Genomic DNA, 60,948 nt, shown 5'->3' on the forward strand with positions numbered 1-60,948 from the left:
CCTGTGGGACGGAGGGGTCAGACACAGACACAAGGCCAGTCTGAAAGCCCCACCGAGCAGGGATGCTGAGCTGTAGCATGAGGGAGGGAAAGTCACCTCGCCTCCTGCCTCAGCAGCACAACCACACTGGGTCAGTGTCCGGTCTCACTCGCTGGCTCATCTCTCTTCATTCATTGGGAGGAATTTCATTTGTCACGATTGTTGTTTTTTTTTTATTGTATGCAAGATTAGATCTTGGCCTCAGGAATCCAGCTTGGTAAACATTTTCTAAACAATGGAAAAACCCTCAGCTCGGCCCCAAATAAACACACAGCAAACGACCGCCTCCATCCGTCAGGCGGGCTGCTCAGAGTCAGAGGTGGTGCTGGGGGTTAGCATTGCGCTACAGGTCTGGAGCAGGTGGGGGTGACTGCAGCACACTCAAAGGCTTTCATAGGACTTCAGTGATAAGGCAACACCAGGGGAGATGGGACCTGCATAAATCCCTTCTGTCAATTCCACAAGCGCAGGATTCTGAATAGTTTACATTTTTGTTTAAAAACCTTGTCTGTGCCCTCTGCTAAAATGTGATAAAGTACAGTCCATTAATACCCTTTTTAAGTTGTGATACAGTAGTAACAAATCAGCTCCGTTATAGGCACCCTGGGGTTTTCACTGTTAAAGGTCTGTGTGCAGGATTCTCCCCTGCTGGTGTCAACACAGCTGAAATATTATTTTTCACCGGCTAGATCTCTCTGCCCAGTGGTAGAGATTGTTTCCCACTCGTTGGCCAACAGGTGATCACACACACGCACACTCCCCCCCCCCCCCCCCCCCCCAAAGTTGTGCAAGCCTCAGAGTAAATGAAAAGGGCTGCAATTTCCAAATCATAACAGAGGTGTCATTTACACAGCGTCGCTGGGCTGTGCTGAGGCTCCGTCTGAGCCCACGGAGACGCACTATTGATCCGCTGGTGAAGAAAGCCAGCTGCCATTAAAGCAGTGACAGTAGAACTGTACCGTATCGATCAGTGGTGCTGGGCCTCTTAATATTATTTATGGAGGCAAACCTTCAAAGAGAAGCTCCAGCAACCACTCTGTTATATCTGGTAATTGATGGCGAGAGAGAGGGATTGCTTCCTTCACTGACCCTGGCGCACTGAAAGTCAGAAGGATTACATCTAACGCAATTATGATTGATATTATCAAATTACACCACGCGTGACATAGCCTATCAGGTTGTCCATGCGGATCCATTGACGGTGGCTGTCTGCTGCCCGTTCCTGTTTTCGGATTGCGTGTGTGACCACAGTTGAGGTCAGGTTATGTGGGTGCAGCACAGAGCTGAATGTGTCTAAAACCAGCGCTCGTGTCAGTCCTCAGAGGACACATGCTCTCGAGAGGAAACTACAGTAGGGCGAGACACCAACTCATCATAAAACACCAAGACGTTGAAGGCTTTTCACTGCTCCCAAGGTATTAGCACTCCCCATTTGACACCTCTTGTGTAGCTGCAGTGATTGTTCTCAGTATTTGTTTTGCTCCGAAGCTTGAATAAATAACATCAACTCACAGTCAACCAGTGATCAGTAGATTATAAAAAAAAATGGCATCTGATTTTGTCTGGCTTCATGTTCTGATAAGTCATTTAATAGCTGCATCCAGAATCAGTGTAGTAGTGATTCCCTGAATTGGCTGGTTTCTGAAAGGTAACATTGGGCAATTACTGTAATCACAGTGAGCAAAATGTATGTGGTGCTTTTATCATGAAGATTTTCTGATACTCTTTTGAAATCAGTTGGATTTTTTATGCTTCTTTGTTTTTCATTGTTTTCCAGTTTTAAATTTTTTTTCCCAATGAGCATGTTAATAGCAATCACTCTATTTCAGTGTGCTTCAAAACCACGAAGGCACAGAAGATAGTACTGATAGTACTTGTTCTTCTTGAGAATACAAAAGAAAATTAAGTGTGTAAATAATTAAAAACAAATTCTGCCAGGTGAAATAGTATAATAATGTAATATTATTAGGATTCATATATTTCCTTGTTTTTTTTTTTGCCGAGAGGTGTAATTGTCCATCTTTACTAGTATGTGTTTAGAAGACATCAATGTGTCCTGTGATTCTGGAAAGTACTGTTGAGGTGCTCTTGCTCCTTAAGCAATCAAAGAAAAATCAAACAAAAAATTAAATGACACTGAGAGAGATGCTATCGCACTCTTCTGAATAATTCACACTGCGTTGACTTTTAGTTCCACCATTATATCTGCTATCCCAAATGTCCTGGTTAGTTTTCTCTTTCTTTGCTTTGGAGTTGATCTAATCCCTTGCTTAGGTTTCCCATAGATTTCTCTTATTTTCCTCACTCTATTTTCAATACTGAGTACTGATTGTGTTCAATTATACCATCTTTTTGCAGTTAAAGATGTCGGCAGTGATCTGGAACTGCTCAGTGGTCTCCTCACAAGACATGAAACCTGTGATCTTGGGTTCAGTAGCTTCTTGTGACCTTTTTGTTGGTGGTGTTTATCCATCAAGAACGGCCTGTAAATCCTTTTGAGGCTGTCTGAATTGACACATTAGCCTGGTCTGCTATCTGCTGCTTGCTGTTGCACCAAAGAGTGCCCTCCATGCTTGGTTACTTACATCAACCTTATTTCGCATTGCGTAGCACTCTGAATAAAACGTGTGGTTTGCTACTGCTTTATAGTTCTCAGAAATCATGAGACATGTCACAAGCCATTCCTGTATAACAATGTTCTTTAATTGGTTGGGCTATTATCGATATATAGATCTGTAAGTGTGCACACACGTCTCTTAGTCTCCCACTGACCCCGCCAATTCTGAGTTCAGCCTTGTTATAGGGAAATATGGATGCAACTGTGGCCGTGACTTTCCTACTGCTTTCAATACATTTCTCTGTGTTGTATTGTTATTGGGCTTGCATTTTCATATAATCTAATTATGCTGGGAAAGCATAATGCAATTTATATGCTTAGTTTATTATATTCTCCTTTAGGGCATTGCTGTTTCTATCGGGTTGCAGAGGTTAAAAATGTGGTCCTTCTTTTTATAAAAAGACTTTCTTTATACTTCCAACCAACATAACAGCATTCCCAGGATCTCACTTCCGTAGGAAATGTAGTCAGAATAGTTTCCTATTAACTTAAAATTATTGAAGCTAGTCTTCTCAAATTCATTTTCCACTCCCTGTTTTTTTTTTTGACTGCCCTCCCTCTTGCACTGATTTCTATGTAGCCCGTTCATATTTTTGAAAAAACCCTTGAGATTCTAATCTGTACTGGAGTTAAGATTCCTCGGTTGTTTACACAATGTAAGCGGAGGGATTTATTGTTTATTTTTGTAGTTAATTTGAGGGTGGCGTGATAAGTTATGACAAACTAAATGATTTCTCATGCAAAGCCTATTTGAAATGCCTGTGAGGACAGTAGTGATCAGTAGGCAATAGTGCTGCAAGAATAAACAGTAATAGAACAGCTCGATCCCAGATCGGTGCCTGCTCAGACTTTCTCTGGATTTCCAAGAGCAGCACTGCGCTGAAGCACAGCGAGGCCCCACAGCGAGCTGGTCTGGTCCAGTCAGCTGCCAGGCTGACTGTGGCCCCTGGGCCCAGCCAGGGCTGCTCCTTGTAATCACTGGAAAGTAACGACTTGTTTAACGGTGTTCGATGGGTGCAGGACACCTACCGAAAAATGCAAGCGAGCGAGTGCCTTCTGCACACACACGTGGACAGGTCACAGGGCGACAGCCGAGCTGTAGAGCCGTCACCGCACCTGGAAACAAGGCCTGCGCTTGGGGCGGCTGGAGGTCGACTGCTTTATCCCCAAAAAAAAGGCAGAAAACTTTTTTCAAGGAATAAGGTGGAATTGAATAAGCCCATTCTTTGCTGTTGATGTTTTGCGCAGCAGCAGCTCAGCACAGGCTGTGCTGCTTCCTTCTCTCCTCTCTGCCCTGAGGGCCGGCCTCAGGCCCTGGGTGAGCCCTGGTGACACAGGAAGTCCGAGCAGGGCTCCTTTAGGGCTGTGAGAACAGGTCAGTGGCCTGCTGTGGTGGTACTTCATACAGCCCATTCCCCTCTGACCGGTACAGACGCACGGGGCTTCAGAATAGAATAATAGAAGAGATAAGAGATACTGGGGCGTCCCTGGGATGGAGCATTTGCTAGCGTTGGCTCCTTCACGACTCGCTGCCGAAACTCCGTGGAGAAACGAGGACTGGCTCCTGCCTGTCCTGTCTCGATTCTCTGTGCGATCCCAGCCTCGGAAATCCAAGAATCAGTTGTGATTTTGGAAGAAAGTAAGCTCTTTCGCTCTATCCTTTTCCAGCCAACAGCACGGCCATACCCGGCATGTGGGCTTGGAAGGCTGTGGGAGAAGGGATTTGAGCAGGGAAGCAGGAAATGACAGAGCCCATCAAGCAGTCACAGCTACACAGACAGCTGGGCTTTCCGGCACTTAGCTGCAATCGCACTCGTGTTTGCAGAGCAAAAGAAAGATGAGAGTATTCCCTGTGACTCATCAGATCGTCGTGGGAACTGCGATGCGCTACACAATTATTATTGATAGTATTATTATGTGTTTACATATTCTGACTCCTGCTGTCATGTAGAGAAAAAAAAATGCTGTACAGTATTTTTTGTAGTGTCAAGTGGCTGGGGAGGGTAATATTGATAGAAACCCTAACTATTTTGATAACCCCATTATTGAACAGCTGCTTAGAATGGCCCCAGTACACCTATCAGGTTAAGGCAACAGAGACTATAAGTGTTTCATGGCTTTTTTGGTGTTGAAACAGAAATGAAGCAGAATTCTTTTTTTGTTTTTATTCCCTAAACTGTGCTTGAATGCCTGGTGCCGTATCCCTTTAAAGCTGACAATTGTGTGAATAATTGAACAATATTAGTTCCCAGATGTTAATAAGGTCTACTTCTGAAGCCTGCGAAGATCACAGTGACAAACGGGCTGCGTTTACACAGTGCTGTTATACTTATTATCAGTAACTTGGAATATAAATATGCAAATGTCCTACTTGAACTTTACAGTCTTCTGTAGAGGCTATTCATCTCTTTAAAGTCTTCATTTGCATTGGGAGAGGGTCCATGCATCATCGCATGTCATTTTGAAACCAAATATTAATCAATTTTGCGCTCTGAATTGCCCCTAAGCTGGTTGTAATATGTTGGATTGTGCAGTTACTCAGCTGGAACTGATATACATATTCACCTCACTGAGGAGCTCACATGATAATTCAGGTGAAGCATCAAAATTCATCAGGGCCCCGCTGGGAAGCTTATCACTTGCAAGCACAATTGCATTCACAATATATCTGTTATGTAGATCGCACATATGAGGCTTCCTCATACCCATATAACCTTGAAAGGAGTGACCTAAAGCTCTTCCCTTAAAGGGGCTGCTCTTGGTGAGTGCTGAATGAGAATGTGTTTGGGGTCTCTTTGCACGCTTTGCATCTGTGTTTCATCTCTCCTACGTATCCTAGCCTCTTTCCTCCTCACATCCCACACACTGCGAGATGAGATGAGATGTATTTACTTCATCTCATTACTTAACCCTGCAATACCAGGCCAGTGCACAAAACTCTAATAGGGTTCAAGGCATCACTGTAGTGTGACACTTTTAAAGTTCCTGCCCACTAGCAATGAGGGTTTAAGTGTAAAATATATTTTAAAACTGCTTTTCAGAGAGGCTGTATGCTTTGCCATGCCTTTAGGTTTTGGAAGTAGTAAAAGACGTTTAGATTAGTATAAATGTAGTCTTGCTTGATGTTTCCAGTCTGACGTTGGGCTGAGCTTGAAATCGCATCATCATCCTCCTATTATGAGGAGACAGAAGCTAACGAGGTAGCGTGGTCTACACTATGAAATATTATGGCAGCACGGAATGCTGTGTACCATGGTGCTTTATTGTTCTGAAATGATTTCTTCAGCAGCTGCTTGGCATTATAATCCTTGGGTAAGCGATGGCTCATTGTGTGTGCCCGGTGTGCGATGGCTCATTATGACTCACCGGGCCAGAGTGGAGGACTCACGGGATGCAGAAGCTGCGGGGATTGAAACCCAGCTGAGTCATAGTCATGTCCCCGTCACAGCGAACGGCACACATTCCAGTGAGCTCCAGCCAAGAGCTTCAGGCTGCCTCCACTTCATCGGCCCTGCAAACCCCCATCCAGCAGCAGGAGCTGATAGAACAGAAGTGCAGAACCCAGTCCCACGTCAGGCTGTCGTCCCATCAAACATCAGCCACTCCCAGTCAACCGTCAGTCATAAACACCTGTGGCACTTTGGCCGAGATGTTAAAGGTCCTAGGACACTGCAAGAGTAGGGGTTTTCACCCTGGTGACCCAGCTCAATTTCACTCAGTTCTCTGCCTGATCTGCTGTGCAGTTGGACTGCCCTGTGTCACCCAGGTGAAGGCTGTCCTTCAGTGGCTCTCCTGTATGTAAAGTGCTTGAAGATTATTTGTGATGACTAGCGCTACATAAATGAAATTAATTAAAATCTTCAATTAGAGAAAAGTGTAGTCTATTTAAAAGGTGAGTAGATCTATGTCATTGTATTATGTTGGTTTGATAGCTTCTCAAATTTAAAATTAAATTGAATTTTACATTAAAATAATGTAAAATTAATGATTAATAATAAATACAATCCATTCAATTAATAATGTATGGAATACATTATTAGAGGGAATAGAGGGAACTCCCAGAGTATAGGTGTTTATTTGGAATGAAAGTTGAGCCTGTAGTCCTGATATTACTAATGACAAATCACACCCTGTCTTTATCCCACTATAGATGGGATTCACAAATTGATTTCTTGCAAGTGACCTTAAAATAATGAGGATCCTCAACTTCCTGCACAACAGTGACTCCTGCCCAGGCAATACTAATATGGTCTGAACAGCTGCAGCCCAGGTATTTAACCTTCATTACAAAGTGCACTGTTGGTGCGTATGCAGGAATTTCAATTGAATTTCAGTCTTAGTCCGCTGGTCAATATTTCTCGCTCAGTCCAGTGATCCCAAATGTGGCTGAACTGGTCAGATGCTGAACCCACAAAACTGCACTCCTGCAACATGTCAGGCCACCAACCAAAGCTCCTGAGCTCCTGGGCTCCGGGTCTTTGTGGGGGATCGCTCCAGGCTGCTGAGGGACTGTTGCACAGGGACACAGAACACAGTCTGGAGGCCAGAAAACTGAAGGAAATATGACAGCAGCAGCCCCTGAGAAACCTTCCGGCTGACAAACGATGATAAATTCATCGCTCTGACAGATTGAACAGGCAGACCACGGCCCCACTAATAAATGCTGCAGCATCTCAGCACTCAAGACTGTACCGAGGAGCAGTTAAGCCAGACTGGAGGATCACAATGCATCTCCACGTGTCTCCTCTTGGATTGGCGCTGTTTTGTGAAACCAAGATACTGAGGCAGTGGGATTAGCCCAAGTTCCTGCATCCAAAAGAGTATCAGACCAGTGGAGAGGAAAGCAAGATTTGCTATTGCCTTGGTTGATATGTCATAAAAAAATAATGTTTTTGGTGTACTACACTCTTCAGTAATCTTAGTATTGAGAAATAATCGCTTCAGAATAACCGTTGCTTAAACAGCATTTGTCCACTGTAAAAGGTACATCCTCTTATTTTTTGTCAGTTTCTCTTTCTCAAAAGAAATGTTTGTTTCGGGAGCCGACCTCGCAAATTCGAGTTTAGAAACCTAAAAAACAGTAACTGTGTAATGGTGAGGGCCAGCTACAAAATTGCTTCAATTTGTTTTCAACCACTACCTAAAATGTAACATTATTTCTGCTGGGGGCCCAGGAAGGTGAAATCTGCGACAGAAATTGGTCATAAAAGTCAAATTTCCTGGGAGAGACGTGTGCAGTGTAACCGTTTTTGCCGATGGCACAAAAAAAAACAACTGAGGCACTTTACATAAAATAGGTAAAAATTGAATCCTCCTTCACTTGACATGTTCCTCCAGAAAGCCTTCCAGGCATTGTGACCGTGGAGAGCACACTGCCTCCGAGCGCTGAAGGGTACGGGATTTGATTTGAAGAGGGGATGAAAGCAGAATAAAAAAAAGGTCAGATGTAATGTCTGAGTAACATCACACTTGCTTCCTGCAAACAATAGTCGCTGGAAGACGACGCATCTATTCCTTTCAACATCAACCGAGCATTTCTGCTGTTAATTATAGTCATATCGCTGTATTGAAGGCCTGTGTCCTCAAACATATTCTTATTTATTTGGACTCCTTCTCTCAGGTAATGGAATGTCAAGTTCCCTGCGATTCCTGGGCTCTGTGCCGTGCAGATCAAAGTGACCTTTGCAGTGCAGCAGTCACAAATCAATATACCCAGTCAGTAACATTTGACAGATAAAGGCACAACATATAATAAATGACAATCAGAGATCAAGATGGCAAAGAAAATGCCTGACAACTGCTGTTCATAGCAGTAATTTTCAGACAATGCAGCCTGTTATGTTCAAAGTAGGATTCATTTGTTCATCTGATAACACAGGTGGTGATATTACAGGGCACACTTTGTTAAAGAAATGTTTCATCTCCAGTAATAAAATGCTCGAGACCCTGTCATGGCAAACACTGTAGACAGAGTGGAAGATATTACAGTTTTTTCTGTCATTCAGAGAAAGGCTGCAGAAAGCAATCTTCCGCTTAAGGGTGAACAAATTGTTCACAGAAAATTATAGTGGCCAGTCCCTCTGCGCTTGCAGCTGAAATTATTTGCGAGTTAATGCTTGTATAAAAATAAGGAATCTAAGCCAGTGGTAAAAAAAAGCCCAATACATATTAAGGGGTGTTGTGAAATGGTGTGAAATTGACACCCAAGTATGAAAATAGCTGATGTCTGTTTGAAGAGAGAAAAAAGTGTGCGTGTTTTTAGAGGGCAGTTATTCAGAGTTGAACAATCACACAAGACACGGACGATGTTCAGAAATCAAAGTGATCTGCATGACTGCAGAATCGGGCGCTTAGTTCTGGCCTCACCGTGCTGGATGGATAAAGTAGATTTTCTTCAGCTGACATCCTGCCTGTCTCCAGGATGCCTGTCTCTGCTTTTCATTTCTTATTTTGCAGAGAACTTGAGCTCAGTGTAGAAAGACAGACAGGTCTGTAGGTGTAAACCTGGAGCTCAGCGGAGTCTGTGGGCCGGGGGGAGGGGCCGAGCCTGGCCATGCTGTGGTGAGGTTTGCCCACTGGGGACCCACGGGTGCCAGCATCCTGATGCCCCACAGAGCGCCAGCCCTGTCCCTTCCTGCGGTACGCCTCGGCCCCCCTCCCCGGCTGTTCCCTTGACCTGGGCCTCCTGTAATCTTTATGAGGCAGCCGTGCTGTGAAACAAAACAAGTCAAGGTTTGCTTTTATTTGTTTATCAGCTGTTCCATAAACCCCTCTCACAGCTTCTCTCACTCCCTGTACTCTCTCGCCTGTCCCACGTCCCTTCAAGCATGAAAAGGCAACAGGTCCTTCCATTGACATAACTAATTGCTGAGCTACTGACATTTCCCATATTATAGACACCATGAATTATGAGTGCAGCAGCTCAGGGTCCCTTCACTCTCAGCATCTTGATAAATAGGTTTATTTTGGGTCAGCGTGGCCCCATCCATTAGCGATATTGTTTTCGTAAACATTACATTGATTCAATTTAACTCCAATCAATTTCAAATGGTTCTGACAATTAACAAAAGCTTCAGATATGACCTTAAAGCAATGCAATTCATGAGCTATGATTAGGATTAAACTTTTCCTAATGAGGCCATTTTTCTTCCACGAGGGCATTGGTCCAGACCCAACAGGAATGGTCAGTAAAAATTAAATCAATTATTGTAAATTGTACAGGTTTAAGTTGATTACCTCGCACCCACTAATTTGTGTAATTAATAACCTCCTTTTCACAAAAGGAGCAGTTTATTAATAACAATCTATATCTGTGTTCTGTGCCACTCTTAATGAAATGGCAGCGATAGGTCATCTGTTAGGCAGGTAATGTCATAATCAATGGAGCCAAACATGCATGTTAATTAAAGCCATTATTAATTGTTACAGTTATAGTTGAATGCTACATGCTGTCAGCTCCTTTGTCCCATTATTTATAGTAATCTGCAGATTTAAAATGGCAAATCTAATTAGCAATTCAGCTGGTAGCCTGGGAATCACAATGAAACAGTATCAGTGCTGACAGCTGGCACCCACAGCTCTCCAGACACTGTGAAGAGAACAAAAACTGTATTATCTGCAGTACTAGGACAACAGGAAATATTTGTATCACTAACTAATAAATACATTCATGGCATTGGCCTTTCATATTAAACAACAGATTGATTAAATGCTTCATTTATTTCATCTTTATTGTCTTTTCCAGCAGTGGTTTTTATTTCCGTGCTGTGCCATTTCTCGGCACAGTAAATTTCCCCTGCAGTTCCATGGTGCCCAGTAATGTGTGTAAATTCTTCCCCCCTCACTCTGTGGTCATTTCAGGCTCCTCCCACATCACTTTCGGCCTGAAACCCCTCCCCCTTGTGTTGGAACGCCCCTCCCCCTCGCCAGATTATCTGATGTCCCTCAGTGGTGGCTGCAGTACTGTAATGCCAGTTTTTTTCCCCAATGGCGTTTGTCCAGAAGACTTGAGGGTGCAGGCCGAGTCCCAGGAGTCCGCTGTCCTGTCCCTGACCGGGAGACAAGTGTTGCATGGCCCTGTGCCACTGTACAGGACGGTTGATGGAAGAGGATTTGTGTTTTGGTTCAGTTTAGTTTTGCCTAATTAGGTCGCCTTAAATTGATCCTTTAAATGTCTGAACAACAATGGCCCAGTAATCTGTTGGTGTTCCAGCTCACAAAAAAATGTGCACTCGTACATGAAAATCAGTGCCTACTATTATTAAATGATGTGTGTACACGCTAGGTGAGTGATGGGTTTGCAGCGTAACTCTTAAACTGTGATTAACTGTACTGTTTTTCTAACCTCCAGTTGAGTGGCACTCTGTCTCTCGTCCTCACTGGTTTCTGTGCTTGCTGGATAGCATTGTCGCTGTTGGCCTATTCAGACTTACAGTTGACTTTGTCAGCTTTGCAACTTTATTCTTTGTCTAAACAGTTCGTCTCGGTACCACATTACAACAAAGAAATATAAGTAATCTTGCTTCCTACTGAGAATACAAACGCGACTCCCAGACACTGTGCCTGCTCTGTGGAGGTGCAGATTCTGGCGCAGCCTGGAATTACAATAAAATCGCTTTGGAGAAAAAAAAACTATTGCTTTGGCAGCAAGCCTGTTTAATAATCCAGTGAACACCTGTAAATAATGCAGTGTTAATGTAAACAGCAGGAGACAGGAGAGAGCCCACAGGTGTGCAGTCTACACACCAGTCCCACAGAGGAGGAGCTGCTTGGGTACAGAAGTAACACTTTCACTCACAACATTTTATCACTTTAAACTGCAAAGTCCCAGCGCAGTTTGGTGAGCTGAGCATCGTTGCCTTTATACATACAAAGTGCAGCGATGAGCAATAAAAGGCTCTGTGCCCTAAGTGATAGATGCGAGTTTAAATATTTTACACACATCTTGCATATACAATTTGCAGACACCTGCCTCTTAAGAGGAACAACATCTGGCTGCAGTTTCTTTAGATGGTAATTAATTCTTGAGCACTGTTTCTCGGATCCCTCTATTAAATTTCATTTCATGAGCTGTGCTTTGGTGTTCTGATTAATGCAAATAGCTCTCTGTAAGCTGGAGAGAAGGAAAAGTGTTGGAGAGCAAAAAGTTGGTCAGGGTAAATTTGTGCTGTAATTTTGTAGATTGCCCTATCTTTTATTATGCTTTTGCAATGCATTTTTTTGTGATTTCATATGGTTGGCTTTTACCATAGTATACTACAGTAATGCCCCCTCACTGCAAGGAATTGCAATGTTCCGGAAACCTAAGCTAACCTGACACCACATGATTCAGATAGCACAGGCCAGGGTGCTACAACAGCTGTTCAATGAGCTAGACAGCAGTGCTACAGGGATAGTACTGTATTAAGGAGGAACTGCTCTGTTCATCTTATTAAAAGTGTTCCGCATTGTCACCGGAAGTATTTCGGAAGTGTTACCACTACCAGTATTTTTAGCAGGACTGATAGCTCATACTTTTCTGTGATATAGACACTTACTGGAGCCACTGTTACCTTTTTGAAAATAACAATTATAATAATTACTTACACTTATATAGTGCTTTTCTGGACACTCCACTCAAAGCACTTTACAGGTAATGGGGATCCCCTCCACCACCACCAATGTGCAGCCCCACCTGGATGGTTAAAATAAAATGGTTAGAATAAGTGTTTAACAGTGTTTAAAGGCATTTCTGTGAGCTTCTAAATACTACATTGTGCATGTGTTTGGATTGTCCCTTTATGTAAAGATGCCTAAAGATATTTAAAGATAGTGTTACAGGTTTGTAGTGCAGACAATCTTGAGCTGATAGTGAACACATTACACAGTGTGGGGAAAAACAATAGGAGGAGGAAACAGTACCCCCTACTGGCTACGTATGAAACTACGATCCTGTCTACAGGGTGTTCAGCTATCATTTCAAGTTAGACTTCATCATCCTCATGATGATGATGAATATTCTGTCAGTGATTATTTTGGTTCAGTCGATTTCTTTTTAGTGCTAAATAACTTTCATACTTCAGATTTTGTTGCTTAGGGTTAATCACCTATGGATATAACCTGATTCATATCAATTGATTGTCGGGTGATTCATTATCTAGTGTTTGGAACTCAGAAACATTTTGACCTTCATTCTCAAAAATAAAAGAAAACAAAACAGAAGGTGTGTTTGAGGAATCTGTGCCAGGACTGATATTGCTTTGGAGCTGTGGAGTTCCAGGAGAACTGGAACCAATGAAATATGCATGTACTGTAGCACAGGTTCGCTGGGCTGGAAATCGGTATTTACCTGTTAGAGAGGGCGTGAGCAATCTGCTACTGGTCACGGTTCTCAGATCCGTGGTCCTGAGAGTAGGCACCAGACTTCACCATTTGTACGGATTAACAGCACAGTTTAGGCATTTATCAATCTTAAAAGCAGTATCAATCTTAAAAGCAGTAGTGTTAAACTGAAACTAAACTCTCAGTGCTGCTGTAGTGAAATCCCCTCCTGGTCTCCACTGTTTCTACACACACGCTGCAGTGCTGAGTCAGCCCAGTCGCTGAGTGCTGGATCCAGAGGGAGGGTGCAGGTGTCTGAGTTTCTCCGGATCTGGCTGAAACAGGCTGGGATTGCCGAACTGTTGGAACTGTTGGAATGTCATTATTTCCATCACTAGGTTCAAGCCACATTACGGCACAGCTGGACAGTGCAGGTTATTGATTAACATCACTTTATTAACCCTTTACAATTTCTTGCATTAGGAATTATCTTTTCGCATACCCCAGCTTGTTCTCCATGAGATACACAGACAGGGAGAGAGCCTGGGGTCAGAGCGCAGGAGAGCGCTGGAGCAGTTGGGGTTCAGGGCCTTGCTCAGGGGCCCAACAGAGGAGGACTCCTCTGTCGGCTGCGGGATTTGAACCGGCAACCTTCCAGCCACAGGTGCAGATCCTTAGCCACAGAGCCACCGCTCCGCCCCATTAGAAGAAGTAGTAAAGATATCGGTCTTTTTAAGTCACATACATGCTTTACTTATTACTATAATGCCATCTCTTATTATTGACCGTCTCAGAAGAACTCCCACAAATACCTGCTCATTCTTTCATCCTTCAGGTAGCACCCGTTCTCAGCGGGCTAAAAGCAAGGGTGTGTGTTTTTCCAGACTGTAGTTATTTAACCAGATGAAAGTATCACATACATGCAGTGTGTGTATAAATAGCGGAAGGTGATTAAAGATGTCCGTTAAGTTAGTGCTATTGGAGCTTTCTGGCTCATTGGCATGAATGGTATTATCTTCATCAGAGTATCTGCTTTGAAGTCCACAAAGGAGACCTTTTATCATAATGCAGTTAAAACTGATGTTGATGTGGTAGATTGGATTTGGGCTGATTGGGTTAAAATTGACAATTCAAGCCCCAGACAGGCACTGTCAGTTACCAAGTGACCACTTTCTCCCGTTGTTCCAAGATGTCAGACCTTCTGCATTTTCTATGAGCTCTTTGGGGTAGTGATAGGAGTTATGTTGTAACTGTAAATTACATCGCCCTTCAGTTTAGCATAGTGTACTCTGATGGATAAGCACTTATGTAGTAAAAAAGCACAAGCCCCCTTTAGCTAGAACCATAAGGTTAAAGAAATATCTGGAGACAGCTGAGAGCAGCACAGAGCTACACTACCCAGGTGGAGTCGGCTGTGATCTATGCAGGTTTTATTTTACCAGGACCCGTCATTCTCAATTATGAAACAGAAACTGGAGACTTGAGTTCTCCATTTAACAATTTAACAGGACGGTGGTGTGAACGCTTGAAATCTAGAGCAATAACAAGATATCACCTAAGCTGCAACAGTGCTAATACATAAATTCAGAAAGGTTCTGTATGCAGGAAACCATCTGCCATGAATCAGTATGTCACCGCAGAGATCTGACATTTCACTCTGTTTCACATTCAGTGGGGAGAACTACCCATTCTGTGTCACATTGTAGTGAACATTGTATGTTAAAAAGCCACTTTCCCGACCAGTAAGAATGTCAGTATTTCATGGTCTTCAGCTCAGAGGTCTACGCATTGCATCTCTTTACAAGAGGGAAAGCTGTAGAACATAATGTGTTAACCTACCAGTTTTTACATACTCTTAAAGGAAGCATCTATCATGAAATTAAAAATATTGTTTCTTTTACATATAATCTACTGTGGCACATCTGCGCTGTAGCATGGATGGCTCTGTTGTCCTAAGAGGTGTTTACAAGAAGGAAAGCAAAGTCCAATAGGGTTTCTTGTATGTTTTGATAGTTTTTAATCAAAACGGTTGTCAGATGATGTTCAAATGACTGAGCTGGTGAAACGTTTTTTTAATATTGCAGCCCAGTGACCAGCTTCGCTCTCAGAAGAGGCGAGGCGATGCGATGTAGCGTCTGAATGTTATAAATCTGCGGTGATTGAAAGCTGCCACGTTAGACCGGGTGCCTTCACCAGAGGTTATTTGTTTTGGGCGTGCGCTTCTTTTCCTCGTTTTTGGCAATGCTTGTGATCGGCTCAGGCTGCTCGGCGGCGCTTTATTCACAAAAAGTGGTCCCTGGAGGGGATGTTTTGAGTCCAAAATCCCAGAACTACCTCTCTTGAGCATAACTCTGTGTAATATAGTCTGGTTACTGGTTTCTAACAGCTCTTGCAATCCTTTAGGGAATAGGAGATTAAAAGACATTTTGGCCACTGTATTTAACTAGTTTAAACAACACCTGTACTAGTGTGTTTGTTTTTGACCAGAGATGAGAAACCATTGGGATGTGATGCACAGAGTGGGCTTTGCTCTGCTGGGAAGTCCATGTTTCTCTCGCTATGTCTTTTAACCGTGTCAAGAGCGCAGTCTCATGTAATGGTATTTTTGACATGCAGACACAAGCAAGGGCCTCCCTGATTAGAATGGGCAAATGTCCAGTTCATCAACTGGCTCTGTTAATGTGACTGGCTTTAATATGAGCTCGATTAAGAGCAGGTCTGTCAGTATGGCTAGCTTATAGATCTACGTTTCCCTTATGTCACTGAATTTCCCCCCAAAATGATTTATTTGCAACCAGCCTGTACTCCTGTTTGTTTGGGGTTTCATGTGTGCTCAGGTGTAAACTTTCTTATCCTTTGCTAATCCAATTTACAAACCATCTAGCCACGTTCTTCAGATTATCCCCAAAAAAAAGGTGTATCAATAGCAATTGGTTCCAAACTTTTATTTTCCCATACTAATCACTTTTGTTGTTTTTTAACATTTACTTTAAACTTTAAACCAGCTTACCAAGCTGACTTAATGACTGCCAGATAAGTATTTGTCAACACAACAGCTGGCACACAATGCCTTCTTGTAGCTTTATTCCACAACATATGCCAACCGCTCCTAGCATGTGATAATTTAGCTGGGGCTGATACTATACGAGCAGATGGGCTGAAGTATTGTTATTCTCACTCCAGCTCTGAGCCCCCCAGGGGAATTGCTAAATAAAATCAAAGCAGATGGACCTTTCCGGGCTTGTTTGTATTTGTGATAAACATCACAGGCTCTTCCACCACTGGCTGCTCACCTCCAGAGAGGCCCAACACTCTCCTTACCAGTCCCGACACCCTCTGCCCCATCACAGAAACTGCCCCCCCCCTCCCCCCCATGCTGCTGTACTTAGCCTGGCACGCTTGGCAAAGCCTCAATAGCAGTTCTGGCTTTTCTTTAAGTGGGCATTAATAAATGCATCTGCCTAATCCGTTTCAATGGCTGCCCCCACAAGACAAATTACGATACGCCGGAACGAGATAATTCTGTCGCTCTTGCCAACACTACCTGTGGGTAGCACTAAAAAAAAACACCGCAATGAAACAAAGTTTTAGGGGAAATTTAATTTGTTTTGTGATGTGGACTTTTGAGTAAATATTTTTTTCATCCTTTAATGGAGTTGGTAGACTCAGCCAGGGCAGATGTGAAATATGTCCCTGTTGTCATTTTGTCTTGAGAGCTGCAGTACTTGAGTTCCTCCTACAGTGTCAGTGGCTCTGAAGAAATGCACGTCACACTCTCTGGGGCAGGGATCACCGGTGCAGGGCTCTCTGGGGTAGGGATCACCGGTACAGTTCTCTCTGGTACAAGGATCTCTGGGGTACGGCTCACCGGTACAGGGATCACCAGTACAGGGCTCTCTGGTACAGGCCTCTCTGGGGAATGGCTGTCTTGGGAAGGGATCACCAGTACAGGGATTTCTGGGGCAGGTCTCTCCGGGGAAGTGCTCTCCAGACAGGGCTCTGGGGCAGGTCTGTCCAGGACAGGATCTTCGGGAGAGGAACTGCAGGGCAGGGAACTTGGGGGCTGGGACCACCAGTGCAGGGATCTCTGGGGAACGGTTCTCTTGGGAAGGGATCTCCGGGGCAGGGTTCTCCAGACAGGGCTCTTGAGCAGATCTCTTCAGGACGGGGCTCTCTGGGGTGGGTCTCTCCTGGACAGAGATCTCCAAGACGGGAACTGCAGGGCGGGTCTCTCCGGGGCAGGGTTCTCAAGACAGGATTCTGGAGCAGATCAGGATAGGACAGGATCTTCGGGACAGGAACCTCAGGGCAGGGATCTATGGGGCTGGGATCTTCGGGAGAGGAACATCAGGCCGGGGAGCTCGGCGGCTGGGATGTCAGCAGCAGAGCTCCCTCCCAGCTGCCCAGGAGCCGCTGCTGCAGGCAGAGTACAGGGAGCAACAGGCTTCCCATGACGGGGGCAGAGAGGAGGAAGTGGCATGGCGCTCTGCCGCCGAGATGATTGTCTTCTAAAACACAACAGTGTCTTCAAGATTTCGGTAAAGGTTTATATAGCCGCATAGCTCTGCACCAACAAAAGGAGCCGCAAAAGTCGCACATCCCTCATCAGACACCCTTCACCACTAACCTCCTGAAACAACTTTGTGAAAGCTGGAAGGAGATTACTTTAGTGCTTTGGACCACATTATTTTAATTGTCGGTCTGTTTTTCTTACCTAATTGTGTCCAGCCACTCCTCTCTGTGCAGCTTGAGAGTGCCCGAGTTGCAGCAGGGAGGCGCAGCGACGGCCGCGTCCTGGCCAAGGCTTCAAACGAGTTTTCTTGTCAACGCAATGGAAACGCTGCTGTGGTTTATGTGCCGGAACGGCATGTTCAGGCGCTCATTCTCTTGCGCTTCCTTTCTTTAAAAAAAAAAAGTCTCTGCACGCATTCCCATCGAGCCTCTCGAAGTCAATGGACTCTTGTCTCAGATGAGTAGAATACCTTCAACCATATAAAAGGCCATTGACGATAGCAACACACCACATTAAAGGAAACTTACCCCATGTACTAAATGTCAGGAAAGACTGCAAACAAAGCAGTAAAAAAATTGCCTTTCTTCAGATTCTATCTAATTTACACTTTAGAACGTAAGACAGGAAATAAGAGGGGGGGGGGGGGGCTTCCTTTTTTCTCACTTGTTTGGCTGCTACTAGCCCATCAATCCCAAGACCTCATCCAGCTTCTTCCGGAAGGATCCCAGAGTGTCAGCTTCCAAAAGACAGCTAAGATTTTGTTTGGACCCTCACAGCTCTCTGGGTATAAAAGTCAGTCCCCTTTTTTGTCCTAAATGCCCCCTTCTTATTTGCAGACTGAAAGCAGGTACACGTATGCATGTTTTTGACAAAGTCATCAACACAGCTGCTTAGAGGTTGTGAAAGTGCTCTTCACAGACCCTCCAGCCCAAGCAGTCTCCTCTGCACTGATCAGACACACCACCAGAAACAGAAGGTGTCTCGCTACCGATACAGTCTTTGCACTTAGAATTTATGCACATTCTTCCCAGACGAATGTTGCCAAACAAAAATGCCATTCAGAAATGATTCCCAAAAACAAATGCTTTAATTTAAGCTAGCAAACCTCCATCCCGTTTTAAACGTCCTGGTGTTGCAGATGCCGAGATCAGTTTGCCTTTGGGGAATCCCATCTGTCCTCTCACATCACCAAATGGTGAGGCGCTGAGGGGTCACGGGACTGAATCTGTGAGCTCTTCTCCGCGCTCCAGCAGTGCTGCCATGCTAATGGGACATACAGTTTGTGACAGGTATGCATATCACCGTTTTAGCCTCCAGTTCACAAAGCACAGTGTTACCTGAGAGCATGCTGTCAAATGTGTCAAGTCGCCAAGCAGCAGTCAGTCAGTCTCCAGGCAATTCAACTGAATCAAAAATGCTTTCTTTCAAAAACGGGGTTTAATTCAGTTAATGTTTAAGAACAGCACTGAGACATCTAAATTAACAGTGTACATTTAAAATTGTACAGATACACAAGACACTCCTCTGCAGCTCACCGAGAAGCTGTAAGATCACTCTGTTCCTTGTATTTACAGGTGACAAACATGATGCTACACAGTTGTTTACACAATAATCGGTTTTACAGTTACATCACATTGAAGGTCGAAGGAACTCATGAAGATAATTTCAAGACAAAAGTCCTCACCACCTTACAAACATCTGCACTGCTCTCCTTCCTAACCACAGCCAGCAGTTTAGGTTCTCCATAATTACTTTAAAAAGACATGGCCTGCTATATATCTATCCTTTGCCCCCTTTAGTGGGAGCTCATTTTCAAGTGTCCCTTTTTCCTATGTAAAATGCATATTTTAAATACTAAAAAAAGCTGCAAACTCCTAGTATCCAAATTTACTGCATAGGCCCTCAACACTCGACAGTACGTGGACTAAAGGTTCTGTACTTTATTATGCACGTAGGGGTGTTAGCAGAGGTATCTGTGACATCACAGTGGGGAAAAACAAAATTCTTTATACGAAGGTCTGCCACTATTGCAGAGCACTGGTTTCCAATGTGTGCTGGAAATAGGCTGTGGTGGTTCAGGACTCGTTGTCTCTGCTTTAAATGTGGCAAATAATAATCAGGACTGTGAGGCATTTCCTGTTTTCTGTGCTATACGCTCTGCTGAGGATAACCCTTCCGTTATTTTAAGGCTATATTTATCAAGGAAGAATGCACTCTGTATAATTATATTCAAGCACATTAATTAAGCCTCATACTTTGGTCTGAGTTGTTTACTTGTTTGTACTCCCTTAATATGGTATTATTGTTACCTGCTTAATTAGTTTGCAATGATAGCACCACACTAACCACTTGAATGCCAACCATAATTTTATGCTATTTATCCCATACTGTAGATTGCCTCTTGTGGATGAGTTTTCTGTGAACAGAAATATTGTTTCAAACTTCCGTTCTTAATGAGCTTGAAATTCATTCATTGTTAACATGTTTATAACACGTGCCACATATGTGTATCATAACACACATATGAAAATATCATAACCCAACACATATTGAACATAATTCTACATTCATGTTGTTACAAAAAATGACCTACATACAAATGTAAGGATATAAAGTAACAAATATGGTAAGGGAAAAATGCTATCTTTATATTTGGGACCAGTTAAATAGTGGAACCCCTTATTTCTTCTGGAAAAAAAGGTTCTAATTTTCCTTTCTAAACTTTAGCTTGATCCAGCTAAACCTGGACTCTTGATTAACAGTGGTATTAAGGAGTAAACAGAGCAGTAATGTTGATCTTGTCATAGACAATTTTCCTTTTATAAATTCTTAGCCTTTAATCTTTCATGGGCTGGCAGGTGTCCACTGTCATCCTCATTTGCATTTTATCTTTCTTATCATAACATAATGGTTCAGCCCTAAAATCTGTGAACAGTGCATTGACCAAACAGTCATAATATATAGATTCTGCTTCTATTAAAAAAATAGCAGGAATAAATTTCCATCTTTAAAGTTTAAATTAATTTTAGCAGTGCCGTCATCTCACTCTTACTTCATACACCTGCTTTTTAACCATTGCCCCCTCGCCCCACAGCTTGATCAGGGATAAAAAGAACATGGACGCCTCCCTCTGCTGGCTCTCCAGCTGTTCTCTCCCACACAGCTGTTCCCTGCACTCCCACCTCTGCACCACACCTGGAGTGCACATCACTTCCATATTGCACATCGGAGGCTCACACACACCTACACTGCTACTGGAGTTAGACAAATGGGAAAAAGTCTTTATATTCTTCAGCCAATGGTTTTATTTTTTTTTAAAAAAAAGCTTCCCCACCCTCACCCTGCTGAAAACAAAGAAACAAAACAACAAAAACACCCTTTGGAAGTGTTATCAAAAGCTTTCGATGTGGCCTTGCAGGTCAAAGTTCACACCCTGCCCAATTCGCCAATGACCTTGTGGTGGGATGAGACCCGCCGAGAGAGCAAAGCGACGCTTACTCGTTTCCCATTAGGTCAGTTTTTTTTTTATTCCACCAGTGCGAATACTCATTAGCCTCCTCGACATGCTTTGCTCGCAGGAGCCTGGAGTGAAGCCACTTCCTGGTGCTTCCATGAACAGATGCAGTACCGCTGCTGCTCTGCGAGACGAGAAATCTACAATCACATTTTTCTGTTCGCCACAGATTAAAAACACGAAAACGCCACTTGGAACAGATGCGCAGTGCAATAGGCTTGCCATCCGGGGCTTTTTGTAAGTACTTGCGAGCTGTTGCTGAGGTCAGGGCGGCGCCAGTGGGGTCTGTGCGTCGCGGGCGGAAGTGGGGTGCTCTATTTGTACAGGCTCATGGTGGGGCTCTGGTACATGCACATGTAGGCGTCACACAGCAGCCTGCGCGCAAACCCCTGGATGCTCTTGGGGTCCAGAGCATGGAGCTCCTCCGGGCTCATCTTCAGGTATGCACCCACCTCTGGGCAGGGCGTCACCTGTGGGATATTGAAGCCATTCTGCCCTCCTGGGTGGAATAGAGAGAGACGTTTACCGAGACCCCACAACTCCATTAAAAAGAAAGCTTTTTCTCCCTTTATTGTCTTAGATGCTACAATCCAACTCTTAAACAGGACAGGGATTCTGCAACATTAGAAATAAGGCTCGTTACTAGAAATTTCAAATTGACTATACAGCTGCAACACTGATCACTGTACATTTTGTGCTTCTTAAAACAGCCTCCTATCTCTAAACACTTCTGTATCACACGTCGTTTTTTGTTGCCTTTTTGAAAGGCTGGGCATAAAATAATTAACACCAAGCCGTCACACGTACCGTCACGGTCAGCCATACTGTCGAAGAAGAGCCAAGCAGAGTCGGCGGCGCCGTACTTGACAAAGGCCACGTAGTGACTGGTCTCGATGCAGAGCACAGCGAACAGCTCCATCCTCTGCCGGGGGAAGCCCCCCTGCCGGCCCCCCTCCTGCAGCTCCTTGGGCACAGACAGCGCCCCCTGCCGGTGGGACCTGCGCCGCGGGTGGAGGTGCACCTGCCACACACATAAAATACTGTTTACTGAACACGTCCTGCCAGGCAATGGGCATGCAGAACTGCAAGACGCCTGGCACCTGCTGCCCATTCACACAGGGCAGCAAGACACCTACACTATCCTCACCTGATCCAACTTGTATCGTTTAATCATTCAAAGCAAAAGATACATTGGTGACATTTTTTTTTAATAACAAACATTCTCTATACAAGAAACCAAAATAATAGGCATTGGCTCCACAAACTCAATATCTCTAAGAATGTCAAGTGAGGTGAGGAAAGTAGCTGAAATCCTTCAGTGCCCCAAAGCATAAACAGCATTTCTTGTGAGATGTTGCCACCAGGTGGGCATGTCTGGTATTGCAGACTGGTTATGAAAAATACAAATGAAATATTACCCAATAATGCTAACTCATAGGATCTCCTGCTGATGTTAAAAGTTCTACCTCAAGGTTTGGGAACCTAGTTTACCTAGGTAAACTAATGACCCTCATTATAAAGAGTACTTCTTTTTAACCCTTCTTTAAGCCTTAAGCTTCAAGTAAACAGTCACCAAGCAACTGTGAAAGTTAACTGGTGCACAACTCCAGTTCTTAAAGGATCAACCAGTGAAGATCTGTGAAACGTGTTATGCTAAGCTGGCAGTTTTATTCAGTAAGTATGCTATGTGCTCTGGTGGGTATAAAAAGCTAAAGATCCTATAGCACTCAGACTGAAGTTCAGCATTACTGCCATAAAACCGCACTCACCTGCGCGTTGCACTTCTCACAAAACTGCTTGATCTTCCCAGCTGTGATGTCAGTGTCTTCGTAGCACTCTCTGCACTCAAAGAAGGCCAGACCCCCACAGATTCGGCATTCCCGAGGAGCTGGAACAGAAGATGCCCCTTCCTCTGGTCAGTGTGTCCCGTCAGCCACACCACCAAACAGACAGGGCCCATTACAGGCCACTAAACGCACCACAGCAGGTACCAACAGGAACGTCTAAGGCGGAAAATAATACTCACTGTCTTCAAGCAAATCAGTAATGTTGAGTTCCAGAGAGGGAAAGATTTTGTTGAACATCTTAAAATCTTTCCCAAACCGAGGCATCTGAATAATAAGGCAGGATGGGGCCTGGGGAGAACAGAATGTGGTAAGCAGCCAATTCATTTTGCATTTCAGATATTCAACTTCTGCCCAACATGGTGACCAGCCAAGTGATAATAATCAAGGTGCCAAGAAATGGTTTTCAGCCATGCGCAGGTCCCAGTGCATTAATTCTTAAAGGCTGTCGCTCAGGATCAGATCTCTTTCAAGATTAGTGCCGAGTCACTGGACCCTGTCTGGATGTATAGATTTCATCTGAAGCCACAGTCACATGCAGGAAGACGCATCTCCCTTACCTCAGCAAATTTGAGATCACTGTTAATGAAGGACCACTCCAGCAGCTGCTGGCTCGTGGGGACTCCCACCTTCTCATTCTTTTCCATGAAGATCTGGTAGAAGTAGCAGTCCTGGACCTTCTGTCCTGCAGACCTATACACATAAAAGGCAGAAGATGAGGAGGGTTGTACTGTTGTGTCTTTCTTATCATCTCTCACAGACACATCGTGGCAAGGTGGTGCAGTGTACTGGTGTATCGCACACTACTGCGGTTAAAAAGCCACCAAAATTATGTCTGACCCCACTCACCCCAGTCATAACTTGTTTGTTCCCCTACTATCTGGCAGAAGGTTCCGGTCACTCCAGTCGCACACAACTAGACTCCAAAATAGCTTCTTCCCCAGAGCTGTCAAGTTGGTGACGCCCCCACTCCCTCCCACCATATTATGATCTCTCCTAACATCTTCCCGTACCCACAAGGACTGTACTCCAACACCACTACACACACATAAGCCAAAATTGTACCGTCCCTTCGATAGCTCAGTAAAACTGTATCAGTCATAATATTTATTAATCTCCATACTATTTTTGCACTGTTCCAAGAATTACCTTGCACTTTTTTGTCCTGTTATATTTTCTCTGTTTGTGGAATTTTGCACAGTTTTGATTACTTGATTACATGTTATTTATGTTATGTTATTACACATTACTGTTATTGTTATTGTGTTACTGTCTATTGTCTTATCTTCTGTCCTATTTATATACTGCACCTGAGTGACTAATGAGAAACACTTTTCATTATACTATACACCTGTGTAAGTATAATGACAATAAAGTTGAATTGAATTGAATTGAAAAGTTAATTCCTTTATTTTAACAAGCACGTCAAAGGAGAACACTCCCATTTCTGCAACTGGGCACTGAGGGCATTTTGAGTGAAGGATGAAAAGTACATAGAGTAGCTGCCCATCCAGGATTTGAACCCACAACCCTCTAGGTCCTGAGCTCTAATAACTATTGCATGCTGCTGACAATTCCTCTGTTCTGTCATTTAACTTTTGACAGATACAAGCAAAATGTTTTGAGTTTGCATGTGATGCACATACGGAAACATTCATTCACCTACATGGATATATTTTCTCCCCAAACGTTAGAAATAAAATAAGTATCCTGCAAAGTCATAGAACCGTTCACCTTTTTTCTGTACCTACCTCAATCTCAGCAAGGGGTCAACTCTTAAAATGTGATGAAACAGGATAATGAGAAATTCCTCAGGATCTGCACGGCGACAGCAAAATGTTGTGATTTAAATAAATATATATATATAAATACAATGCAGTATAAGCGTTTATAGCTACTTGTTTTCTTCAGATTCGCAAATAACGAGTTACCAACAGCTTATATAAAAGACCATTAAAATGCACTGTCACAGTGGAAACGACAGCTGTGCCACTCACCTTTCTCCTCGGACGTGAACCCGGAAGCAGCCTCCACCTTCTCCAGGATCCTCCGTAGCTTCATCACCTTAGTGGCACACACATAGCCGTGTCTGAGGACCGCCAAGGGAAGAGGAGGGTTATACCAAGCTGGTCTGTGGAAGTGCTGTCTTCCTGGTTAGTCTGCTGAAGTGTTCTCTGTACATCAGCTGGCGTGTGGAGTGCAGGAGTTTAAATGACGCGATGGTGTGATTGCTGGTGTGGTATTACACAAAATGTTCTTGTTGGCAAAACTCTATTTAGCATGCCCCCATAGACCTTCACATTACAACTGCATCTGCACGTTTACTGTAAAGTTTCTAAAAAACCTTGCATGTACTTAGAAACACAACGCACTAAGATTGGCTGCAGACACACCTAAGATTTTAGTGGAGGCATGGCATGAGTTCCAGTTGCATTGTAGAGTGAAATGCATTTGATGTTGGTCCTCCAGTAACACTCACATGCGCAGAGGGTTGACTATCTCAGTGCGCAGCAATTCCTGAGTCTCTCTGTAGTACTCCACATCACTCTTGGCCCGAGGTCTCAGCAGTACAGTGTCCAACACTGAGCTGAAGGCAAACAGGCTGTAAAGGGCAACAAAGGTTGTTAACCAAGACCACGTGGTAGAACAGCAGAGCTTCAGCAGCCTCATGTGTACAGGCATAGAGCCTAACCCACACATGCCTTCCAAAACACAGCGCCACAGAAGTGCACTGTGTGGCGGCCAATATCTACATTGAGCCCACCATCAATACCTCATTGAGTCACTGGTTCATTGTGGTCAAATAACAAGGTAATGTCATCAAGCGAATAACATTTGTTTAAAAAGGTAATAAACCAACTTCAAGCGACCGTAAAGCCAGTCGCATCAGGTATGTCCTACATCCACGTATATATATATACACTACACCTGTAAAGCTGATCACAACATTTTACTGCACTGCATGTCTGTCATCGTTGCCCTTGCTGTGCATTGTTCGGCTGCGTGCTCACCAGAAGAGCGTGGAGTCTAGGTAGCAGGAGTTGTAATGGCCCTGAATTCCCTTCTTCTTGCCAATCATGACCTCCAGCCCCTCATTCTCCGTGCGAGGAGGCGTGTTCTCATGCACCACTTCGCTCAGGTACCCGCCGAAGGCTGCAGACACATGACATCACGTCAGCAACGCCTGCTCCTTTTTCCAGAGCTCTGCTAATTCGCCTACTGCACAACACCCAGAAATAGCCTCTACGCGACTGTACAAGAGCCCATTCGAATGCTGATCCGGCTTGCTCATCTTGACAGTGGTAGGTCACCGATTTCAGGAATTCCTTGGAACAGCAAAGAGAACCAGCTGCAACCTGTGTGGACGGTTTGTTTCTGGTAACCAGGTATCCTCGGGCCCTGGAGTGTGGGATGGAGCTGAAGAAAGGATGGTAGCACTGGAAGGTATTTACCTATGGAGTTGCAGCGCTCGATGGGGTTGGTGTTATGGGGCTGTGCTGGGAAGCGGGAGTCCGGCCTGCAGCTCTTCAGCTTGACGAACAGGGCTTTCTTGGGCGGGCAGGTGAAGTAGCGAGTCCCCTTGAAGGTGCCGTCCGTACAGCCAGGGCACTCCTCCTCCTGGGACAGAGCAACACTGTGACCAAAGAGAAGCCCAGCAGCAAGACCCTTCCTCCCTCCCCTTCGGCAACCATCCCAACGCCAAGGCTGGCGGCAGCATGATTCGAACTCTTCTCACCAGTTCCAGGCCGGCCAGGGGCTCCAGCAGTCCGGGCGGCTGCCCCACCCAGCGGATCACCCCACACAGGGGCGGGTTGTCCTTCACCTCCACCAGCGAGCCCACCTCCAGCCCGTACTGGTTGCGGAGGGGCGCCGGGACAGGCTGCAGGTCGGGCAGATCCCCCATGACCGACTGGACGGACAGGGACAGCGGGCTGTGGCTGATGCTGCCGTTGGAGCCGCTCTTCTTGTTCAGGCTGAAGGGCAGCGAGTGGAACTTGTTGTCGCTGGGCAGCGAGGGGGCGGGCGGGGCCCGCGAGGGCGGAGGGGACTGACTGAACTCGGGGGGCGCGTCCGTGAGCGACTTCGCGGGGTCCCCCCCCACTGCGGAGTGACGGGCAGAAAACAAGAGACGGGCACCTTTCAGAGCCAATAGAAAAAAAAAACACCAATGCCTGTATAACTGAGAAAAACCTACGACCCTTCAACAGCATGAACACGGGATGAAGTCTAGCAAACGTCTCGATCCAGGAGACTTTACAACGCAAGCATGTTATTAATAATGGAACAGATTTTTCACAGGGAACTGTAAAAAAGTCCTGACATGCAGCGGTTACACTGAAAAAAAGTGCAGGATGCAGTACTACACCTAAAACGATGACACATTTTACACTAACAGACAATAAGATGGCAATTTGGAATGCTTCAGAAAGGAAATTATATATAACCCTGACACATGCATGAAGAACACATGCTATGCTCTCTAACATGGGCTTTGATCTATTCAAGCCGACTGTTGTAATGCGAAAAAGGCCTAAGCTAACCAGTATTATATTTTTAGTCTGATGTGGGAAGGTCAGAATGGTACCAGCATATTTATTTTTAACAACAATTTAATTATATTCTCCTTTTTTATATTTCCGTTGTGCCAGGCTCACTTTAAAAATGGAAGGAAGGGTGTCACCTAGTATAGGAGCACCAATAAATGTTTTTATAAAACATAAATATAAACATCACTGAATTCCTATTTCCTTTTAAAAGCAATTTAACCATATATTTCTCTTTTCTTCCTAGTAGGCAAGTATTCTTTCAGTTTTAATTTATTTGTTTTTCCCTCTCATTACAGGCACAGGAAAGCCAATTATATTGCTTTTGCACAGCACGATGATAAACTCATGTTGCAGGTAGGAGCCAAAATTTGGAATGTTAAAACATCCGCCACCCCTCAAGAAAGGTGTTGGGCCTGTAAGGACAAGATCAGAATAACAGTGACGCACACATAAAGCAAATACACAAGGTCAAAACAAGCATTTTTTAAATCAACACAAGCGAAGCATTTCCCATGATGTGAATGGACACAGAAACATAATCACACATGGAGGTGGAGGAGGGGGGTCATTAGTGACAGCACAGCACTCACAAAACACACTCGGAAGCACGCAAGGCAGATAATCACAGGAATCGGATTCCTGAAGCCGGTCTGGCTGAACTGTTAACATTTATGACCACGGTATTTTGATATTTGAATGCAGTTTTGTTCAATTCTGTTGGGGGGTAAAAGGAGGGTTACTGAAAGACTCTGAAAGTGTCGGAGGGATCAGTTAGGATCAGTCCCCCCTGCTCCTTCTCTATAACATGGAGCCGCTGCTGCTACTCCAGGGTTGATATGACTGACAACACAACTGAACCACAGGAGTTCTTTCTGCTCGTACGTCACCTTATCTGTACAGCAGCCCTTTCAATTGGCAAAGCCAGCCATCCTAATACGACGCCATCTTCCAAACAGAAATCAAAGATTTTTCCCTGGATGGAATCTCTGGAGAAGAACCTCAACCTGCCCTACAGCTGCTTTAGCAAAGACTTCATTTCCATCCAGAGCCTCATACCATTTTTAACCCTTCAACACAAATGCTGGTATAGACCATTCTCTTCTGCACTGCGTTTCCCAAGCAAATAAATACATCCCTGTAACAGCATCAGAAAAAAACCCTAAATTTAGAGACCTTTTCATCCCTACATTCACTTTTTTTCCATTCTTAAAGGAAGTGTTAAGAATATCCAACAGTCTTTTAAAGAATACATTCGATAGTGCATGGTAATGAATTTGTTAACTGTACAAATAGAATCCTAGCCAATTTCAAAGTCCACTGAATAATTCCAGCTTTTGGCAAAAAACACAATCAGTCAACTGTTTAGTCTCAGATAAAACAAACATATAACTGTATTTATACATTCATCATTTTCCAGAACATTATTAAAAGCCTTTTGTGAGCTAATACAGGCCGAAGCATGCAGTCATGCACATGGAATTCTAAACTAAATGATAACGGGGCAGTGCTGTGGACACAAGATCTTGTTAGCAGGTCATTTCTTCACATTACTGGAAATCAATACCAGATTTTTATTTGTAACTCTGAAGAAAACAAGTAGCTGTAAACACATTGTTTCAAAAAGAAAAATGTTACTGCATTCCAAATAAGCTCTTACGCCTTCTAATATTATTCAAATAAGGAAAAGAAAGGCAGTGTATGCAACTAGACCATGAACAATTAATGCTTAACTTTAAGGTTATAGATAGTACCTGTTTGTAAACAGTGTAAAAGCATAGCCTGCTATCAAGATAGCCTGTGCCTGAGAACCGTGCACACACTCTGTATTACCTTCATCAATGTACCATGTGCTTTTTGATTTGGATTGTGGAGGATGGTCAACAGAGCTGCCATTTAAAGTGTAATAAAATTCAGACCTGCTTCTATTTCCACTCTGGGGACCTAGTCCTGTAGATGACAAAGTTCAATAAAAAAAGAAAGTGAATAATGATAAGCCCCTGTTTGTTTGTTTGTTTGTTTTTATTAAAATGAAAGCGGTACTGCATTTACAGTGCTTCCATTGGCTGTGAAAGAATACATGTTGCATCAGTAATTTTACTGTTCTCAAGAGCATAGCTCCTCCACTTGACTGTGCATCATCACTGGTTTCATAGTCTAACAAGCAGAGGACAACAGTGAATAAAAAAACAGCACAAACTGATCTAACCTAAAGCCATGCTTGATGATTGCACCAGCCTCTGGGATTCATAATTGGCTCTAGAATCGGTAGGACTGAAATCTCCAGTTCCTCCTTAAAGGGATTTTCAGCCATAGTATATTGGAAGACATTGATGAGGGAAAACATTCTACATTTAGATAAAGTGCGCAAAAAAAGAACACATAATGTATAATGTAACAAAGAAAAATAATTTAGCACTACTGCAATTCTCTTACATTCCTCTGAACTGGCATTGGTGCATACATACCATGGTTTCAGCAATATGGCATTGAAAGATCACCTTCTCTCCTGTGCTATAGACTTGTAATGCTAAACACAGTAAGGCAAGAGCTGCGCACGCTGCCCATTCCAATAGACACCACTCTGCAGCTGGTTACAGTGGAGATCGGACATGGGAGCGCCTTGTCAATCAGCCTTCTGGATTGGACAGGAAAATGAGCACAGGCAGCAAAAGCAACACAGGCCAAGGCAGAACAGAGGAGCAGGGGCAGAGGAGAAGTAGCTTAGGGATCCGTTTTCTTTACCAGTTTAACTGCACACTTAAGAAAATTCAATATTAATTTACCCATTTTTGTAACAGTGCAATAGCCCCAACAGGCTAGATGGGACAATTGCTCCATGAGCCTTTTTTGCTTGCAACTGTCCTTATGTTCTTTACACAAAGCAGCTTACAGTACACTAAAACCTTTTCGTAACACATTTTTTTACAATAGTTCCACTTCCTTTATTAATAGATCTGTGAAGTTTAAATGCTGGCAATTTACCGCAAATCACCGCTCAATATTAAAATAGAGCCAGGTGCAGAAATCGATACATGCAGGAACACTCATACTCTTCTGCAAACGCCAATCTATGGAGCATTTAAAAATATACTGTGTATATTTTTCATGGTAACAGAAAGAACATGCTTTAATTATTTACGCTAATAAGCATGGTGTAATATAGCAGAAGCAGCACATAGGCTCATATTATGTGAAATAAATAATTTATTAATGCAGCAAGTTTCACATTCGGTAGCTGCACGTGTTCAGAGAGAGGAAAGATCAGTACTGCATCATGCCTCCAGCTCTGCTAACTGTATCTTGGTTATTTCATCACAAAAACCAGAAGGTCTAGCTGGAAGTTTTCTACCTCCTGTGCAGAGTCGACAGGATATTTCATTGACGGTGTGTAGCACTGTTAGAGTTAAGACCTTCAGCATGCTGAACGGCTTTACTCATTACCTTTAGTCTTTGGCTTGTTTTGGCCGGAGATGGACTTGTCACTGCCCCCGCCACCTCTTGGCGCAAAGCTGTGCTTCTGCAGGCGCTGCTCCTGCATGGGGAACTCTGCAACCATGCACAGAGAAACATTACAAAGACAGCAGGGCACCACACACGGCAAACACGCAGCACACTCTTAATTCCTGTCAGTCAGTGAATGACTGCACTCTTTTAACGCTCGTAAATACTAAAAGAAAAGAACGGGAAAGGTAGAGAATCTTTCAGGTGTATCGCTGCTGCACCTGAGCTCAGTAAAACTTGTGTAGTGTGAAATTTAACAACGTGCTTTTTTAAATTGGAAGACATTTCTTTTACTTCAGAAATATCAAGCTTTACTTTAAACAAACATGCATTCAAACAATCTGCGCAATAAGAAAAACTGAAAGCAAAGGAGTTGTTCTCTTTTAGTGTTTCAAGAAATGAACTGAAAAAACAGCACCCAACAATCATGCTACACAAAAGCAACACAGTAATGCATTCTACTCTGAGAAACACAGTTAAATAGAGTCTCGGTAAACATGTCACTGATGAGGAAATAAAATCACTAGCAGAGATTAATTAAAAACAAGAAAAGTCGTAGCCTGACTTTCTCAAAAACAAGGCAGAAGACAAAGCTTTTCCCTATAAGGTGGAAAAGCAGCTGGACAGCTGACAAAGACAGTTCAAACAAAATAAAGCTTCATCACTGCTCAGGAATGCAGACTACTTTAGTTCTTACATTAAGTAATTAACAGAGAAAACAATAATAATATACGTACCTGGTATGACATCACTAATAGGGAGGAGAAGAGTGTGTTCCACGCTCGCAAAATCGCACAGAAGCTTCCCTTCAAAAGTCCCGTCCCAGTTCCCTATAGGATTGTCCTGAAAGGGCGCAACACATCACGTTATTACTCCTGTAGCATGTCATTATCTCCCAAACAGGCACTTATATTCCTACCTCCGGATTTTTCAGGTCTGACCTCGGTCACTCCACCCAATGACAGATGGCTATGTTTTATTTTTCACTCTTCTAATGACAGTGTGGAGGAAAAGAGCTCTTCAGTGTAATGCGTCTGTCTGGGGAGGACTGAGAGAAGAGTCCAGGCCGATAACTGGACGGTACAGATACATGTTTAAAAGCCTTCCGTGCTGAAAGGAAACTGGACCCTTCGTCAGCGGGTCCAGAACTGGCAGATGTCTACTCCTGGTGATCCCCTGTGACCCAGCCCATCGGTATCTATTCTGCCACCGGGCATGGCTCTGAAAACCAGACACTGCTTTGATCCTGGCTATGAGTAAAACCACACTTCTAAAGGCCAGATGTTGTTAATACTTCATTGTTGATTTGATTTTTTTTTCCCTTTCATCCACTTCCAGCAGAGTCAAATAAAAATGAATTATGCTCATTTAAAGCTCAGAAAAGAAAGAGAATGATCATTTCCAGATGCCGGCATAGATCACCACTGTTCATGGACAGGTTGGCAGCCTAATGCATCCAAAACATGTTCCCAGAGTGGTAAACCTTTACAGTGCTGCTGTTACTTAGTCTAGGTATGTCATTTACCTATCCAGGAATATCTACTGCTTTTTAAGACTGGCAGAAGACGTAACATGTCATTTAAAAAATGATGGGAGCTTTAATTTTAGCTTCATAGGTGATCACGTCATGAGCTTCTTACTGTCCTCCCACACAGCGCTTTAACTCATGCAGACGAAATGAAAGAGAGAGGTTGAAGAATTATGACCCAGATGTGAGAAGCACCTTTAAGTCAGTCAGCAGTACCATCTATCTATAGGCACAATCTTTTAATCAATCCCAGCAACACGCCAGAGGGAAGGAATGTTCTGCACTGTTTATAGGAAAATAATCTGAAAGTGACCCCAGAAAGGATCACGTGGTTTATTGTCTCCCATCATCTCCCTCATCATTCTCACCATATCCACTCCCATGTAGTAGCCCAGGTCCTCTTTCCCAGGCAGCAGGTCACAGAAGATGACGGTGCCACACTCTGGGCCTTCCCTGGTGTGAACCAGCACCCGAGAGCCGATGCCCAGTGGCGGGTAGTCGGAGTCCCGGGGATCCACCAGGGCCACGTGGTCCGTCTCCAGATCGACGTCCTCTTCCTCCTCCTCCTCCTCCTCCTCCTCGTCCTCCCACAGCTCCAGCTTGTCCACGGCCACAAAGACCCCGCACTCGTCCTCGCAGCGGAAGAGCTGCTTGCCCTGGTAGGAGCCCTCCGTGAAGCCCTGGCCACGGCCTTCCTCCTGGGAAGAGGCATGGAGAAGAGGGCGTGAGTCACACCGTAGATCCCCGTGCGGGATGAGCAGGAGGAAGAGGATGCAACATGTGGCGAACAGGCACGCAGACCACAGGCACTCAAGAGCTGGTTTATTCACTGCAGTGAATTTGCCCCGAGGGACAATACAGCCTGTGTGTTAAAGTCACATTACATAAAGCCAAATGCCACTGTAAATGCCTGAGAAGTATGCGACAAGGTTCTGCCCAAATAATGGAACAGTGGTGCTACGTCCTCAAACTCATACTGGAGCACAATCATACTGACTTTCAAAGCTAAGCGTTTTTCACTAAAAGCAACTGAAGCTTTTAGGTTTAGGGACTGAAAAGTTTCACTCAAGCTGCCCCCAGCCAACAGAAATGATGTTCTGGTGATGGCACTGCAATTGAGTGCCGATGGTTTCCAGATCTTATCGGGTTCTGATTACCCAGTACATCACGGCTTTCAAGTACATTCCTTGCGACAAAGGATGTTAACCTGTTTTACAAGAATGTTTCTCCCGGAAGTAATAAAGTACACTGGAGGTATGGTCTTTTTGGTTTCACTTTCATAACCCAGTTGCTATTTTCGTTTACAAACACAGGGGGGCTGGTTTTCCAAAAACAAAAATCCTACCTCATTAACTCTTAAATCTTCATTACAACAAAGAATTAAAATGACTGCAATCAGTAAACAACGCAATAACAGCATTTACAAAATAATATACACTTCACTGAATGCCGATTGACAGCTGGTCAGCAACACTTTGGCAGACATTGACGTTTGTGTTAACAGACCATGCGTCTCCATCGCACGAAAGCCCTCTCTAATAATTCCCATGCTATGGATAGCGTTGGAGATAGTTTTGCGATAGTTATACCTAAGGAACGGAAGTATTAAAATAGATCCACATTCATCTGGGTACACAGATCTGACAACAAATGCACGATCCCAATCAGCAACAATAAGGCTAATAAAACCAATCCCCTCTTACCAGTAGCTCCACTCCGAACCAGATTCCAGACAGGACGCTCTCTGGGATGAGGGGCCCCTTGAACCTCACCACCCCGGGCAGCCGGTCGTCCCCCGAGCGCAGCTGGACTCGGACCTTGGCGCCGCAGTCGATCTCGCGGACCCTGTCCAGGCGGGGCTTGTTCCGGAACAGGCCGTAGCGCTCCTCGCAGTTGGTGATGGCGAACAGCAGCTCGGCCAGCTTCTCGTCCAGCTCCTGCACGTCCTTCTCGTCCATGCTCAGCACCACGTTGGTCTGGTCCAGGATGCGGAGGCTCCTCTTCCCCTTGGCGGTGGGCAGCGGCCGGCCCAGGCTGTTGCGCTCCACGCAGGTCTGGCCGATGCTGCCCCGGGGGATCTTCAGTGTCTTCTGGGGGGGCTTCTCCAGCAGGCACTCCTGCACCACGATGTAGTAGCGCAGGTCCTCACGGAAGCCGGCGCTGGGCTTCTCCTGACTCCACAGGCCCGAACTCATGGCGGCGAGGAGGAAACGCGGCTAGGCTTTGCGCATATTAACGCCGGGGACGCCCGCGGTGAAAGCCCAGGGGAAAGGAAATAACGACAAGACGAGAGAGCGGACAGCTCATGGGGCCGTTCCCTGGAGACACCTGTCTGCCCACATCCTTCTGCAGTCTGTCAGCATGGCTCTCGGTGACCGGCATCCACATCCATCGGGATCCTTGGAAAGCAGGAGAGCAAACAAGGCAGAGTGTTACGTTGCTTTAAAAAAACCATCATGTAGATCTTTAAAACATATGCCTTCCGGCTCGCTTCACTGCATTTTGTATATTAATGCAGATGGTTTGGAAAAAGTAAAAAATGACGGAAGAGATTGCTCATCTTGATGGGTGCTGAACAAAAATAATACATTAGGCTTTTAAAATAAGTGATTAAAAAGCCTGAATTTTGCAAGTGAAGTTCTGAATAAATCATAGTCCCCAGCATTAATACTGTCTTTGTGTGAGAACATGTTGCTACAGGATCAGGTGGGCAGGGAAGAGCTGGCAAGCCTGAAGGTTTTTATTCTAACTCTTAGCTAAATCGGATCAATACTGTTTTAATGGGACCAGTTTAAGTTTCTCTTAGATCTTTGGGTGCTGGCACTTTGCAGAGTCTTTGGTACACTGTCTTTGAGGACCAGGGGGCTGTTTAATAATGCAGGTTTAACTAATTTAGGATTTTCTCAAGGTGGAATCCAATAATTGAAATCAGGAGTACTCCAGTTTCACAAAGGCAAACTCTGGTTTAGGTTATCCAGCTAAAGCAATTCAGGCTTAAACAATCTGACAATCTGCAATGAGGGTTGAGTATTGAATCGTTCATCCAAGTCAGCAAAACCACAGCAAAGGAACATGCATCTTCATCCAGTGACTATGAATTATGGCTCTTTGGGGAAAACTATGAGGATAATATCTATTGTAACAGCGAGGAGCTATACTGTGTCCTCTGCAAAAGCCAAAGAAGACGCCAGGCAAAGAATCAACAATAAACTGAATGTGGAAGTTAATTATGAAATACCTCAATATTACTCAAAACTATAAAAATTACACCTATGTGCAGTCCAGAGCACTTATCATATTAGAGAATGTTTAGATCAGGGTACATAGCAACTGGGAACAGAATCGACATTTAAAGTGGATAGAATGATATGCTAATAATTCCAGCAATTTCATGAAACCCCATTTTGATGGTACTCACTAATGGATGGCAAGGAAACGTTATGAATGCACACAGAAGCTGTTTTAGCAGAAAGGGCATTTTCCCGTTTCCTCATGGCAGGACACACTGAAGCACTCCAAGCTGCCAACACAGTACAACACTGCACCAGTCGGAAGGAATCTCAGCCCTGTGCACATTCAGGTTTCTTTTAACTCGGAGCCATGACAAGCAGTATATGCATGGTCTTAAGAGATTTTGAATGTAAAGAATACCTGTCTGCTGAAACAATATCTTTCAAAGAAAAATCATCAGTAAACTGTAACACATTATATGTGTATAGAACTGTTTAGTTCGCAAAAAAAGAGAAAATTGTCATGTTGTGGAAGTTTGTGTGTTTTCTTTTATTTGTATGGGAGAGAGGTTAAAGAGAAAAAAGTTTTGGTTTTTGCATTCACAACTGGCAGCCCACTGGGTTTTGGCGATCTCTAAACTTTCATTCTCTCCATACAGCATACAGTGAGTAAATCTCTTAACCACAAAATGAGGCTACAGTTGACTAAACCTGCCCTGGAGCGGTTTAGAATAGAAGTCATATTGCTATAGGTACTTGGCCTGATACAATTCAATGTTGCCCCCTCGATTGGGCATCATCCCTTGTTGACATACAGTTCATCTTTGACTAGAAACAGGACACTTAATCAATTCAAATTACTTAATGTTTTAAAACAAGCAAATAAGCAAAATAATAGTAATAAATCAGTAGACAATGTTAAGACTTGTCTGGTATTATACAGCATACTTTTTATTCTCGGGGCATAGGTTATGACATGTCTCATTCCACTGTTAACAGAGCAAGGTCCCTAACTGCTATCTGTTTTATACACTACAGTCTGAATAATAAATTACAGGTAATGGGGACTCCCCTCCACCACCACCAATGTGCAGCCCCACCTGGATGATGTGACCAGCTATTAGTGGGGAGGAGAACAGAGTAATGAAGCCAAGTCATTCTTAGATGGAGATTATTAGGAGGCCATGACTGGTAAGGGCCAATGGGAAATTTGGCCAGGACACCGGGGTTAAACCCCTACTGTTTTCGAGAGACGCCCTGGGATTTTTAATGACCACAGAGAGTCAGGACCTCAGTTTTACATCTCATCCGAAGGACAGTGCATTTTAACAGTATATTGTCCCCATCACTATACTGGGACATTAGGACCCACACAGACTGCAGGGTGAGCGCCCCCTGCTGGCCCCACTAACACCTCTTCCAGCAGCAACCTTAGTTTTTCCCAGGGGTCCCCCATCCAGGTACTGGACAGGCTCACACCTGCTGAGCTCCAGTGGGCTGCCAGTTGTGAGTTGCAGGGCGATATGGCTGCTGGCCACATGAATGCATGTATGCATTGCTCTGGAAGGTTCATCAGCTATGCTTTTTAAAAAAAATACAGTGGAGCCTGATATGAGGTTAGTTTCTGAGCCCATAAACAATGAAGCTGCAAAGTCTTAACAATGAAGATTCCTGTGGAACGTTTAGTTAAGACAATTGTGCGCAGCTGAAGAGAAAACCTTCAATAGCAACACCTAAAAAAAAGAAAAGACACCAGAAAACAACAAGCAGAATGAATAAGTACAAACAGAACCTACGAACAAGACTACCAACTTAAGTAGGTTATTTTCACAGGTAAAAAAAAAAGTATATAAAACAACAATTAGAACTAACAATTACAGAATAGCTGGTTATTTTCAGAACAGTAATTTGGAAGTGTCAGCTGTGTAGAACTTGACTATGCTGCTGTAGCTTCAGCACCATGCAGGAGATCCAGGAAGAGTCCTGGCTAAGCAATCCCAACCCAATCCAATAGCAGTCGGCTAATTCCACAGAACAGCCTGGGGAAGTTGTGTTGTTCTCGGACTTGCCTAGAGATGGGTAGCTTGCCGTGTGTCCCCACATGCTGCACTGGGTGTTCGATATGTCAGAAAAGCAGAACAGAGGCAGAGCCTCTCCTCCTTGCTCTAACGGCCCAGGAGGTAGCACTGAGAGGACTACATCTTGCCACTGGCATTACAGAGGTGTATAATAATCACCTGCTCTGAAATAATGACCTGATCAGTTTAGAACTGTTTGGTATAATTTATGTTTTATTACTTAGAACGAAATTTCCCATTTTAGGGGCAAAAACACCCTGATGTGCGACACCCATACAGCAGTGACAGTGCAGCAGAAATGGAAAGACTGACTGAATACTTTGTGTTGTTTAAACCCACTTAACACAACAGCACAGAGGGGCAATCTTCTTTGCACTTCAGAGAACATCTATTGCTGTATGTTGTAACCTAAAGATTCTCCATCAGAAAGCAACAATTTTCAGGATTTTCATAGGTCTTAGTTCTTTAAAAAGAACACCAAATTCAAAAATGAAGATCTAAAGTTCTGCCTGTGTGATCAGCTGAGCGGACAATGGATTTCCCCCATGCCCTCAGAAACTCCGAGATGAAGCCACAGAAATGTTAAAAGGGCTTACAGGGAAATTTCAGACTGAACCACACACTGCAGCTGTCCCTCCCACACCACACAGCCCACACTGCAACCCACCATCAACCCACACTCTGCAGCATTATCCTACACAGCGCAAAAACTGCATTAATGATATTGATGCACTGAGCATTACACTTAAACAAGTGCAATGGGACACCTCTCATCAGCACTTTGCTGCTGCAGAGAAAACTTACTTTTTTATTTCAACAAGTAGGCTAAGTAGGTTCAGTGGTGTGTTTTGATTAGGAAAAACCTGGAGCTAGAATAACACAAAAAATGGGGTTTTAGTAGCTGTGAATCGAATTCTCCTCCAGTGCCATTTATTTCAAATGTAATTAATCACAGGCCTGAATTCCATCACAGTACAATCTCAGCACACAGACAGTTAAGAGATCGGGGCCCAGCATCTCACCCACTATCAGGTACAATGTACAGCAGCATTAAACCTGTTGCAGTGCAGCTGGCAGGCCAGCGCTGTGCAGCCCATTCTGTCTTTGAGCTGCTGTTCTTACTGTATGAGGGATATGCTTCTCTTGGTATTGTATTCTGCCAGCACGCTCTCCTGCATCAGTCTGGCACCCACGAGAAAACAAACAAGCGCTGCTCACAGTAGATGCTGACAACCATTCTCTTACAGTGCAAAGAATGGGCCTTTCACAACACAATAAAGATCTTTTTGTTTAACACCGCGTGCTAGCTGGTACATTGTCCTGAAAATCAAGCACTGCTCTGCTTTAGGCATTTGCCTACACACCTTAAAACACTATGCCAATCTCTAGAAAACAAGTGCAGGGTCCTTCTAACACTCTGCATGTCCTCAGCTCAGACAGCTAGAAGTAGTGCACTTTGCAGATATAAATGACCTGTGATCATTCTCCACATTCTCCACCTGACAGCAGGGACGGCTGTGGGAGTGTATCTAAAGAAAAAGAATGTCGTTCAGCATTCTTCATTAGCCAAGAGTCAAAGCACTTGCCAGCAGGCTGTGACAAAATACCAGCAATGGAGTTTCAGAAGGTCAAAATGTGACGAGCCATGCCTGAGGCCTGTGACATAGCTAGCTCACACAGTCATGACAACAACCTCATGCTGTGTAAGTTATATAGTGACCATTAACCGATTCGTCCGGATGTCATAGGGCGAGGATGAAGCGAGCGTTTCCCCCGTCGAAAAGAGGTCGGTTTCCCTGATACTGTAAATGAGCAGAGAGCGTCCTAGGCAAAGCGCGACACGTAGGGCTTCATTTAGGAGCATTACTAGTCAACAGGCGGCACGAAATACAACAGTGACGTCATTTAAAGTAAGTCGACACGTTCCGACCCCATCCAGATAAGTTCACCTCTCCCAACGCAACGCTGACCTCTGCGACATTACGTATAACAAAGGCATTCAGCTTCGGGCTTAATTCCCTCGGGAAAAACAGAGCCTTTCGCAAACAACTCAGAGCCAAACCAGACTCGCCACATCAATGACAACTGGCCAGGGCATTTTTTTTGACAAGCCGGCGCATCTCCGGTCGAAGTGACATCAGCCCTCGCTGAGCCACTAAACGACACCAGAGAGAATGGTGTTTTTTCTTCTTTTTTTTTTAGAGGAAGTCCTGGATAGCCGCTGTATTGCGCTGATATTATAAGCTGTCTACTGGTTACTACATTATGTTTGCCGGGGAGTGTATCCGGGAAGAGTTGAGGGTTGGAATAGGTCCCAGAAACCAAAGCTACACGATGTGCTGAGATAGTGGTGCGGGTTGCAGACAGGATCAGCGGTCCGCTTTCACGCTTTGAAGCACTTCCAGCCTTACCTTAACTTCGGTGTCACCAGCTACCTGTTCTTCACCCGGCACGGCTGTTTTTTTGACTGAACTGCTGTCACCAGAATCCAAAATATTGGTCGGGGTCCGCCGACAAATTATACCGGGCTCCTCTCTTCTCGCCACAGACGCGTCCACACACGGTGATTCTAAGAGCTCACATTCTCTCAGAGTTTCGGAGCCAGGTAAGAACGTAGCAGGGGAATAAAATAAAAGCAATCTAAAAATAGAACCCCTTTTCAGCAAAATGTGAAGATTATTTACAAGAGGAACCTGCTCGACCAACCATGCTGTCAAGTCCCTCGAACATTCATTGGCAGTTGAGCGCCGGCTCGAAGGCTTCATTGGATGGAAGACCTGTGCTTTAGTTTAGGCCCACCCACCCGAGGCGGGGATTTCCGAAGCTTGGTTGACGCGCGAGGGGGCGGGGCGCACGTTCGGTCAGAGCGGCGAGCGTGCTGATCGCGGCAGTGGGCGGAGCGCGGAAGCTGCTCTTTCTCATAAGTGAGCGCAGGAATTTTTACTACCACGGGTCATGGAAAAGTTCAGTCAGTGGTACTAGCTACTAATGCATTAGTCTTTTCTTTGGTAGCCTAGGATGTTTTTACGAATCCATAGTCAGCATTACTAATACTATTACATTATGTGTTGGTGTAGTTTAGTTTTCTGTCAGCCAGGTTGATGGGGCTTGAGTGAAAAAGCACGGCTTGACAGAAGCACTTTTCTGTGACTCAAGTTGTAACATACCTTGCAATCCCGAATACTCCACTGACAGCTAAAGACAGACTAAGCCTTAGTTCCTGACAGTTCGTCCAGCACCATATTGCATTTAAGTGTCAGTAAAATTTTTAAAACATTTAAAACCGAGAATGGAAGGCACTGCCGTAGAGAAAAGGGTTACGGGAGTAAAGAAACGGACCAAGTCAAAACTGAGAACCCTGGCTTCTTTTAAGAAACAGCCAGACTCCCTCCTCAGATTGATTCACCACTAACCCCCAAGCAAGCTTGAGGAACAAAGTGGCCTCTTCGCAGTTGTACCTTTTGAACTGAAACATGAATTACTCGTGTACTGTCTGTACAAACTCACTCGTGCGTTGTATAAATGCTGTTACACGTGCTAAGATATTAAAGATAGTTGAGAACATAAGATTCTGCCCTGCGATGGGCCCCGTCTTGTGCGCTTTGCTTGCTGGGACAGGCTCCAGCTGCCCCGGGACCCTGACTGGGAATGAGCAGTCAGAACAGGGACGGAGGGTGGAAGAGAATATAAATTCAGGACCCCGCGTTTTACCTTGACTGGCACAGCCGCGCTTCACCCTAAATTTATTCATCGGAAAAACAGACACACCTGCTTAGAAATATAATTCTGCTACAGAATATAAAGAACAAGCAGTTTGATAAAGAGTAGCGATGCCATAGTCTGTCGTCATCAGACATGAGGATCTGTTCTCAGCTGCCTTATGTGGTTAATATAAAGGAGTAGTAATTTTGTTTCAAAATGTCTGACGTTTAACATAGCCCAGTGATAGCCCGGATAGTCGTCGTGAGCTGGGAAAGAAAATGTTAAAGATCTCCCCTTCTACAGAGTGTCTCTTTGTGTACAGTAGGATGTGCTTCTGCACGGTGTTGGGTGGTGAAGATGTGCACTGCAGTTCAGCAGGATGAGGAGGAGTGTGAGGAAGGCTGCCGCGGGAGGATATCCTGAGCGATCCGAGCATCACAAAGTCAGACGGCTCTCCCTGTGCGCGATTTCTTCCATGTCCTCTGCTGTCAGGTCATTTCCTCTCAGCCTTCACGGAAAGAAGAAAGATGTTCAAATGAGGGGTTTATTTGAGCTACCCCTGCCGACACCTATGAGGAGGCGCACTCGTGCAGAGATCAGAGTACAAATTCCTGGAGCGGAGTTTACCACTGCACAAATAACGACTATTAATTAGGGTCGGCCATGGATATAGTATCTACTGGGCATATGTGTTTGAAGTTGTGTGGTTTATGGTTTCATAAAGGATTTGGCTGGTTAAGACTGTTACACAGTCGTGAACAGTCCTAATGGTACAAATGAACCAGAGAGACGGATTAATTCATCCTTCCTCTCCCCGGCCTGCTCCCCAGTATCAAGACGATGACACAGAGGGCGCTGTCTTTCCGTCCTGGCTCGCTTCGTCACTGGCGTCGTGCCCAGCGGTCGGAAAGCCGAGCGCAGGCTGTTTCCTGGCAACAGGCTCCGGGGGTGTGCTTTTCGGCTGATCTCCCCCCGCTGCCCGCATGTGCTCCGCGGTGCCGGCCAGTCTCTCTCGCCGGCCGCCCTCTGCATCCGGCGGGCCGGGGAGGAAATCTTACCAGATCGCCTTGACGCTGGTGTTCTTCTCCAGCGCCGCTATCAGGCACAGCACCCCCTCTCGGGTGATGGAGTTATTGGTTAACCTCGGTGACAAAAGAGGAAAGAGCCGACATTGTGATTCTTACGCAAGAACCTGAACGGAGCTTAGTTTGGGTTTGTTTTTAATGCTACATTTTCATTACTAGTAACACAGCGCTATGCATGGCAGAATAAAAGGACTTACATCATTTAAACCTGTGCTTAATTCTAAGCGGTAGTCCTTAAGTTAAAGTTTTCATGCATGTGAAATGCCATTTTAAGTACTGATCTGCTGGTACCCTTGACAAATGTCATAAAATAGTTTATATTGTCTTTATTTAGCTTTATAGGTCCAGACAACAGCTTAGGTATTAAATATCTTAAATACAAAATGTTATTAGCAAATAAGGTGTTGCTGGCAGTGTTTGTAGTTGCTGCGGTGAAAGTTCAGGAAACAATGTTCAGGGGAAAACGAAAGTGAAATTAACTGACCACTAGACAGCAGAACGCAGAATTTGCGCAGAAATAAAATGCAACTTCTGTCCAAAGAACCAGAATGAATCGTTCCTGTAGCTAACAGCCTGTCCTGTGGCTGACTGCTGACTGCCTCTCTCCTCATGCCTGCACACGGGGTATCTTACAGTATCTCTCAGGCTGGTGAACAACAGCCTTTGTGCTGCTATCAGGTGGCATCCTCCTCAGCTGCTGCTTAGAGCCTAAGAGACCACTCTAAACTGGTCGACTGTGCTACTAATTAACTTTTCCGCTAATTACTCGCGGTCTGAATATCGCCTCTAATACATCCAAGTCCTCTTCTGTAGATGTAAAGCCTGCAGATTTTTCAAATTACAATCTGAGGATTAATTACCAGAATTTCATAATGAGGTGGATGCACTACAGTGAGCACTGGTGATCTTGAAATACCGAGCTCTACGATGTCTGCAGCTAACTAAGCATGAGTATGTTTCTAATGGAAAATCCAGATATCGTCTGGAACATACCATGGTATTCAGAGGTTGTACTACTGGTACTGGAATGGTACTGGTCCTTTTGGGACGAGATATGGTGGTTTTTAAATTGTACAGCTTTTCTTCACCCTGCAGTGATTTGGCCTAAGCAGGGACCACTGGTGAACCAGAGCCTAGCTGAGCCAGTCTACAGAGACGGGCACTCACCACAACTCCTCCAGAGTACTGCTGTTCTTGATCACTGTAGTCAGGGCACGGGCTCCAGTACTGCTCACTCCATTGTCCACCAGACTGCAATCACATCATAGCACATGACACATCAGGATAGGTGCGGCACACATTTTTAACACGTTCCATTGACATCGCGCTGCAATCATCCTGATGTAACGGGCGGAGCGGTGGCTCTGTGGTTAAGGATCTGTGTCTGTGGCTGGAAGGTTGCCGGTTCGTATCCTGTGGCCGGCAGGAGGAATCAACTCCGTTGGGCCCCTGAGCAAGGCCCTTAACCCCAACTGCTCCAGGGGTGCTGTATAAATGGCCGACCCTGCGCTCTGACCCCAAGCTTCTCTCCCTGTCTGTGTGTCTCATGGAGAGCAAGCTGGGGTATGTGAAAAGACAAATTCCTAATGCAAGAAATCATATAGGGCTAATAAAGTGATGTTATGTTATAACCTAGATCTGTATCACAGTGGTTCTCTATCCATGTCCTGGTGCACATCCATGCTCAATCACTGGTGCCGACTGGTGCCTGGAATTGATCTGCATGCCGGCTGACTTCTGTCTCCAGCCCTTTAATAGGCGATGGAACTGAAGACAAGTGAGAATGACACTGCATCAGTGCACTATAGCCACGCTGTTCTGGACCAAGCCACAGGCAAGCACAGAGTTAAGTTTATACAGCTGCTTGAGAAACTACAAGGGGGAAATTCTAAAGAAACAGGAAGGCTGTGACCAGGTTCCTCAAGCACCGCTGCACAGCTGGCTTCCGTTTACATGAGCACCGTTCTCTTGGCTCTTGCACCATTGTGAGACCCGCCAGGGGCAGACCGGCTCCTCCCATCAGCACCCGCCCCGTCAGACAGACACCTGCAGGGCGTCACGATGATGCGTGGCCCAGAGCACGTCTGCAAACTCTTGCTCTCCCCCCCCCCGTGCAATCATGGGAGATCTACTGGCAGGTGGAAAGGTTGGTCTTAACCCATTAGGAACTCCAAATGAAGTAGGTGCAAAAAAATAAAAGCATTGTAGCCATGTGACTTTGTGCATGCCCAGTTGTCTTTACCTGAGCCACACCAAGCTGGGGCTGTTCTGCAAGGCCTCTGCCAGCGCCTCCGTCCCCCGGTCTCCGATTTTGTTCCCCCACAGTCTGGAAAGGGATGCAGGGACAGGCCTCTTAGACCACCAAGACACCACCCTCCTCTTGCTCCAGGCTGGCTATGTGGGGATGCTCGTGGCAGTCAATATCGCCAACACGAGCAAGGACAAGCACTCATCGATGGATTGGGAAACGTACTACAACCTTGATCTTTAATCAAAATCGAGAAAGCTATGACGACCAGCGACTCTCACCCCAGGTACTGCAGAGAGCGACTCTCCCTCAGCCCCTCTGCCAGCTGCTCTGCCCCTTTTGCAGTGATGTGATTGTTTCCCAGCCTGCGACAGAATAACAAGCCATCGGGAGCCAGCAGCCAGTTACAACTTCATTGAAATCAGTTCAATGGAAGAAAACGTGCAGAAAAGTCAAAAAGCAGGCCGGTTTTCCCATCCGACATCCACCAGAATAGACATCCTACCACACAAGGACAAACAGGAAATGGCAGGTTTATTCTTACCTTAAGGAAAGAAAATTTTTCTTCGTTCGGAGAAGTTTTGCAAAATGTTTTGTGCACTCATCTGTCAGGTTGTTATTAAACAGCCTACAGGAAAGGTACAAATGAATAACTCATTGTAAATACCTATTATTTCATTTCTGGGATTAAGCTTTAAACTTCAGCCTCAGAGGACTCATGTCAAGCATGACATTGAAAAATCATTTCATAAGTGTCCTTTAATCAAGTGTGTGAAACTGAATTTAACCGGACTCATACTGTAAGTCACATAGGTAACCTATTACATAAGGTCATCTAACGCTGAGTTTAGAAGGCAGCTTACAGTTGATTACTCAAAACATCAGTTCTTGTAAGGGACAGTATCTGTACAGCACCTCAGAGCTAGGTTAGAGGTAAATAATTACACCTACTGCATTTCTGGTAGAGGTAAAAATTCTCAAGTTCTCCCCACCAGAGGTGATATAGGGTTTGTACTACAACCATAAATTGGAATTGGAGTCGATAATAGGCCATAGAAAAGACTATCATTCTTTGAGACATCCTTTATCTAACCAACAACAACAGCAAAAAAAGAAAATGCGCTTTCATGTGAATAGTTCTACACTAGATACATGTTGCCAAGTCACATACACAGAATGAACCCATTTGCACTACAAGGGGATTGTTTAATTAAAACAGTGAAAATGAACTAGTCACAAGTGTTCAATAACTGGAAACACAGAATAAAATATTTTGAAACAGCGGTATCACAACCTAAGATATGGCAACTACACAAAGATATTGGTCTCACTTGCTTCACTTGTGTTTCTTACCAATTCAAGACCAGGACTGTCAGTCTGGAGCGGAGTTGATAAAGCGCATTCTCACTGAAGTTTTAGTTTTGTTGGGTTTTACATACTGTAACTCTCTGTCCTTACACAGCTTAAGGACAAGATCCCTCCATTTTGTGACCTGTGCCTTTTATACCTTCACTACAAAATTTACTGTGGTTAAATACAAACAATTGTCTGTTCACAATATGAACTTGTCTTTCTTATTATCCTGTGTGGGTTGGTGTAATGCAGGACGATGTACTCACGCAATCTTCTGAAAATGCTCACATTCGATGCCCCTCTCGATCAGCTTGGAGATGCCTTCATCGGATACGTTATTGTGCCGGAGGCTGGCAGGAGGTCAGAATGCAAAGGAGACATGTGCTTTATAAACTGTTCAAGATAAACTGGTTCTCTAAACTGCAGTGGATCATGTCTAGCTGCGTTTTGATGGCACAGATAAAGAAAAGCAAAACTATTTTCAGTGTAGGAATCCCATACACTGACATTCTTTAACACTGCAGACTTGTGTGTTTGCAACTTGAAATACTGTGGTATAAAATCGTGAGGCTTTCCTAGATCCTGAGGGCACTTGTCATGGTACAGGAAATGCATGCCGCTCACACACTTACTAAATGGAATGGCACTTGTCTAGGCAGGGCAGGAGCTGCTCGATTCCAACATCGCCTACTGAGTTGTAGTCCAGCTGCAGGCCGATGGGAGACCTCAAGTGACGCAGGACGAAGGACAGGGCAGTGCACTCCACGGGACCGATGCCACAGTACGTCAGCTTCAGGTGCTCTACCTCCACCTTTGCCATGGCCTCCTTCGCTATGCTGCTCTCCTGCATCTCGTAGATGCATTTAATGAGCCAGACAAACTCCGGCATGGCGTGCATGCTCTTCTTCTCCCCTTCCACGGGGGGAGGGATGGATTTGAAGTGCCTCTGCATCCCCTTGGACAAGCATTTCACCACCTGCTTGCACTTCCTGTCCAGCGAGGTGGGGGCCAGGCCAGACAGCAGGAGCAGGCCCCGATGGCGCTGGGAGAGCAGCCCGGCTACGAAGGTGGCGGTCATCTGCAAATTGGGCGTCTCGGCTTCCCGGAGATCCCCCTCTGCTCCGGCGTCCTGCTGGCAGGGCCCGAGACACACGCAGGCCAGCGCCGACGGCTGCTTGCGTTGTGGGTGGAAGAGTTGTGGAATCGTGGAGCGGCTGAGGTTGTCGTCCAGCACAATGAAGAGACCGGCAAAGAAGCACTGGACCGTGAGGTGCAGGAACTCGTAGTGTTTGCCGCCCCGGGAAGAAAGGCTTTTAACAAGGACGAGGAAGCCTGTGGAGAGGTCCTCCTCTGTAACCCCGCACTGCTGGAGCTCCAGGGCTGAAAACACATAACTAGAGGACACAAGACCAGCCAAAGCCAACCTGCCCAGGTGCAGAAGTATGTGTGCATGATCGTGCATCCAAGCAGCCCCCAGGGGGCACTGCTGAGGGCGGGAGTGCTGTAGGAAGTGCTGAAGAATCATCAGGTAGACATCAGTGATGGTCTGTGGGCTACCCCCTCCCCGTCCCAGAAGCTCCTCGTGGCATTTGGAGACAATCCAGCAAAAGACCGGGATGTGACACAGCCCCAGGAGTGCCGTGTTGCCCCGCAAGGTGTCCATGACACAAGTAGCAATGCTGGGGTCACTGTGGTGCTTCCTCACAAAAGAGCTGATCCCATCCTGCGAGAAGCCCCTCAGGGAGACTTCCTTCCGGATGTACTTTCTCAAAGAGGGTCCCACCACATCCGGGCGGCTTGTGACCAGCTTGCAGACGCCCTTCATCAGGCTGCCCTGGAAAAGGCTGAAGAGCATGGTGGGCACCGAGGTGGGCTGCGTCGGGGAACAGTGCCCCTGCTCGTCCGTAAAGCGCATCCTGAGCTCATCCAGGCCATCGAAGGTGAAGAGGACCCTGTGGGGCTGGTCCAGGATGAAGTGGAATATCAGGTCCTGGTCAGCATCCGGCCAGCAGCAGTGCTGGAAGAGCAGCTCCCGCAAACACAGTTCCTGGCGCATGGCGCTCAGCCGCCGGCAGCTGAAAGGGAACAGCAGGACACAGTCCTGCAGCGCCGCCCCTCCAGCCCACAGCAGATGCAGGCGCTGCAGCAGAGTACTCTTCCCACTTCCAGCCTCGCCCGATATCAGCACTGTGTCCGCCTCCTTGTTCACTACCCCGACGGGAGACAAGATGTCCTCCAGGCCCAGAGGTCGCTGTGGCTCCCCAGAACCCTGCGCAACCTCCAGTACTCCTTCCGTGTAGATGTCCTCCAGAGACAGGTTCTCCATCCCGCCGTACATGCTGAGGAACCGAGACTGGGCTGAGACCATGCTCCTCAGCTTCTTCTGGTACGACAGAGGAACCGGATCTAGGAAACAAAGCTAGAGCACTGTATGTTTATCACTGCAACACAAAAATAGCACTGCTGAAACAGGCGTTGAGGAAAGGGAGTGATCATGATAAAGAAGTTCAAGTAGGCAGCTGTGTGCGTTGCAAAGGAACAGGTAAAGGTTAATTCCACGCTGAAAGGAAAAGAACAAGGACGCTATGTTTCGGCTGTGGAGCCTTTTTCAGGTGCGACACTGGTCGGACACTTGAAGGAGGCTGCACGGACAAAACGATGCGTCACTTTTCTTTTCCATTCAGCCTGGAATAAACCTTTACCTGTTCCGTGATCATGTTAATGCTTATCAGGCTTTTAAATTAAATTGCACCAGTTTTGTCCACTAAAACTAGCCCAATGATCACAGCAATGAATGGGAGAAAAAACAAAAGTTTTAACAGGACTGATATTTTCCCCCCCAATAGATGAAAATTTGGTTTGGTTGAGTCCAAGAACAACAGGTTTTACCGAAATGTTCAAATATGATGATTCCGGGTGGCACGGTGGCGCAGTGGGGAGCTTTGCTGGAGCCCTGGGTTCGATTCTGGACCTGCGGTGCTGTCTGTGTGGCGTTGGTAGTTAGTTGTATATAGTTTGTAAACCTGGGTACGCTTGGGGTTTTGTCAGGTGCGCCAGTTTCCTCCCACAGTCTAAAAACAAGTGCAGCTCAATTGGCTTCTAGGAAAATTGGTCCTAGTGTGAGTCTGTGTGTGCCCTGCGATGGACTGGCATCCTGTCCGGGAAGTATCCTGCCTTGTGTCTGCTGCATGCTGGGATAGGCATTGGCTCCCCCATGGCCCTGATTTGGATGAAGTGGCCAGAAACTGAATGGATGGATTGCTTGATGAATGGAATTATAATGATTCAATATTAAATGTTGTCCACTCTGTTCCCAGACATACCTGGTGTGTGTGTGTCCTCCGTTGGAGGCTGCGTGGGTCCTTTTCCTGTCTGCTGGATGTATGACAACAGGACCTCAGCTGCTGCCTCTCCCTTTGATCCAGCAAGATCCAGCAGTCTCCTGGCCTGCGCAACAGAGACGCTTGACACCACCGGCATCTCGCAGGCTCCTGGTGTCCCGACCACAGAACCAACAGCCGGCTCCTGGTGTCCGGACCACAGAGCCGACAGCAGGCTCCTGGTGTCCGGACCACAGAGCCAACAGCCGGCTTCAGCACATTCTTGACACTTGACGTACTGTATGTGTATGTACACTGCATTCTCTCACACTTCAACTGAAATGTGATTTGTGCATGAATCTGACTACATTCAGTCACTGTGAGGGCACATATCTTCCTTTTAATGCTGCAGTATGAAAGCCATGCTCTGTCTCTACAGGAAAAGGCAGTTTTGTTCATATTTAACAGATAGTATTACAGAACCACACTCTCAGCGTTTTATTTTTTATTTTTGATTATCTTTGTTTTTTTGGTTTTACTGTATAGGCCCTAAAAGAACACGTCCTTTCAGAAATAAGGCAACAATGACTGCTTAGTGCTGGATTTACTTATGTGAACTATCAATGTTTACATAAAACATAATATCCCAGCCATGAAGACTGCGTACAGGACTGATCCCGTCAGATCAGACTTGTAAGCACAGAATTTCATAAGGCAGCAACATTGAGACGCTAACGGCGGAATTTGAAAATCCTATGTGCACAGGAAGGTGTTGGATCCAGACGGATCTCTCAAATCCTGTGAAAAGAGACATGCAAAACTTGTCTGATGAAGTGCAAATTCCTCAGCTTCCCTTACCTGTTGCGAGGGTGTGTATATGGGCAACAGGACTTCATCGCAGTCGTAAGCGCTGAAGCAACCTGCTTCCCTGAGAGTCCTCAGAGCCCCACCAGTGTTGCCATGGAGCTTCCTCACGAGACAGGGCCGCTCCCTCTGTAGGGTCCGGGTGGCAGTGGAGGGGATCTGCTCGGCTCCTCTGACCGGGCAGCTGCAGTTCCCCAGGGACAAGCCCGCTTTCTGATCGAGCGGGAGCACCTGGCCGATGGCTGCCAGCAGGAACTGGCAAGCCATCTCTCCTTTGCTCCAGATGAGGTCAAGCAGTTCCCGGGCAGCGACGTGCAAGGCCTGCCCCGGAGCCCGCAGGCTCTCGTAATCCTCCCCCAGCAGGACGTCCCAGGCCAGCAGGAGGTCCAACACGCTCTCCAGCCCGTCCGCCGCCCCCCCGCCCAGCACTCTCACCAGCTCGGACCTCTGCGTCTGCACCAAGAGCTGGGCGCGCATGCCTCATCCTTCAGCACAGCCCTCCGAGACTCCCGCCAGACAGCAGCCCCAGTCCAGCCTGCAGGAAGACGGAAGACCGACACGCACAGTTAGTGGCCTCGACTTGAGAGGGCAGTTGGACAGAAGCCCAGCAGGCGAAACTGATCTGATCTGATCTGATCTGGCAGCGCCAGTGGGCGGCTTGAAGTCGTTACTTTTGCTGACCTCCCTGAGCTCTCTCAACAGTTCTGACACTACTGGAGCTCCACACCCGCAGCACAGTGCCGCTCGCAAAACAGCACAGGAAACATCGCCTTCCTGGCATACAGTACTGACAATGATGAAGAACTTCCCTTCGTGATGCAAACAGCTCCCTCAAAACGAAAGAGAAAATGCACCAAGCCTTGCTTTTACTCCCCGGAGAAAATGCCCGACAGGCCGGGTTCTCCCCGTGCGCCGCCGAGGTTCTTCACAGCGCGCACGGCAGCGAGTCAGACAGCGCGAGTCACAGTACATGCGACCTCCTGGCAAAGAAGTGAAATGGGGAAGAGGTGTGCCAAAGGCGATGGGGGGTGTTCTTAAATTCAGTTTGAAAATAATGTCTCCTTTTTCACTAAAGACAGCTGCAATCTAGCAAGTTCAGATTTCCAAAACACGCCCCTGGACACAAGCCCAATGCTAATTTGGTGCAACCCCTGAATAGGTTGCTGAGCAGGTCACTGTAGAAGTGGCACAAAATCACCTGTAGGTTTTAATTGTGAAGTCTGACGGTCCTGTAGAACGCTTTCTGTTATTTTCGTACGTGCCAGTCAAATTGTTACCGGAGAATCATTTTTCAAGTTAAATGCCGTCCCAAGACTTTTCGGCTCCTAACTACCGATTTCGTTAAATTGTTTTTTTTTATTATAACTGGATTTCTTTTCATCCGCCTTCCTTCATATCACTTTTGCCGGGGTCTGGCTGTTACCCCCCGGCTTCAGCTGAATGCGAACTACGCAATCATTTTCGCCCGGAATAAAACATGCGCTGGTTAATCCTGGAGGTTCTACTTGAGATGTAAGGAATTGCATAAGAATAAAACCGCCTTTTTAATTGTATTCACTAAAGATGTCAACGGTGTACCTTCAAAATGCGGGATTGGCGTTTATCCTTCATAGAGTCTACTACACGAGTCTATCAACTCCTAAGAAGCGGTCTTCCTTAAATTTTCTAAGCCTTGAAGTTCTGTTCACTGATATTTGTTATTGTAATTATATTACTATATTATTGTTGTAACACGTACAACTTTTTTATTTTTTTTTTTACAAATAAACACGCACGAAGTGTCAATGTTGACCGTAAAGGAGAAGCGTTTCCAGCAAGCGGCCTCGTGGATCTAGGGTGTTAGACTGATGACTGTGTATACTGTATATATATGTACATACACGCGTGTTTTACAGAATCCCTAAAAGATACTCCCTGAGAGGACAAACAGACGGAGAAGCCTTGCTGGGGAACCAGGTCCGTGAGGGGCGGCATGCCGGACGGCATACCCGCCCGCTGAGGGCACACACACACAGCGCCAATCTGGAGACGCTCGTTAACTCGCTGCGCCGGTGCGCTGAAGGAGTCGGATAGTTTCAGCTTCACCGTCCCTTTCTTTTCGAGAACCAAATCTGGAGCCTATTTTGGGTATAAATAAGGTTTAAATCCAAACGTTTCTTTGACCAACATCGCAGACGTGGACAACCGGAACTAACATAAAAGGCAAATGCTGACAAGATTCAAAAATCCGAGACGAGACAATTTCTTACGTGTCAGCTGCATTCTTGTCCTACAGTAGAAGCTTCCGGTCCTGTCGACACACACACACACCTGTTGGTTTTGTAACAGCCGAGTCCTCAGTTATACAGTCAAACCCTCCATTGACTTAGTAGTAAAAAGATGGATTTGAACTGCTTGTTCCCCAGCTCTTAAGCATGTTGGAACTTGAACCGTGGCATTTCGTAAATGAAATAAAATGCAAATATTCAATTGAGGCAACTTCTGATATCAAGTATGACCGGTTCTCTGATGAAGGTGGGCTGGGACCCGCTGGTCTACAGGGTGATCAAACGACACCTTACTCCGTCCCGCCCCCAAATAGAGAAACAGGTACCCGATCGCGTTTGGATTTCTTTTGTATCTAAAATGTATTATTACCACTTGAAGAGCAACATTGCTTTACTGTGTATTCCAGTGGTCCCAAGCATAATTGTCCTTAGAATATATTAAAACATGGTATTAGGGGAAGTGACTGTGATTTTGGAACACATAAATCCAGGTGTGAACACTTGGAACATTTGCAATTAAAAACATCAGGAGAACTGCTACCGGCTCAAATTGACACATTTAAATGTAATGTTTTCAATTCAATAATTGGGGTTGGGGGGCCATAGGAATCTCCAACCCTGTTCATTCTGAGCCTTGAACCAGATATTATTAAAGATCACCCCTCAATCACCTGTTCTGTAAAGATTAGAGACACTTGGTTAAGTAATTGATCAATTAAGCAAGTAATGGTTCAGTGAGAGGACCACTTGTCTCGCTGAATGTCTCAAATACACCAGTTCCTTCAGAAACTGATGATGTAAAGGCTGCCTCTAAAGTCTGGACTGGGGCTTTTCAGGATCAGGATTGGAGATGTCTGACTTACACAGATCCTGGAGATCCTTACATTTATTCAGTCCGAGTCTCCCGTCTCCTGCATCTAAAGATTTAGAATACTTTGATGTTATTGATCAAATTGAACAAATAGATTGTTTAATGACCTTTTCCTTCACAAGATGAAGGGTATTCACATTTTTGTTCTAAGGTATCTTTTACAATACTTAAATTACCTTACATGGCCCACTGGATTGGAAAGTCAGCAGCACCAGAGTTGGCCTATGTTTTTTTTAGCCTGCTTGTTTTAAGGTGTTGGTCCTGCTCTTGGTATGAGCCACTTTCCTTGGTGGGTCCGAGTAAGGGGAAGCGATTGCAAGATCTGGCTCAGAAGCCAGCTGATTCATCTCTGCCCTGCACACACAAGCACCGCTCCTTCCCTGCACACACAGACCTCCACCCCCTCTCCAAAGTGTGAGCGCAGACCAATCACAGCACACATCACAGACCAGCACTTCCTTCCTCAAAGCCCGAGACCTGTTTCTCTTTTTCTCCCCCTAGGCAGTGCCATTTGAGTCTAGCGTGACCTTGCAGGGCCGGGACACCCAGGCTAACAGGATGCTCACCTCCGTCAAAATGGCATATTCATCCCTGGTAAGAGAGCGCAACACGTGAGCATGGTGTGGAACTGAAAATATTGACAGGAATACACTGGCACGGCAGTGCGGGTAAGCAGCCCAGTTTTATGTTATATTTCAACAAACAGAACAGGGAGGTTCAGTGTTCACCAGCCAAGTGTATTGTAGGAGGTCAGAGTTCAGAGGTCAGAGGTCAGGGGTAAAACCCAGTTCGTCACAATTTATGCTGGTTTCAGACCCGCACTTGTCCACAGAGGTGCTGTACTATAAAGCCATGTAGAGCATCACTTCCTCATTTTACAGACTCGCCAAACTGTCAGCTGGGATACAAACAGAGAGAGAACCTTCGAGAGATGAAGCCCAGTGTTTTGGTTAGACTGGATCAAGTGAAAGAAAAAGTAAAATAATGTTATTTTCCCATAAAGGAGGAATTTTCAGTTATGTACTCCGACAGCATTGTTAATAGCAACGACTTTGTACGGAAGGGTACCTCCTAGAATACATTTGAGTTTATCTAGTTTCTCTGGGGAAACTGGTTAATTATTCTTCAAACACAAAGCTTTCATTGTGGTTGTGTAGTTTGGATTCGTATGGGTTTTCATTTCCATTTGACCTTGACTGCATTGGAGAGATCAGCTCTGCCTGCAGAACTGCAGCTGTAGCTGGTTGATCTGTAGCCCAGTTGCACTCACTTATCCACAGGCTACAGCCTGGGCTCTTGCTGCGCTTCCCAGAGATATCCGCGCAACACAAATTTCTAAATTCCCTACATCACTCCTTTAAGAAAATGAAAGCACAGATTGATTTTAAAAGACCTCTGGATCTTTCCCCAAGTGCAGTCTGCATTTCTAAGTTGTTGTTTCCAATGGAGACCTCTAAAGACAAAGTGGTGCCTCAGTATAAATATTTCTAAAATGTTGTGCTCTCTCTCCTGTCCCATTCATGACACTGTTCTTCTTCTTTTATTCAGAAATCACTTACAGGATAATCACAGACTAATGGTTAGGAAACAGCCCAATAAATCATATCGGAAACTTACAGATTAATTTAATTGTCGACTGTGCTTCAAAGCTAGGCTTTTCTGCATGTCCATATTAAGATTATATGTAGTATATGAAATGCCCGTATTCTCCATCATAGCATTCCAGTTAGAGAGCAAGCGAAATTCAGATAAAATATGAAAGCATCACAACTCCTAGATGGATATAAAATCAGGATGGTAACAAATGAAAAGCCCTTCAGCTCATCACACTCGTTTTGGCTGAAAGATCTCATCCGTCTGTTTCTCAAGGGTTCACAGGGAATCTCCTTCAATCCAGCGTCTTGGTGGCTTGTTCCAGGCGCCCATCCCCTGTTTGTAAAAGAGTGCTTTCAATTCTCAGTCCTCAGTGTGCTTCCTCATATCTTCCAGTTGTGCCTGCTGCTCTTTGCAATGAAAATAAGACACTAGGACTCTGTATACAGTACAATATCTATTGACTATATGTGTCTCATGTCCTTTGCATAGAAAGTAAAACACTAGGACTCTGTTTACGATATCTATTGATTATATGTGTCTCACGTCCTTTGCAATGGAAGTTAGACACTAGGACTCTGTATACAATATCCATTGACTATACTGTATGTGTCTCATGTCCTTTGCAATGAAAGTAAGACACTAGGACTCTGTGTACTCTATGTCCCATCACAGGGAGACCCAGACTGTTCTGCCAATGGGGGATACCTGTGATGACAGGCAGACGGGTCCCTGCCTGGACGAGGATTATGGACTGACGCAGCCGGCAGCGGGGTCTGATACCCAGGCAGGGCACCGTGTCCCTCATGCCCCGGCTTCACCACCAAGTCCCCAGCTGGACCCTGCAGCTCTCGGTTCGTGAAACATTTCGCCTCTTTAGAACGCAGCGCTTGAAGCCCAGGCGTGCTGCTGCAGAGCAGAGAAACCGCCGGAACACAGTGAAACACAAAATCGTTTCTAAGAGTCTTTTATTTTTGTCACTGTCTTCCGTGCCTGTGGCTGTGTGTCCGCATGTGCGCGCTGCAGGCGGGGATCTGAGCCCCAGCTCCAGCTCCTCCATGACCACGAAGGAGCTGCAGGAGTACTGGCAGGGGGTGAAGTCCCGGGAGAAGCCGGTTAAGCTGCTGTTCGAGATCCCCTCCGCCCGCATCGTGGAGCAGCCCCTGTGCAGATACGTGGTGAGCTCACTGAGGTGATATCCCAGGTGCAGGAAGGAGAAAAGAGGCCAGATTGGACGGTTTGCTCCCAGCTTGACCACAGTGGAAATGGCTTTGAGTTTGAAGTCTGTGTGGCTCATAAGAACATAAGTAAATTTGTAAAACAGAGTGGGTCATTCGGAAAAAACATAAGGAGTTACAAATGAGAGGAGGCCATTTGGCCCATCAAGCCTGTTAGGTTGTTAGTAGTTAATGAGTAGATCCAAAGATCTCATCCGGACAATTCCTGAAGGAAGACAGGGTACCGGCTTCAACAACATGGCTGGGTAGCTGTAATGAATGCAGATCTTCTGTTACTTGATCTTCTTAATTCACACTGCTCTGTGAAATAGCTACGTATGTACCCTTCTGTATTCATTCCGGAAAGAGTTGATAGAATGACGCAATCCTCCCTCGGGACAGTAACGTCTCTTATATCCGAGCAGAAAGTGCGAATGCTGTCTGGGTCTTGACCAGTGCACCGGGGTTGCAGACTGTCTGTCCATGTGCTCCGCAGATGTACCAGATCGTGGTGATAAAGTCAGGCAGCTACGACGCCAAGCAGGTGACCATCGAGCGGCGCTACTCGGACTTCGAGCGCCTCCAGCAGACGCTGCTGCGCGACTTCAGCGAGGAGCTGGAGGAGGTGTCCTTCCCGAGGAAGAGGCTGACGAGCAACTTTGCCCAGGAAAGCATCGACGAGCGCCGGGTGGCGTTCAGGGACTACCTGGCGCGGCTGTACGCGCTGCGCTGCGTCCGCCGCTCCCCAGCCTTCCTGGCCTTCTTCACCGAGCCGGAGCTGCGGCAGGCCCACGTCTGCCTGCGCGGCGGCAAGTACGCCCACGCGCTGGAGCTGCTCCTGCCCGCCCTCAACCTGCAGGAGAAGCTGGCGCAGCACTGCCCCGCCCTGCTGGTGCCCGCGCTCTGCGCCGCGCTGGTCTGCCACCGGGACCTCGAGGACTCCGCCAGCGCCTTCGCCATGGGCGAGAGGGCCCTGGCGCTGGTCCGCCGCCTCCGCAAGCACAAGTACAGGTGCCCCCTGCTCGCCATGTTGATCGACCTGGGCTACGAGCTGGGCCGGCCCATCGCCCAGCTGCAGGAGGAGCTGACCCAGGCCAGGGACGCGCAGAGGGGTCCAGTGTCCCAGCTCTCCCTGAAAGAGCTGGTGGTGCAGGAGTTTGCCTGAACTCATCTCCCCAACACCCCCAGGACTGAAGGAAGCACTGCTTAGGTTTCGCCATTACCAGTCAGCAAACTGTGGGTTTGCCAGTGGAAGAATGCATAAGGGCCGGGCAGTGGCTCTGTGGCTCAGGATCTGCGCCTGTGGCTGGAAGGTTGCCAGTTTGTATCCCGCGGCCGGCAGAGGAATCCTACTCCGTTGGGCCCCTGAGCAAGGCCCTTAACCCCAACTGCTCCAGGGGTGCCGTATAAATGGCTGACCCTGCGCTCTGACCCCAAGCTTCTCTCCCTGCCTGTGTGTCTCATGGAGAGCAGGTTGGGGTATTTGAAAAGACCAATTCCTAATGCAAGAAATTGTATAGGGCCAATAAAGTGATCTTATCTTATCTTCTGAGCCACGCAATGCTCTCTTCACCCACGATCAGACTGTATTCTGTAGTCCCCTGCACTTCTGGGGCTCCTTCCGTCACGTGTCTACAGGACCCCAATAAGCACATGCCATCAAAGAAGCCATGTTGCCTGTCCCATCTGAGCACCACTATTTAAGAAAGTAAGGATGCATGGCTTACAATGACCACTAGAGGACGATGTTGTATTTTCAGACAGGGAATGTGCTCTTCTTTGGGGTATTGGAGGAAGTCTTTTCATTCTGACCCATGAGGTGTCCTTCAGTATTTATGCAAATTCTTCTGATAATCCAATCAATCAAAATCAATAAAAAAAAACTGCTTAAAAATATCTATGTAAAATATTTTGCAAATCTTGCATTACAGTTTTTTTTAATCACACTACTGCCATTGCATGACAATCATAAATAGTATTTAACTGTTCCTGCAGTTTGATTGACAGCAGCTTAAGGATACTGATAAATACATTTCCAAGGATATGTCCCCCTTGACCTGGACTGCCTCCGTTCCAGTTCTGATTTCAATCAGCTCCCACAGGACTTTGAACTGACAAAAAGAAGAAACAAAATATGGAAATATCTGACAACAACCCAAAGGGCAGAGAAAAGCAAAAATAATTGTTTGGCCTTAAGGAGTGGATATTCTATATGGTGCGTTTCTGGTGTAGTCTTGAAAGCATCGGCTCTTCAAAAGCTCATCACTGGAAATGCAGGTCACCTTGATTGACACTTATTCTCTCCCTCTCTTTGATGTAACAGACAAAAAAAAAATAAAATGTTAACTTTTTTAACTGCCTGGATTTTTGTGGTCTTGCGTGTGTTTTGTGATTAGTCTGGTCCTGTTTTTAAACACCCTCACAAACCAGTGCCACCGGCTTGTAAGAACTGAAGGGACTTCTGACAGCATGACTCATGGCATTTTGGGAAATGAAAACAACTCAAAACATTTTGTAGGTACTGGATTTTCCCTGTAGTTAACATCCGTTGATAATCACAAAATCTCGACATTCTTAAGGGTCCCCAAAACAGCGAGCTTTTAAACAGACTTAAGTCTCAGACTTGATGTGTTCCTCCTGCTTCAGCTATGAGTCAGATTTGGTAAAAACATTTTATTGCTCTCAACTAGTGCAAAATTAAGGTCTGTGCTCATCTAGAGATTCTTTAGGCCAGAGGTTATCCTAGTTTCTTTAGTATTAGGTAACCTGAAAGTTTGTAACTGTCCCTGGAAAACTTTAGGAAACTCATACGTATTTTTCCAAGTAGATAGTCTGAAGTAATAATAATAAACTTTATTTTATATAGCGCCTTTAAAGGTGGCTTTTCAAAGCGCTTTACAGGATGACAACAACAATAAATAAGGAGAATACACAAGATAAGACACAATTACAATATGTAGAGGAGACCGTGGATGGTGGTACTAAGAAAAGCAGAGGGGTGAAGAATGGAACCGGCTTTTCTGAAGAAGAGGGTTTTGAGTCTGGATTTGAAGGAGTTTAGAGAAGGTGACTCTCTGATATCCTTGGGCAGAGAGTTCCAGAGCTTGGGGGCATAACAGGAGAAGGCCCTGTCACCCATACAGTGTAGACGGGCTTGGGGGACAGTAAGGAGGGCAGAATTAGAAGAGCGAAGGTTGCGAGGTGGGGAGTAGGGCGATAATAGTTCAGACAGGTATTGAGGTGCCAAGCCATGCAGAGCCTTGTAGGTGAGCAGGAGGATTTTAAAGTCTACACTGAATTTGACCAGAAGCCAGTGCAAGGACTCCAGGATAGGAGTAATGTGAACACTTGCACTAGACCTGGTCAGGATTCTGGCTGCTGAGTTTTGGACATAGATTTAGATACCCCAGCGAGTAGAGCATTACAGTAGTCAATTTGAGAGAGCACAAATGTGTTGATCAGATTTTCAGCAACAGTTAGTGATAGCATAGCGCATAGTCTAGCGATATTTCTGAGGTGAAAAAAAGAGCTTTTGACAGTATGCTGCACATGTGGGTCGAATGTTAAGCCAGAATCGAATATAACCCCAAGGTCTTTCAGTTTTGATTGAAGCTCAAGTACAGAACCAATAGGAATAAATAACACCAAAGACACATCCAGCAGGGATGCATACACAGCAGGGATTTGTAGCCACAATATTCCAGTCCTGACCCCTATGCTGCCCCTGATTTCAATCAGGGCAAATGAAAAACTGCACCACCCAAAGACCCAAGCCCACCCCACTCCCTCCAGTATTAGTACTCAGTATAGCTGATGGGACTGTCACACTGTAGGACATGGTAATTCTTAAAGGACAAAACCACAACACCCACATGGATCAGCAAACAAAGACATCTCATCAGTTCCACTGACTCGAGATGCATTATTCAAGACTATCGCGGAAGATTTAATGACGCAATATGCAAAAATCATGAATTAACATAAGCGTTTTTTTTCCTGGCACTAAAGTGCTTGTCCCCCACAGTGCTTCAGCCCGTACCATTGATCGTGAAACCGCTCTCTGATAGCATCTCCACACATGACAGGCTCCAGTGCCTGGGGCTTAGGGCTGTTTGAAGTTTGGCATCTTCAAAATCCTTTTTGTTCAGCTAAATGTGTTTTATAAAGATATGCAAAAAAAAGCTTGGACACGGAACCTCTGCTTTTATTTTTATCCCAACGTTTCTCTGGGAGCTACTGCACTAATAAACCTGAGCTGTTCCACTAATACTGCTCAAAATACTTGCTCTGGTTTTCCATCCCAAAATTACAGTTAAGAAACTTGTGCGAAGAAACTCCTTTTCGCTATTCCGTGACAATGCTGCAAAATCCTTTTTTATTTCTGTTTAGACTAAGTACAGTATTTCCCTGTGGGTATATGGGGAAAAAAAACATCTCCATCATGCGCAATAACTTACACTGAATGTTTCTCTGCATCCAAGATTTTTAAAACTGTACTTGAAGTTGTTTTTTTTTAACATGACAAAAGAAGTGAGGAATTTCTTACAATGTGTTTTTTTCTGTTCCAGAAGTGGTCCTGTGGGCCGACCGGGGGATGGAGGAATGCAGCCAAACGCAGGAGTTTCAGCCGTGTAAATCAGAGGTTACCGCCTTGTGAGGCTCAGATAAAGACATTCCTTACACATCACAGCGCGCCGCACGATGGCTCGTTCGGTAGG

General features: G+C 45.4%; 3 protein-coding genes across 10 annotated transcripts; 1 reads left to right on the forward strand and 2 right to left on the reverse strand.

The window, feature by feature from the left end:
* Positions 1 to 18,886: 18,886 nt before the first annotated feature.
* cyld (CYLD lysine 63 deubiquitinase) lies at positions 18,887 to 40,418 on the reverse strand. Of its 4 annotated transcripts, none has more exons than XM_088938683.1 (17): positions 40,122 to 40,418; positions 34,106 to 34,801; positions 32,771 to 33,100; positions 31,612 to 31,717; positions 30,815 to 30,919; positions 29,204 to 29,320; positions 26,563 to 26,927; positions 26,279 to 26,444; positions 25,838 to 25,979; positions 25,306 to 25,428; positions 24,824 to 24,915; positions 24,578 to 24,644; positions 23,387 to 23,519; positions 23,009 to 23,117; positions 22,752 to 22,870; positions 21,790 to 22,003; positions 18,887 to 21,481 (listed from the first exon to the last, which is right to left on the reverse strand). In XM_088938683.1, the coding sequence occupies exons 2-17, from the start codon at positions 34,595 to 34,597 to the stop codon at positions 21,297 to 21,299; spliced, it is 2,865 nt and encodes a 954-aa protein (XP_088794809.1). In that variant the 5' UTR covers positions 34,598 to 34,801; positions 40,122 to 40,418; the 3' UTR covers positions 18,887 to 21,296. The 4 variants fall into 4 exon arrangements, with proteins under 4 accessions (XP_088794809.1, XP_088794807.1, XP_088794811.1 ...); XM_088938681.1 differs by having other exon boundaries at positions 26,563 to 26,963; positions 40,122 to 40,413; XM_088938685.1 differs by lacking the exon at positions 29,204 to 29,320 and having other exon boundaries at positions 40,122 to 40,413.
* Positions 40,419 to 41,415: 997 nt separating this feature from the next.
* nod2 (nucleotide-binding oligomerization domain containing 2) lies at positions 41,416 to 52,729 on the reverse strand. 5 transcript variants are annotated; one of them, XM_088938679.1, is made up of 11 exons: positions 52,532 to 52,729; positions 50,277 to 50,817; positions 49,422 to 49,545; positions 46,731 to 48,517; positions 46,365 to 46,448; positions 45,290 to 45,373; positions 45,027 to 45,110; positions 44,740 to 44,823; positions 43,665 to 43,748; positions 42,471 to 42,554; positions 41,416 to 41,920 (listed from the first exon to the last, which is right to left on the reverse strand). In XM_088938679.1, exons 2-11 carry the CDS (start codon positions 50,312 to 50,314, stop codon positions 41,848 to 41,850), a joined length of 2,526 nt encoding a protein of 841 aa, XP_088794805.1. In that variant the 5' UTR covers positions 50,315 to 50,817; positions 52,532 to 52,729; the 3' UTR covers positions 41,416 to 41,847. The 5 variants fall into 5 exon arrangements, with proteins under 5 accessions (XP_088794805.1, XP_088794802.1, XP_088794803.1 ...); XM_088938676.1 differs by having other exon boundaries at positions 46,731 to 48,504; positions 52,532 to 52,580; XM_088938677.1 differs by lacking the exons at positions 45,027 to 45,110; positions 52,532 to 52,729 and having other exon boundaries at positions 46,731 to 48,504; positions 50,277 to 50,839.
* A 1,194-nt stretch (positions 52,730 to 53,923) lies between these two features.
* snx20 (sorting nexin 20) lies at positions 53,924 to 58,591 on the forward strand. Its single transcript, XM_088938686.1, has 4 exons — positions 53,924 to 54,088; positions 55,689 to 55,867; positions 56,040 to 56,191; positions 56,727 to 58,591. The coding sequence occupies exons 2-4, from the start codon at positions 55,711 to 55,713 to the stop codon at positions 57,393 to 57,395; spliced, it is 978 nt and encodes a 325-aa protein (XP_088794812.1). The 5' UTR covers positions 53,924 to 54,088; positions 55,689 to 55,710; the 3' UTR covers positions 57,396 to 58,591.
* The last annotated feature ends 2,357 nt before the right edge of the window (positions 58,592 to 60,948 follow it).

Source organism: Atractosteus spatula, chromosome 21, assembly GCF_055471065.1.
Source record: "Atractosteus spatula isolate fAtrSpa1 chromosome 21, fAtrSpa1.hap1, whole genome shotgun sequence".
Lineage (NCBI taxonomy): Eukaryota > Metazoa > Chordata > Actinopteri > Semionotiformes > Lepisosteidae > Atractosteus > Atractosteus spatula.

Coding starts and splice junctions, on each gene's coding strand:
- snx20 (XM_088938686.1), top strand. CDS start 55,711: ATGGGGGATACCTGTGATGACAGGCAGACGGGTCCCTGCCTGGACGAG. Junction 55,868..56,039: donor GCTGGACCCTGCAGCTCTCG/GTTCGTGAAACA, acceptor TGCGCGCTGCAG/GCGGGGATCTGAGCCCCAGC. Junction 56,192..56,726: donor AGCCCCTGTGCAGATACGTG/GTGAGCTCACTG, acceptor TGTGCTCCGCAG/ATGTACCAGATCGTGGTGAT.
- cyld (XM_088938681.1), bottom strand. CDS start 34,597: ATGAGTTCGGGCCTGTGGAGTCAGGAGAAGCCCAGCGCCGGCTTCCGT. Junction 26,445..26,562: donor CCCTGGCCGGCCTGGAACTG/GTGAGAAGAGTT, acceptor GCTCTGTCCCAG/GAGGAGGAGTGCCCTGGCTG. Junction 23,520..24,577: donor GACCCCTTGCTGAGATTGAG/GTAGGTACAGAA, acceptor TTATGTGTATAG/GTCTGCAGGACAGAAGGTCC.
- nod2 (XM_088938676.1), bottom strand. CDS start 50,759: ATGCGCGCCCAGCTCTTGGTGCAGACGCAGAGGTCCGAGCTGGTGAGA. Junction 42,555..43,664: donor AGTACTCTGGAGGAGTTGTG/GTGAGTGCCCGT, acceptor TTTGTCACCGAG/GTTAACCAATAACTCCATCA. Junction 41,921..42,470: donor ACCAGCGTCAAGGCGATCTG/GTAAGATTTCCT, acceptor CTTTCCGTGAAG/GCTGAGAGGAAATGACCTGA.